The sequence below is a fragment of the Triticum dicoccoides genome, chromosome 2A, assembly GCF_002162155.2.
Source record: "Triticum dicoccoides isolate Atlit2015 ecotype Zavitan chromosome 2A, WEW_v2.0, whole genome shotgun sequence".
Lineage (NCBI taxonomy): Eukaryota > Viridiplantae > Streptophyta > Magnoliopsida > Poales > Poaceae > Triticum > Triticum dicoccoides.
In genome coordinates, this window is record NC_041382.1 from 516,192,894 (window position 1) to 516,264,982 (window position 72,089).

Below are 72,089 nucleotides of genomic sequence, written 5' to 3' on the forward strand. Positions count from 1 at the left end.
ACAGTAGCTTAGATTGATGGCTACTGGATTTGCAGGGTGTCCAAGCGGTTTTGGTGATGACTAATTTACACAAAGGGAAATCGATCTGGTCTCAGGTTGATGGCTCCTGTTGACTTAGCGACTTGCGGCAGCAAACATCTTGCAACCTCGATTTTCTTGAACCTTAAATCTCAAAAAAAACTATGAATCAGAACCGATGAACTCGAAGCTGATGTAGATCCTCTCCAACCGGCTCTTCCTCATCTAGAAAATTATGAACTCCTTGATCCCTGGGAGAAATCCCTCCTAGAACTCAATACCACCGTACGTGAGCCCCACTGTGGGCGCCAACTGTCGTGGAATTGTCACGACAGATGTCCTTAGTGTCAGGACTTAGTCGCGAGGCCAATGCATCTATGTTGTAGCTTGAGAGGGGTTGAGCGGGATGAGAGACACGGTGTTTTACCCAGGTTCGGCCCCTCACGATGGAGGTAAAAGCCTACATCCTGCTTCATTGATATTGATGATGATGATCACGGTTACAAGAGTGCTCTATCTCAAGAGCTATTGTCTAAACCTAACTTGTCCAACTTGTGGAACTTGTCAATCTTGTCCCTCTTAGGGTGCCCTGCCCCTCCTTATATATGTTGAAGGGGCGGGTTACATGTGGAGTCCTAGTAGGACTAGGACTAGTCTATCCTTTCTTACAAGTTGAATACAAGTCCGGGTCTTGCTTCCTCGTAAAGGAAATATTCGTCATCCCTTTCTTCTTTAGCCGACCCACCAGAGTATAAGACGGCCTGCTGGGCCTTGGGCCTTGTCGTCCGTATGATCCGCCTGCCGGGTCTCCAGTGAGTCACAATGTCCAGGTGGGTTACATGTAAACCGCCATGTCCGGGCGGATCACCAGTGAGTCGCCAAGCTCCAGCCAGGTCTCTGGTGAGTCGCCAAGTCTAGCCGGGTCATGATTTTGGCCGGGTCATACCGCAGGGTATATCCCCGACACTTTCTCTTTCATAGATTTCTTTGCCTCTTGCATATCTTCAGGACTGAGAAATAGAATACCCCTCTTCTTCGGAGTTGGTTTAGGAATAGGATCAGGAATTGGCTCCAGAGGTGTCCAATTATTTTCATTTGTCAACATATTATTCAATAGAATTTCAGCTTCATCCGGTGTTCTTTCCCTGAAAACAGAACCATCACATATATCCAGGTAATCTCTGGAGGCATCGGTTAGTCCATTATAAAAGGTATCAAGTATTTCATTTTTCTTAAGAGGATGATCAGGCAAAGCATTAAGTAATTGGAGAAGCCTCCCCCAAGCTTGTGGGAGACTCTCTTCTTCAATTTGCACAAAATTGTATATATCCCTTAAAGCAGCTTATTTCTTATGAGCAGGGAAATATTGAGCAGAGAAATAATAAATCATATCCTGGGGACTACGCACACAACCAGGATCAAGAGAATTAAATCATATCTTAGCATCACCCTTTAATGAGAACGGAAATATTTTAAGGATGTAAAAGTAACGAGTTCTCTCATCTTTAGTAAACAGGGTAGCTATATCATTTAATTTAGTAAGATGTGCCACAACAGTTTCAGATTCATAACCATGAAAAGGATCAGATTCAACCAAAGTAATTATATCAGGATCAACAGAGAATTCATAATCCTTATCAGTAACAAAGATAGGTGAAGTAGCAAAACCAGGGTCAGGTTTCATTCTAGCATTTAAAGATTGCTTACTCCATTTAGCTAATAATATTTTGAGTTCAGTTCTATTTTGGCACGCTAAAATAGCTAAGGAAGGTTCTTGATCAAAAATATGACCCTTAGGAATAACAAGTGATTCTTCATCATCACTTTCATCAGTATCATCAGATTCAATATTTTCAATTTCTCTAGCCCTAGCAAGTTGTTTATCAAGAAAATCACTAAGTGGCATGGTAGTATCAGGCATAGAGGTAGTTTCATCATAAGTATCATGCATAGCAGAAGTGGCATCATCAATAACATGCGACATATCAGAACGAATAGCAGAAGCAGGTGTAGGTGTTGCAAACTTACTCATAACAGAAGGTGAATCAAGTGCAGAGCTAGATGGCAGTTCCTTACCTCCCCTCGTAGTTGAGGGATAGATCTTGGTTTTTGGATCTCTCAAGTTCTTCATAATGATAAGCAGATATATATCCCAAGTGACTCAAAGAATAGAGCTATGCTCCCCGGCAACGGTGCCAAAAAATAGTCTTGATAACCCGCAAGTATAGGGGATCGCAACAGTTTTCGAGGTTAAAGTATTCAACCCAAATTTATTGATTCGACACAAGGGGAGCCAAAGAATACTCTCAAGTATTAGCAGCTGAGTTGTCAATTCAACCACACCTGGAAACTTAATATCTGCAGCAAAGTGTTTAGTAGCAAAGTAATATGATAGTAGTGATAACGGTAACAAAAGGTAACAGTAGTAAAAGCAATGTTTTTGGTATTTTGTAGTGATGATAGCAATAGGAACGGGAAAGTAAATAAGTGAAGAACAATATATGAAAAGCCCGTAGGCAATGGATCAGTGATGGAGAATTATACCGGATGCGGTTCATCATGTAACAGTCATAACCTAGGGTGACACAGAACTAGCTCCAGTTCATTGATATAATGTAGGCATGTATTCCGAATATAGTCATACGTGCTTATGGAAAAGAACTTGCATGACATCTTTTGTCCTACCCTCCCGTGGCAGCGGGGTCCTTACAGAAACTAAGGGATATTAAGTCCTCCTTTTAATAGAGTACCGGAACAAAGCATTAACACATAGTGAATACATGAACTCCTCAAACTACGGTCATCACCGGTAAGTATCCCGATTATTGTCACTTTGGGGTTAACGGATCATAACACATAATAAGTGACTATAGACTTGCAAGATAGGATCAAGAACACTCATATATTGATGAAAACATAATAGGTTCAGATCTGAAATCATGGCACTCGGGCCCTAGTGACAAGCAGTGGCGGATCTTGGGCCAAAATTCTGGAGGGGCTATGGGCTTAGGGGGGCTAAATTATGAGGCTTGGCCTTATTTTCCTGTACTTATGGCCCAAATACCTAGGGGTAGTGACAGATTTCTTCCTGGGCTGGGGGCGGTGGCCCAGGTTGCACTCCATGAAGCTCTGCCACTGGTGACAAGCATTAAGCATAGCAAAGTCATAGCAACATCAATCTAGAACATAGTGGACACTAGGGATCAAACCCTAACAAAACTAACTCGATTACATGATAGATCCCATCCAACCCATCACCGTCCAGCAAGCCTACGATGGAATTACTCACGCACGGCGGTGAGCATCATGAAATTGGTGATGGAGGATGGTTGATGATGACGATGGCGACAGATTCCCCTCTCCGAAGCCCCGAACGGACTCCAGATCAGCCCCGAGAGGTTTTAGGGCTTGGCAGCGGCTCCGTATCGTAAAACACGATGATTTCTTCTCTCTGATTTTTTTCTCATTGAAACTCAATATATGGAGGTGGAGTTGGAGTCGGAGAGGCAACAAGGGGCCCATGAGATAGGGGGCGCGCCCCCCGCCCTCGTGGCAAGGTGGTGGGCCCCCTGGCCTTCATCTTTGGCAGGTATTTTTCTTATTTTCTGAAAAGTGGCTCCGTGAAGTTTCAGGTCATTCCGAAAACATTTGCTCCTGCACATAAATAACACCATGGTAATTCTGCTGAAAACATCGTCAGTCCGGGTTAGTTCCATTCAAATCATGCAAGTTAGAGTCCAAAACAAGGGCAAAAGTGTTTGGAAAAGTAGATACGTTGGAGACGTATCACTGACTGAGGACCCGACCACACCCCAGCTGACAAAGATGATGGTCCCGGCGCCCTATCAGCCGCCGAAAAAGAAGGCCAAGAAGAAGAAGATCAAGGAGGCTAGTGGCGGCCTCCGCCAAAAGGTACTTCAGACGTAGTGTCCGTAGGGACCGTAATCCCCTCCTTCCACGAGGGGGATGAAGACGAAGAGCAGGAGGAGGCGGAAAGCGACTCCCCTCTTAAGGGGGGAGAGAAGAAGAGGGCAGCCTCCACAGACCCAGAGGAGGAGGCGCCCAAGAGGGGGGAGATGGCCCTCTCGGATGTTCGGATTCAGAGGCGGAACCCATCCCCAAGAGGCTTCCCAGGGTGAAGCCCCTGGCCAAATCATAAGTATTAAAGGATTTATTATACGTCTTCGATCCACTATGTTTTTCATAATATAACATATTATATTGTGTGTCTTTCAGCCCTGCTCGTGACCTCCCCAACCCTTCGCTATCTGAGGGGAGTTCTCTGCCACCAGAGATGGCAGGGAGCGAGATGCCCCATGAACCCTTCGCCAATCATCGCAGATGACACTGAGGTGTTGTCCCGAAGGACCTCTCCAGGCCGCGGAGAGGTGGGTGAGGCTGGACAGATGACGCCCGAGGGTAATACCTCGGCTGCCGAAGACATTGGGGGTGCAACCCCCATGGCAACTGACGACGGGGGCCCTGACCAGGCCAGCCCCCAGCCGGACATTATTCCGGAGACCAACGTGGTTCTGGAATCGGGCAAGCAACCTCCTTTGGAGGAGGGGGAGCATCAGCTCCAGCGGCAACCTCCACTAATCCGGAGGTGCCGAATACTCTGGTGGTAGCACTGCGACGTGCTTCCATCGTGGAGGAGCACCGCACCCTGATGCGTGCGGTGATAGAGAAGGTTTAGTCTGTCAAGAGCGGGCTGAACAAAGCCTTCACTAGCCTGCTAATAGGCTTTGAGGTATGTGACGTAATGCTCTAGACGCTTTTTCATATGAAGGAAATATACCTGTATATAGATAGTAGCCCCTGAAACTCTGTCCGGTGCTGAAAAAGCTGGACAGAGGATCATATAGTATTCAGAAGAGGTGAAACAGTTTTCTATTTTATAACAGGCTTCCCTATTGGCGGCGACCTCCCAAGCCGCCGAAGTTTCCGATCTTAATCGGAAACTAAAGTTGGCCGATGATGAAATCGACCGCATTAACAAGCGGTTCGATGCGATGCAAGGTATGCGTCTACTTTTAATGAGTTTGATCATATATCTGAAGTGATATGCAAATTCGAAGTTGAACTCATTTACTGTTGTGATTATGAGTACAGTTGGCATGGCCGAGGTCGAGTCCCTCAAGAGCGCCCTTGCCCAAGCCAAGGAGGCAAAGGCGAATAGAGTAGCCGCTGACAAAGCGGGTGCGGAATTGAAGACCGAACAGGTCGCCCGCCACCAGCATGAGGAGAGGGTGGCCGAAGTGGAGCAAGAACTGAAGGACGCCATCAGCAAGTGTGAGGCCTTGGATAAGAAGACTGCGTCCCAAGCGGACGAATTCGCTAAGGCCCTCCAGGAGGCAAAAGACGCACGGACCGAGTCCCAGGGTGCTCGTGAAGAGATCCGGCGGGCCGAACAAATAGTGGCTGGTAAGCACTTTCTTTTACAGAGTATATTTGCGGCTAAAGGATATGCCTTGCTCACTCGTCTGTGGAGTTCTCCAGATTCCTTTGCAGATCTGCCAAGGAGTGCCACCGACGCCGCGCAGTTCTTCCGAGCCAAGGAGGGGAACTCGACAGAGAAGCTGTTCTGGTCACAGTTCCTGGTGCTGGAGCACCCGACGCTGTTGAGAAACCAGATGAAGCAACTATCAGAGCTACATAGGATGTCCAGCTTGGCCATGAAGGATCTCATAGTCTGGCTCTGGCTAGCCGAACCCATTCCTAGTAGCTACTTCGGCTTGGTGAGGCGACTCGTCGATGCGCTGCCCCGAGTTGAAGCTGTGAAGCACTCGGCGTGCATAGAGGGTGCGTGGATGGCCTTTGCCCGTGTCAAGATGCACTGGGTAAAGTTGAAGGCCATCGATGTCGCAACCGTAGGCCCGCCCGAAGGCAAGGACCACCGCAAGCCGGAGAGATACTTTCAAGATGTCCTAGCGAGTGCCCGAATAGTAGAGGGCCAATGCTCAAAGGATGTTATGTTTGAGTGAATGTATCAGGGATGTTAAAACTTTGTTTTGTGAACCAAGGCTTGTAAAGTATTTTATGCCTTTATCTGGAGTTATTTTCCTCTTGTGCGACCGTTTTAACTCTGAAAGTTTGCCAGTTGTCGGCTTCAGCCCCACGTAGATGCTACAGGGGTGTTCGGTATAGCGCGTGATCACACTTGACCCAACGTCTTGGTCCATAAAGGAGGTATCTGCGCAACAAACCAGGCAATCAGACTATGTGGCTTTATTACTTTCACTTCGCCATAGGAGTTTGACGGTGGGGCTAAGTACTAGCCCTTGGTGCGTATGCGGCCGTCCGAACTAGGATGCCATTGTCGCATGACTGGGCGAAGACCAGCCCTTCATATAACACGGGGTAAATCGCTAATGATTTGCAGTAAGTCGCCGAATCGCCGATCAGCTCTCGCCATTCATGACCGTCAGTTTTCGACTTTCTCTACTGAGGTGTTTAACCAGACGAACTAGAAACACAATCATAGTAGTTCTCCCTTTATTATCTTAGCCGAACTAGCAGAACATAAGGTGGTAACCACAGGAGCCGGGTAACCCAACTATAGACCAAAGACATGATTTGGAGCTGATGCATAGAGTGCAATATTCGAAACGCCGAAGTATACCCTAGAGGTGTTTGGACTTTTGAAAATATACATGGACAAATGGAGCCCCTAGCATTTAGGCCGAGCCAAAGCATGTGCGGCAATCTGAAGTAAGAAGGGAATACATGTGGTAATTAAACCAATACCAAACAGGGGTTGGCTATCAACTGTTTCCTTTATGCTCTAATGAATATGTCAAGACGTGTTATTACAGATAATGCCATGAACATCAAGGCTATTTTACATGCCGAGAATTTGTACACAAGGGGAAGCTGTATACAGGGCCTGAAAATAAAAGGTAGTCCGGAAGATCCCATTGATGCCCCGCCGCACGTCTGCGCCATTTCTCCTTGGTATAATGTCCTTTGAGAGGAGCCATCGACAGTCGTTTATATAGAAGGGGTCTGGAGAAGAGCCCTTGCATGACCGTAAGGTAGCTAGGTTTTAATGAACCTGCAGTATGAGAGAGTAAAAAGAAAGAAGAGAAAAAACAAGGCTATGGTCCAAATAGGGTCAAGCCGCACTATAGACCCTTTCCGCAGCGTGCCTCCGTCGTTGCCCAGGGTATTTTAAGTGCGTAACTATGCACGCGTGGTATGTATGCCACGGTGTTATGGGGCGATCGGCGGAGGCGAAACTGCTAGTCCAGCTCTGGATCTACCGAGCTGTCATTCTGCAGAGTAGGCCGGACTCGCTTAGCAGTGTCCGGGGTCTTGATGACCGATGATTTTTTTGGTTTAATGAGGCCACTCTGCACCTCGGCTGCAAGAGCCGCGGTGTGCTCCTCAGTACAGAGGGAGCACTCCATGTTTCCATTGACTGTCATAATGCCGCGCATTTCGGGCATTTTGAGCTTTAAATAAGCATAGTGCGGGACTGCATTGAAACGGGCAAAGGTAGTTCGTCCGAGCAGCGCGTGATAAGCACTGCGAAAGGGGATAATGTCGAAGATCAAGTCTTTGCTTCAGAAGTTATCCGGTGAACCAAAGACTACTTCCAATGTTAATGAGCCCGTGCAGCGGGCCTCTACGCCGGGTATCACTCCTTTAAAGGTGGTGTTACTAGGATTGATTCTTGAAGGGTCAATACCCATTTTACAGACAGTATATTGATAATTCAAGTTAAGACTGCTGCCACCGTCCATAAGGACTCGAGTGAGATGATATCCATCAATGATTTGGTCAAGTACCAGGGCCGCCGAACCACCATGCCGGATACTGGTTGGGTGGTCCCTGCGATCGAAGGTGATCGAACAAGCCGACCATGGGTTGAATTTTGGGGTGACAGGCTCTACGGCGTAGAAGTCCCTTAGTGCGCGCTTACGCTCCCTCTTGGGGATATGTGTGACATATATCATGTTAACTGTTTTCTTCTGTCCCCCTCTGTTCGGTGGGTGGGGCTCATCATCGTCCTCGCTTTGAGGCCCTTTGCCCTTGTGTTCGGTATTTAACTTACCGGCCTGTTTAAAAACCTAACAATTTCTATTGGAATGGTTGGCAGGCTTGTCGGGGGTGTCATGAATCTGGCAAGGCCTGTCGAGTATCTTGTCCAAATTAGATGGATCGTCACTATTTCCTTTGAATGGCTTCTTCTGCCGACTGGGTTTTGAGCCACTGAATCCGGCATTGACTGTTGTATCCTCGGTTTCGTCATTGTTGTTCTGACGCTTGTTTTTGTTGCGTCATGGCCTTCTGTTGCCATCCCTGACCTCCAAAGTGCCAGGGTCACTAGTACTGTTGCTTCTACAAGCTAACCAGCTATTCTCGCCAGCGCAAAAGTGGGTCATGAGTGTAGTAAGAGCCGCCATAGTCTTCGTCTTTTCCTAACTAAGGTGTTGGGCGAGCCATTCGTCATGGACGTTGTGCTTAAAGGCCGCTAAGGCTTCGGCATCCAGACAGTCGACGATTTGATTTTTCTTGACTAAGAACCGAGTCCAAAGTTTGTGGGCTGACTCTTCGGGTTGCTGGACTATGTGACTAAGGTCATCTGCGTCCGGTGGCCGATCATAAGTACTTTGGACGTTGTCTCGAAAAGCATCCTCCAAGTCTTCGCAGTTGCCAATAGAGTTCTCTGGGAGACTATTCAACCAGTGCCGTGCTGGTCCCTTTAGCTTTAGGGGGAGGTATTTCATGGCGTGGAGATCGTCACCGCGAGCCATGTGAATATGGAGGAGAAAATCTTCAATCCATACAGCGGGATATGTTGTTCCATCGTATGCTTCAATGTTTACGGGTTTAAACCCTTCTGGAAACTGGTGCGGCATTACCTCATCAGTGAAGCACAAGGGGTGTGCGGTGCCTCTGTAACGGGTAATGTCACGACGGAGTTTGGTTTTCGGCCCGAGGTTGGTTATGCTTATCGCGCCAAGCTTGATTGCCGCCATCTCGCGCTGGAGCATGTCCCCTTGATCCGTAGATTGATCTTGTCTAATCGGTTCTATTTTCCAGGTCCTGACGTAAGTCGTAGGTGTAGCCAGGAGCCACTACCTCTTTGCCTGGACGTCTATGTGGTGCGGGCTGGTATCCGGCATAAGCAGTCGTTTTGTCTCGTCCACGTGGTGGTCCATCTAGTTCTTCAGCGTGATTATATCTTGACGGTATTGGCTCAAGGGCCTCATCGTCAAATTATGGTAGGAGCCTACATTTCGGATAACTTTTTGTTGGGCGCTCGAGACCGTATTCTTCGGCAGCCAGGACCTTGGTCCATCTGTCGTTGAACGTATCCTGTTCGGCTTGAAGCTGTTGCTGTTTCTTTTTCACGCTCCTCACAGTGGCGATTAGCTGTCGCTTGAAGCACTCTTGCTCGAGGGGCTCCTCTGGCACAAAGAAATCTTCGTTGCCGAGGCTGACATCCTCCTCAGAGACCGGTAGATAGTTACTGTTTTCCGAATCCTCATGCTCGACAGGTTCGTCTGGGTTGACTTATCCTTACTCCCACTCATCCTGCTTGATAGCAGGCTTTACAAGGCGGTCGGATTCTTCGGCGTTGTCTGGGGTGCTATTGTCTTTGGTGCCGGTATTACTGTCTTTTTTCTGACGCGATCGTGAGCGGCGCCGCTGACGCCGGCGCTTTGGTTGTGCTTCGACGGGCTTGTCCTCAATCGGGTCCTGTGTGCCGTCGTCGTCGTCCTTTTTGGGTGTATCCACCATATATACGACGTATGTAGAGGTGGCCGTCCAAGGCCCAGTGATAGGCTAGTTTTGGCCTGGGTTAGCACCGACATCGTCATCCATACCGTCGATGTCTTCGGAGGCGTAGTCTAGCATGTTGTTTAAGTCCTCGACAGTGGCTACTGATAACCCACAAGTATAGGGGATCAATTGTAGCCTCTTTCGACAAATATTCCCTCAAGTTCTATCAACCACTGATATGTCTCCAAGTATCTATAATTTTGATTGCTCCATGCTATATTATCTACTATTTTGGACATTATTGGGCTTTATTATCCACTTTTATATTATTTTTTGGGACTAACCTATTAACCGGAGGCCCAGCCCAGGATTGTTGTTTTTTTGCCTATTTTAGGGTTTCGAAGAAAAGGAATATCAAATAGAGTCCAAACAGAATGAAACCTTCGGGAACTTGATTTTCTCACCGAACATGATCCAGGAGACTTGGACCCTATGTCAAGAAACAAAGAGGAGGCCACAAGGCAGGGGGCGCGCCTACCCACCCAGGCGCGCCCTCCACCATCATGGGCCCCCTGTTGCTCCACCGACGTACTTCTTCCTCCTATATATACCTACGTACCCCCGAACGATCAGATACGGAGCCAAAAACCTAATTCCACCGCCGCAACTTTCTATATCCACGAGATCCCATCTTGGGGCCTGTTCCGGAGCTCCGCCGGAGGGGGTACCCATCACAGAGGGCTTCTACATCAACACCATAGCCTCTCCGATGAAGTGTGAGTAGTTTACCTCAGACCTTCGGGTCCATAGTTATTAGCTAGATGGCTTCTTCTCTCTTTTTGGATCTCAATACAATGTTCTCCCCCTCTCTTGTGGAGATCTATTCGATGTAATCTTCTTTTTGCGGTGTGTTTGTTGAGACCGATGAATTGTGGGTTTATGATCAAGATTATCTATGAACAATATTTGAATCTTCTCTGAATTCTTTTATGTATGATTGGTTATCTTTGCAAGTCTCTTCGAATTATTAGTTTGGTTTGGCCTACTAGATTGATCTTTCTTGCAATGGGAGAAGTGCTTAGCTTTGGGTTCAATCTTGCGGTGTCCTTTCCCAGTGATAGCAGGGGTAGCAAGGCACGTATTGTACTATTGCCATCGAGGATAACAAGATGGTTTTTTTATCATATTGCATGAATTAATCCCTCTACATCATGTCATCTTGCTTAAGGCGTTACTCTGTTTTCATGAACTTAATACTCTAGATGCATGCTGGATAGCGGTCGATGAGTGGAGTAATAGTAGTAGATGCAGGCAGGAGTCGGTCTACTTGTCTTGGACGTGATGCCTATATACATGATCATACCTAGATATTCTCATAACTATGCTCAATTCTATCAATTGCTCAACAGTAATTTGTTCACCCACCGTAAAATACTTATGCTCTTGAGAGAAGCCACTAGTGAAACCTATGGCCCCCGGGTCTATCTCCATCATATTAATCTTCCAATACTTAGTTATTTCCTTTGCTTTTTACTTTGCTTTTATTTTTCTTTGCATCTTTATCACAAAAATACCAAAAAAATTATCTTATCATATCTATCATATCTCACTCTCGTAAGTGACCGTGAAGGGATTGACATCCCCTTATCGCGTTGGTTGCGAGGAGTTATTTGTCTTGTGCATGTACTAGGGACTTCGCGCGCAGCCTCCTATTGGATTGATACCTTGGTTCTCAAAAACTGAGGGAAATACTTACACTACTTTGCTGCATCATCCTTTCCTCTTCAAGGAAATTCAACGCAGTGCTCAAGAGGTAGCAAGAAGAATTTCTGGCGCCATTGCCGGGGAGGTTCGCGCAAGTCAAGATTTGACTCCCGACAACGAGCCATTTCTGGCGCCGTTGCCGAGGAGTCTACGCAAAAGTCAACATACCAAGTACCCATCACATACCCTTATCTCCCGCATTACATTATTTGCCATTTGCCTCTCGTTTTCCTCTCCCCCCGACTTCACCCTTGCCGTTTTATTCGCCCTCTCTCTCCCTATCCTCCCTCTCTTTTCTGTTTGTCTCTTTTCCGTTTGCTTGTCTTTATGGCTAGTCCCTTATCTTCTCTGTTGTCTCTTGAGAATGAAGTTCTAAATTTTAAACAAAGGGAGGGAGAAAATCTAAAAGACGCTTGGTATAGAATTTGCAATGCTCAAAATAGATCTACCAGGAAATAATCTACTTCTGCTCTTCTTCGCAATTTTTATGTAGGTGTTACTCCTTGGTACAGATATATCCTTGATACCATTATCGGAGAGAACTTCTTGGGTAGCCATACTTTTGATTCTTGTAATGCTATGTTAGATTTGTTTGGCTCACCACCTCTTTTGGTTAATGGAACTATGTTAACTTTGGAGCATGTAATGCAAAGACTTGAAATTATTGAAAATAAGGTTGCTACTGTAGAGTTAATTGAAAATTTGGATAAAAAGATCCACAACCGAATCACTCAATATGGATCTAAAGTAGGAGTCACTTTGAAAAATATTAAAGAAAAGGAACCTATAGTGAATGAGAAAATAAATCAAGGAACCGGCTTTTCTTCCATAAAGAATACTCCAAGTCCTCCTACTAAAATTGCCAAGCTTATGTATGTTCCTAAAAATAAGGGTGAATCCTCTAGTAAGGAAACCGCGGATCTCAAATCTATAAGTATTCATCCTAATCTTTTTGCTATCATTAAGGAACCATTTGTTACGAATGAATTTTTCGATCTTGTGCCTAAAAGTTTGATAATCAATAAAAATAAAGAAATCCCAAAGGATGGTAGATGCCTCATCGAAGAATTGCCTACCAAAGATGGCAATACCTAGATCTATCCTTGCTTTTTATGCCTAGCTAGGGGCGTTAAACGATAGCACTTGTTGGGAGGCAACCCAATTTTATTTTTATTCCTTGCTTTTTGCTCCTGTTTAGTAATAAATAAATTATCTAGCCTCTGTTTTGGTTTTTTTGTGTTTAATTAGTGTTTGTGCCAAGTAAAACCGTTGGGAAGACTTGGGGAAAGTCTTGATATCTTGCTGTAAAAAACAGAAACTTTAGCGCTCATGAGAACTAATTCCATTTTTATTTGGAAAGTGCTATTTAGTTAATTCTTTTTGCAGATGATTAATAGATAAATTCCTCATGTTCAGCAATTTATTTTATAATTTTTGGGGTTCCAGATCTTGCGCTAGCTATAGATTACTACAGACTGTTCTGTTTTTGACAGATTCTGTTTTTCATGTGTTGTTTGCTTATTTTGATGAATCTATGGCTAGTAAAATAGTTTATAAACCATAGATAAGTTGGAATACAGTATTTTTAACACCAATATAAATAAAGAATGAGTTCATTACAGTACCTTGAAGTGGTCTTTTGTTTTCTTTCGCTAACGGAGCTCACAAGATTTTCTACTTTAAGTTTTGTGTTGTGAAGTTTTCAAGTTTTGGGTAAAGATTTGATGGATTATGGAACAAGGAGTTGAAAGAGCCTAATCTTGGGGATGACCATGGCACCCCCAAGATAATCTAAGGACACCTAAAAGCCAAATCTTGGGGATGCCCCGGAAGGCATCCCCTCTTTCGTCTACTTCTATCGGTAACTCTACTTTGAGCTATATTTTTTTTCACCACTGTGTTTTGCTTGGAGCGTCTTGTATGATTTGAGTCTTTGTTTTTTAGTTTATCACAATCATAATTGATGTACACACCTTTTGAGAGAACCATACATGATTTTGAATTTGCTACAATACTCTATGTGCTTCACTTATATTTTTTGAGTTATATAGTTTTGCTCTAGTACTTCACTTATATATTTTAGAGCACGGTAGTGGATTTGTTTTATAGAAACTATTGATATCTAATGCTTCACTTAGATTATTTTGAGAGTCTTAAATAGCATGGTAATTTGCTTAAATAATCCTAATATGCTTGGTATTCAAGAATAGTAAAAACTTTCTTATGAGTGTGTTGAATGCTATGAGAAGTTTGATGCTTGATAATTGTTTTGAGATATGGAGATGGTGATATTAGAGTCATGCTACTTGAGTAGTTGTGAATTTGAGAAATACTTGTGTTAAAGTTTGTGATTCCCGTAGCATGCACATATGGTGAACAGTTATGTGATGAAGTCGGAGCATGATTTATTTTTTGATTGTCTTCCTTATGAGTGGCGGTCGGGGACGAGCGATGGTCTTTTCCTACCAATCTATCCCCCTAGGAGCATGTGCGTAATACTTTTCTTTGATAACTTGTAGATTTTTGCAGTAAGTGTATGAGTTCTTTATGACTAATGTTGAGTCCATGGATCATACGCACTCTCACCCTTCCACCATTGCTAGCCTGTCTAATACCGCACACCTTTCGTCGGTATCATACACCCACCATATACCTTCCTCAAAATAGCCACCATACTTACCTATTATGGCATTTCCATAGCCATTCCGAGATATATTGCCATGAAACTTTCCACCATTCCATTTATTATGACAAACTCCATCATTGTCATATTGCTTAGCATGATCATGTAGTTGACATCGTATTTGTGGCAAAGCCACTGTTCATAATTCTTTCATACTTGTCACTCTTGATTCATTTCATATCCCGGTACACCGCCGGAGGCATTCATATAGTCATATTTTGTTCTAAGTATCGAGTTGTAAGAAAATAAAAGTGTGATGATCATCATTATTAGAGCATTGTCCCAGTGAGGAAAGGATGATGGACACTATGATTCCCCCACAAGTCGGGATGAGACTCCGGACGAAAAATAAAAAAAAAGAGAAAGAAAAGAGGCAAAAAAAGAGAAAAGGCCCAAATAAAAAAATGAGAGAAAAAGAGAGAAGAGACAATGTTACTATCCTTTTCCACACTTGTGCTTCAAAGTAGCACCATGATATTCATGATAGAGAGTCTCCTATGTTATCACTTTCATATACTAGTGGGAATTTTTCATTATAGAATTAGGCTTGTATATTCCAATGATGGGCTTCCTCAAAATGCCCTAGGGCTTCATGAGCAAGCAAGTTGGATGCACACCCACTTAGTTTCTTTTGTTGAGCTTTCATATACGTATAGCTCTAGTGCATCCGTTGCATGGCAATACCTACTCACTCACATTGATATCTATTGATGGGCATCTCCATAGCCCGTTGATACGCGTAGTTGATGTGAGACTATCTTCTCCCTTTTTGTCTTCTCCACAACCACCATTCTATTCCACATATAGTGCTATATCCATGGCTCACGCTCATGTATTGCGTGAAGATTGAAAAAGTTTGAGAATGTCAAAAGTATGAAACAATTGCTTGGCTTGTCATCGGGGTTGTGCATGATTTAAATATTTTGTGTGGTGAAGATAGAGCATAGCCAGACTATATGATTTTGTTGGGATAACCTTCTTTTGCCATGTTATTTTGAGAAGACATGATTGCTTTGTTAGTATGCTTGAAGTATTATTATTTTTATGTCAATATTAAACTTTTATATTGAATCTTTCGGATCTGAATATTCATACCACAATTAAGAAGAATTACATTAAAATTATGCCAAGTAGCACTCCGCATCAAAAGTTCTGTTTTTATCATTTACCTACTAGAGGACGAGCAGGAATTAAGCTTGGGGATGCTTGATACGTCTCCAACGTATCTATAATTTTTGATTGCTCCATGCTATATTATCTACTGTTTTGGACATTATTGGGCTTTATTATCCACTTTTATATTATTTTTTGGGACTAACCTATTAACCGGAGGCCCAGTCCAGAATTGCTGTTTTTTTGCCTATTTTAGGGTTTCGAAGAAAAGGAATATCAAATGGAGTCCAAATGGAATGAAACCTTTAGGAACATGATTTTCTCACAGAACATGATCCAGGTGACTTGGACCCTACGTCAAGAAACAAAGGAGGAGGCCATGAGGTAGGGGGCGCGCCTACCCCCCATGCGCGCCCTCCACCCTCGTGGGCCCCCTGTTGCTCCACCGACGTACTTCTTCCTCCTATATATACCTACGTACCCCCGAACGATCCGATACGGAGCCAAAAACCTAATTCCACCGCCGCAACTTTCTGTATCCATGAGATCCCATCTTGGGGCCTGTTCCGGAGCTCCGCTGGAGGGGGTACCCATCACAGAGGGCTTCTACATCAACGCCATAGCCTCTCCGATGAAGTGTGAGTAGTTTATCTCAGACCTTCGGGTCCATAGTTATTAGCTAGATGGCTTCTTCTCTCTTTTTGGATCTCAATACAATGTTCTCCCCCTCTCTTGTGGAGATCTATTCGATGTAATCTTCTTTTTGCGGTGTGTTTGTTGAGACCGATGAATTGTGGGTTTATGATCAAGATTATCTATGAACAATATTTGAATCTTCTCTGAATTCTTTTATGTATGATTGGTTATCTTTACAAGTCTCTTCGAATTATTAGTTTGGTTTGGCCTACTAGATTGATCTTTCTTGCAATGGGAGAAGTGCTTAGCTTTGGGTTCAATCTTGTGGTGTCCTTTCCCAGTGACAGCAGGGGCAGCAAGGCACGTATTGTATTGTTGCCATCGAGGATAACAAGATGGGGTTTTTATCATATTACATGAATTTATCCCTCTACATCATGTCATCTTGCTTAAGGCGTTACTCTGTATTCATGAACTTAATACTCTAGGTGCATGCTGGATAGCGGTCGATGAGTGGAGTAATAGTAGTAGATGCAGGCAAGAGTCGGTCTACTTGTCTTGGACGTGATGCCTATATACATGATCATACCTAGATATGCTCATAACTATGCTCAATTTTGTTAATTGCTCAACAGTAATTCGTTCACCCACCGTAAAATACTTATGCTCTTAAGAGAAGCCACTAGTGAAACCTATGGCCCCCGGGTCTATCTTCATCATATTAATCTTCCAATACTTAGTTATTTCCTTTGCCTTTTACTTTGCTTTTATTTTTCTTTGCATCTTTGTCACAAAATACCAAAAATATTATCTTATCATATCTATCAGATCTTACTCTCGTAAGTGACCGTGAAGGGATTGACAACCCCTTATCGTGTTGGTTGCGAGGAGTTATTTGTCTTGTGAAGGTACTAGGGACTTCGCATGCAGCCTCCTACTGGATTGATACCTTGGTTCTCAAAAACTTAGGGAAATACTTACGCTACTTTGCTGCATCATCCTTTCCTCTTCAAGGAAATCCAACGCAGTGCTCAAGTGGTAGCAACCACCGATACACCTCTTCGCACGCTTAAAGTTCGCTTTACCTAGAACAAGTATGAAACTAGAAGTACTTTGTAGGTGTTTTTGGATAGATTTGTGATACGTCCATTTTGCATGATGCTTTTATATCGATATTTATTGCATTATGGGTTGTTATTACACATTATGTCACAATACTTATGCCTATTCTCTCTTATTTTACAAGGTTTACATGAAGAGGGGGAATGCCGGCAGCTGGAATTCTGGGCTGGAAAAGGAGCAAATATTAGAGACCTATTCTGCACAGCTCCAGAAGTCCTGAAACTTCACGGGAGCACGTTTCAGAATATATAAAAAATATTGGACGAAAGAAGTACCTGAGGGGGGCCACCCACCGTCCTAGGACACGCCCCCTGCCTCGTGGGCCCCCTGGTGGCCCTTCGATGCTCATCTTGTGCTATATGAGGTCTTTCGTCCGAGGAAAAATGATAAGCTAGCTCACGGGATGAAACTCCACCGCCACGAGGCGGAACCTTGGCGGAACCAATCTAGGGCTCTGGCGGAGCTGTTCTGCCGGGGAAACTTCCCTCCGGGAGGGGGAAATCATCACCGTCGTCATCACCAATGATCCTCTCATCGGGAGGGGGTCAATCTCCATCAACATCTTCACCAGCACCATCTCATATCAAACCCTAGTTCATCTCTTGTATCCAATCTTTGTATCCAAACCTCAGATTGGTACCTGTGGGTTGCTAGTAGTGTTTATTACTCCTTGTAGTTGATGCTAGTTGGTTTATTTGGTGGAAGATCATATGTTCAGATCCATTATGCATATTAATACCCCTCTGATTATGAACATGAATATGCTTTGTGAGTAGTTACATTTGTTCCTGAGGACATGGGAGAAGTCTTGCTATAAGTAGTCATGTGAATTTGGTATTCGTTCGATATTTTGATGAGATGTATGTTGTCAGTGGTGTCATGTGAACGTCAACTACATGACACTTCACCATTGCTTGGGCCTAGAGGGGGGCATTGGGAACTAATAAGTAGATGATGGGTTGCTAGAGTAACAGAAGCTTAAACCCTAGTGTATGAGTTGCTTCGTAAGGGGCTGATTTGGATCCATATGTTTCATGCTATGGTTAGGTTTACCTTAATACTTCTATTGTAGTTGCAGATGCTTGCAATAGAGGTTAATCATAAGTGGGATTCTTGTCCAAGTAAGGGCAGTACCCAAGCACCGGTCCACCCACATATCAAATTATCAAAGTACCAAACACAAATCATATGAACGTGATGAAAACTAGCTTGACGATAATTCCCATGTGTCCTCGGGAGCGCTTTTATTTATATAAGAGTTTTTCCAGGATTGTCCTTTGCTACGAAAAGGATTGGGCCATCTTGATGCACTTTATTTACACTTGTTACTTGCTTCTCGTTACAAATTACCTTATCACAAAACTATCTATTACCGATAATTTCAGTGCTTGCAGAGAATACCTTCTGCTCCTCGTTGAATTCGACACTCTTACTTATCGAAAAGGCTACGATAGATCCCCTACACTTGTGGATCATCAAGACTCTTTTCTGGCGCCGCTGCCGGGGAGTGAAGCGCCTTTGGTAGGTGGAATTTGGTAAGGAAAAATTTATATAGTGTTTTGAAATTTACTGTCACTTTTTACTATGGAACATAATCCTTTGAGGGGCTTGTTCGGGGTATCTTCACCCCGACCAGTAGATCAAAGAGTTGCTCCTCAACCTACTGCTAGCTAATCCTTTCACAAGTGATGGAACATTGCATCCCGATTTACACTTAATCTATGTGGATGAAGTTTGTGGATTATTTAAGCCTGTAGGTATGCCTGATGATGTTATAAAGAAGAAGGTCTTCCCTTTATCTTTGAAGGGAGAGGCACTGACATGGTATAGGCTATGTGATGATATGAGATCATGGGACTACAAGCGATTGAAATTGTAATTCCATCAGAAGTTTTATCCTATGCATCTTGTTCATCGTGATCATAATTATATATATAATTTTTGGCCTCGCGAAGGAGAAAGCATCGCTCAAGTTTGGGGGAGGCTTAAGTCAATGTTATATTCATGCCCCAATCATGAGCTCTCAAGAGAAATGATTATTCAAAATTTTTATGCTCGGCTTTCTCTCAGTAATCGCTCCATGCTCGATACTTCTTGTACTGGATCTTTTATGATGAAGACTATTGAATTTAAATGGGATTTATTGGAAAGAATTAAACACAACTCTGAAGATTGGGACCTCGGCGAAGGTAAGGAGTCAGGTATAACACCTAAGTTCGATTGTGTTAAATCTTTTATGGATACCCATGCTTTCCGTGAATTTAGCACTAAATATGGACTTGACTCTGAGATAGTAGCTTCTTTCTGTGAATCCTTTGCAACTCATGTTGATCTCCCTAAGGAGAAGTGGTTTAAATATAATCCTCCCATTGAAGTAAAAGTAGTTGCACCTATTAAAGTTGAAGAAAATACTATCACTTATAATGATCCTGTTGTTCATGCTGCTTATATTGAGAAACCACCTTTCCCTGTTAGAATAACCTTTCCCTGTTAGAATAAAGGATCATGCTAAAGCTTCAACTGTGGTTAACAAAAGTAATATTAAGACACCTAAACCCCCTGAGCAAATTAAAGTTGAACCTAAAATTGCTATGGTTAAAGATCTCTTGGCCGATAATATTGATGGACATGTTATTTACTGCTGCAATGAAGCAGCTAGAATTGCTAGACCAGATGCTAAAAATAAACATAGACCTGTTGTAGGCATGCCTGTTATTTCTATTAAAATAGGAGATCATTGTTATCATGGCTTATGTTATATGGGTGCTAGTGCAAGTGCAATGCCTCATTCCTTATACAAAGAAATTATGCATGATATTGCACCTGCTGAAATAGAAGAGATAGATGTTACAATTAAGCTTGCCAATAGAGATACTATTTCATCGATTGGAATTGTTAGAGATGTTGAAGTCTTGTGTGAGAAAGTTAAATATCCTGCTGATTTTCTTGTTCTTGGTTCCCCACAAGATGACTTTTGTCCCATTATATTTGGTAGACCCATCTTGAATACTGTTAATGCTAAGATAGACTGCAATAAGGATATTGTTTCTATTGGTTTAGGGCATATGTCTCATGAGTTTAATTTTGCTAAATTTCGTAGACAACCCCATGATAAAGAATTGCCTAGTAAAGATGAAATTATTGGTCTTGCTTCTATTGTTGTGCCTCCTACTGATCCCTTAGAACAATATTTGCTAGACCATGAAAATGATATGTATATGAATGAAAGAAGGGAAATAGATGAAGTATTCTTTAAACAGGGACCTATTCTGAAACACAACTTGCCTGTTGAAATCCTAGGGGATCCTCCTCCACCCAAGGGTGATCCCGTGTTTGAGCTTAAACCATTGCCTGATACTCTTAAATATGCTTATCTTGATGAAAAGAAGATATATCCTGTTATTATTAGTGCGAACCTTTCAGAGCATGAAGAAGAGAGATTATTGAAAACTTTGAAGAAGCACCGTCCTGCTGCTGGATATACTCTTGATGATATTAAGGACATTAGTTCCACTCTATGTCAACACAAAATAAATTTGGAGAAAGACGCCAAACCAGTTATTGATCACCAACGATGGCTAAATCCTAAGATGAAAGAAGTGGTAAGAAAGGAAATATTAAAGCTCCTTGAGGCATGTATAATTTATCCCATTGCTGATAGTCAGTGGGTAAGTCCTGTCCATTGTGTCCCTAAGAAGGGAGGTATTACTTTCGTTCCTAATGATAAAGATGAATTGATTCCACAAAGAATTATTACAGGTTATAGGATGGTAATTGATTTCCGCAAATTAAATAAAGCTACTAAAAAGATCATTACCCTTTGCCTTTCATTGATCAAATGCTAGAAAGATTATCCAAACATACACATTTTTGCTTTCTAGATCGTTACTCTGGTTTCTCTCAAATACCTGCGTCAGCTGATGATCAAGAAAAGACTACTTTTACTTGCCCTTTTGGTACCTTTGCTTATAGACGTATGCCTTTCGGTTTATGTAATGCACATGCTACCTTCAAAGATGCATGATGGCTATATTCTCTGACTTTTGTGAAAAGATTTGTGAAGTTTTCAAGGATGATTTATCTGTTTATGGATCCTCTTTTGATGATTGCTTGAGCAACCTTGATCGAGTTTTGTAGAGATGTGAAGAAACTAACCTTGTCTTGAATTGGGAGAAGTGCCACTTTATGGTTAATGAAGGTATTGTCTTGGGGCATAAAATTTCTGAAAGAGGTATTGAAGTTGACAAAGCTAAAGTTGATGATATGGAAAAGATTTCATGCCCCAAGGACATCAAAGGTATAAGAAGTTTCCTTGGTCAGGCCGTTTTTTATAGGAGGTTCATTAAGGACTTCTCAAAAATTTCCCGGCCTTTGACTAACCTAATACAAAAAGATATTCCTTTTGTCTTTGATGATGATTGTGTAGAAGCATTTGAAATACTTAAGAAAGTTTTGATTTCTACACCTATTTTTCAGCCTCCTGATTGGAATTTACCATTTGAAATCATCTGTGATGCTAGTGATTATGCTGTAGGGGCTGTTCTAGGACAAAGAGTTGATAAAAAAATTAAATGTTATTCAATATGCTAGTAAAACTCTAGACAATGCCGAGAGCAATCATGGTACTACTGAAAAAGAATTTTTAGCAATTTTATTTGCTTCTGATAAGTTCAGACCTTATATTGTTGATTCTAAAGTAACTATTCACACTGATCATCCTGGTATTAAATATCTTATGGAAAAGAAAGATGCTAAACCTAGACTTACTAGATGGGTTCTCCTGCTACAAGAATTTGATTTGCATATTATTGATAGAAAGGGAGCTGAGAACCCTGTTGCAGACAACTTATCTAGGTTAGAGAATGTTCTTGATGACCCACTACCTATTGTTGATAGCTTTCCCGATGAACAATTAAATGTCATAAATGCTTCTCACACTGCTCCATGGGATGCTGATTATGCTAATTACATTGTTGCTAAATTTATACCACCTAGTTTCACATAGCAGCAAAAGAAAAAGTTCTTCTATGATTTAAGACATTACTTCTGGGATGACCCACATCTTTGTAAAGAAGGAGTAGATGGTGTTATTAGACGTTGTGTACCTAAGCATGAACAGGAACAGATCCTACGCAAGTGTCACTCCAAATCTTATAGAGGACACCATGCTGGAGATAGAACTGCACATAAGGTATTGCAATCCGGTTTTTATTGGCCTACTCTCTTCAAGGATGCCTGTAAGTTTGTTTTGTCCTGTGATGAATGTCAAAGAATTGGTAATATTAGTAGACGTCAGTAAATGCCTATGAATTATTCAATTGTTATTGAACCATTTGATGTTTGGGGATTTGATTATATGGGACCTTTTCCTTCCTCTAATGGGTATACACATATTTTAGTTGATGTTGATTATGTTACTAAGTGGGTAGAAGCTATTCCAACTGGTAGTGCTGATCATAACACCTCTATTAAGATGCTTAAAGAAGTTATTTTTCCGAGGTTTGGAGTCCCTAGATACTTAATGACTGCTGGTGGTTCACATTTTATTCATGGTGCCTTTCGTAAAATGCTTGCTAAGTATGATGTTAATCATAGAATTGCATCTCCATATCAGCCGCAGTCTAGTGGTCAAGTAGACTTGAGTAACATAGAGCTTAAATTAATTTTGCAAAAGATTGTTAATTGATCTAGAAAGAATTGGTCCAAGAAACTTGATGATGCATTATGGGCTTATAGAACTGCATACAAAAATCCTATGGGTATGTCTCCGTATAAAATGGTTTATGGTAAAGCATGTCACTTACCTCTTGAATTAGAACATAAGGCATATTGGGCTATTAAAGGTCTCAATTATGACTTCAACTTGCCGGTGAGAAGAGACTTTTTGACATTAGCTCACTTGATGAATGGAGAACCCAGGCCTATGAGAATTCCAAATTGTTTAAAGAAAAAGTTAAAAGATGGCATGATAAAAGGATACAAAAGCATGAGTTTAATGTAGGTGATTATGTATTGCTATACGACTCTCATTTAAGATTTTGCGGGCAAACTTCTCTCTAAATGGGAAGGTCCTTACGTCATCTTGGAGGTCTATTGTTCCGGTGCCATAAAAATCAACAACTTCGAAGGCACAAATCCGAGGGTGGTAAATGGTCAAAGAATCAAGCATTATATCTCAGGTAATCCTATAAATGTTGAAACTAATGTTATTGAAACCGTAACCCCGGAGGAATACATAAGGGACACTTTCCATAACGTTTCATACTCCGAAAAGGAATAGGTATGTGGTACGGTAAGTAAACCGACTCCAAAATAGTTCTAATGGCAATTTTTCTCCGTTTTGGAATATTAAGAAAATAGGAAATTAAGAAGCAGACCGGAAAGGACATGAGGCTTCCATGAGGGTGGAGGGTGCGCCCCCTGCCTTGTGGGCACCTCGTGTGCTCTCCGGACTCCGTTTTCTTGTACGATACTTCTTTTTGTTGGTAAAAATTCATTATATAATCTCCCGAAGGTTTTGACCACCGTATCATGCAAAAATCTCCTGTTCTTGTTTTGAGCTATTTTCTGCTAGGGTTGTCAGTCCAAGCATCATGTCTTCTCCCTCCTCCAACAATGAGGGCAACGACGCTTGGCTAATGAAGATAGAGCTGAAGAGAGAAGAACCCGGAGAGATCAACAAGGATGATGGGATCAAGAAGGCCATGGGGATCAAGTACCGGCGGTAGCAGAAGAAGACATCCTTCCACCTCACCACAATCTCTTTACCCCACCAGATATTGAGGCTTTCAAGATGATTGAGTTAGCTCATATTCAAAACAAGTATCTCACAAGTGAAAATATTTTGTTGAAGGAGCATATCATCGCACTCAAGGGCATTATCCGCAAATTGGAGGATCTCTTACGCTCGATGTGCGACTACCCATCATCACCGACACCTTTTTCACCAACAAAGAAGAACTGAGCATCGGGTATGGGCACTCCCCTCGGCAACTGCCAAGCTTGGGGGAGTGCCCCGGTATCGTATCACCATCACTTTGATCTTTACCGTTTTTCTTAGTTCGATCCTTTTGATAATATCTTGATCTAGTAGAATAAATTTTTAGTATGATCTAGTTGTGAGTTTTGCTTTATGATCTTCTTATGTAATCGAGTCCGTGAGCTATATATAATAAAGATTAGTGTTGAGTCAAGGGCCTGATTATTTTGCCATGATCTTGAGGAAATAAAAAGAGAAAGAATAAAAAGAAATAAAGAGATCATATGGATCTTATGGAGAGTAATGAGCTCACATATAAAGAGTATGATGAATAAAAGTTGTTGAGAGTTGACAAACATAGTTTTGGTCATCGTTGCAATTAATAGGAAGTAATAGAGAAAGAGAGGTTCACATATAAATATACTATCTGTAACATCCCAAAATTCTAAATTTTGGAATATTATATTAAATAAATTATTATGATTGTTTGTTTTATTGTTGTGTGATTGATTGTGTGAAAATGATTGGAAATTGAAAACTTTTTGAAAGTTGAATGAGAGGGAATAAAAGGGCTTTCCCAAAACTTTGCATCTTGCATTTTGATCTTGTAAGTGCATCTAGTGCCACCCCTAGTTGGTTTTGGAGTATTGACGACAAACCTAGTTGAGGGACTAATGTGTTTGTGAGAATTGCAGGATAACACAGGTAGAAGTCCATCATTGATTCGGTTTTACTACCAGAGATGACCCCTAAAAATGTATGAAGACATTGAAGTCAAAGGTGGTATATGAAGATATTCACATTGAAGACTATGACAAGAGAAGACACTATATGAAGCCTATGGAGCTCGAAGACTTAGATCTTTCGTAGTTCTTTTTCTTTTGTGTTGAGTCATAGGAACCACCGTACTGTTAAGTGGGGTCCAAGAGAACCAGTCAGAATGACTAAAGTGATGCCTAAACCAAAAACCTATGTCTTCGAGTGAATACTATGAGAGCGAATCTTGTCTAGAGTCGGACAAGTCAGCTTTGCTTGTAGCCCAAGTAAAGTTGCCGTGTGAGTTTGAAATCCGACCGTTGGAACACATGTCAGTTCCTTAGTGACCCAGGGTCATTTCAGACAAATCAGGTCGGGTTGCCAAGTGGCTATAAATAGCCCACCCCCTACAACCATAAACGGTTGGCTGCTCAGATTGAAAGTACGGCTTTTGTCGTTTGAGAGCAACCCACCTCGAAGCCTTTGAGAGAGAATTCCTTGCAAGGATAAAGCCCTAACCACCAGAGCCAGAGAGAATTGGGCATCACTTAAGTCTTCTTGTCTGTGTGATCTGAAGACTTATTACACTTGAGGACTTTGCATCCTCCAGCCGGTTAGGCGTCATGTTTTGAGCATCCAAGAGACATTGTGGATTGCCAGTGAACGAAGTCTGTGAAGGTTTGGGAGTCTACCTTGAAGACTTACCAAAGTGATTGGGCGAGGTCTATGTGACCTTAGCTCAAGGAGAATACGGTGAGGACTGGGTGTCCTGAGCTGCGTGTTTAGGACTGGGTGTCCGGGACTGTGTGTCCTAAGGTTTACATACCTAGCCGCTCCAACCAGACGTACAATTGTCACAGCAACTGGAACTGGTTCAACAAATCATTGTCTTCAACGAGTCACTGGTTTCATCTTCACTTCACTTTACTTACTGTTACTCCTTGTGAAGTCATTGTATGCTTGCTCTATCATTTGTCTTCACCATGTGACTGCGTGTTCTGTTTGGCTTCAAAATATCTTCCTACCTGATCCTTACTACCTAGCTGCTATTAGTCTTTGTGCTTTCACTTCATTGAATACTTGACTATGGTTTGCCTAGTGTAGTCTACCTTCTGCTGCATGGTAATAGGTTTAATTTTATCGTTTGTCTTCAAAACTCCCATGTTCTGAAGACTTTCATAAAAATCGCCTATTCACCCCCCTCTAGTCGATATAATGCACTTTCAATTGGTATCAGAGCAAGGTGCTCCCTTGTTCTATGTGATTCAGTTTAACCACCTAGAGTTTTAGCTATGTCGACTGCAGGGATAATTGAAGTCTCCGCTGCGTGCCCCGTCTTCGATGGAACTGAATATCCCTACTGGAAGAATAAGATGCGCATGCATCTTGAAGCCATTAACGTCGAACTATGGTATGTCGTCGAGAACGGCGTTCCCAAGGCTGGAGAAGGTTTCACTGCTGCTGATGTCAAGAAATTTGTTCAACTGGACTCTACTGCCAAGAACATCATCTGTCGTCATCTGACTAAAGGACAGTATGGCCGTGTGAGTGCTTTGAAGACATCCAAGATGGTCTGGGACTGGCTCTCCAAGGTGAATGAAGGCTGTAGGATCGAAAGTATGTCTAGAGGGGGGTGATTAGACTACTTGACCAAATAAAAACTTAACATTTTCCCAATTTTAGTTCTTGGCAGATTTTAGCTATTGTAGGACAAGTCAAGCAATCATCACACAATTCAAGCAAGCATGCAAAGAGTATATTGGCAGCGAAAAGTAAAGCATGCAACTTGCAAGAATGTAAAGGGAAGGGTTTGGAGAATTCAAACACAATTGGAGACACGGATGTTTTTCCCGTGGTTCGGATAGGTGGTGCTATCCTACATCCACGTTGATGGAGACTTCAACCCACGAAGGGTAACGGTTGCGCGAGTCCACGGAGGGCTCCACCCACGAAGGGTAATGGTTGCGCGAGTCCATGGAGGGCTCCACCCACGAAGGGTCCACGAAGAAGCAACCACCCACGAAGGGTCCATGAAGAAGCAACCTTGTCTATCCCACCATGGCCATCGCCCACGAAGGACTTGCCTCACTAGCGGTAGATCTTCACGAAGTAGGCGATCTCCTTGCCCTTACAAACTCCTTGGTTCAACTCCACAATCTTGTCAGAGGCTCCCAAGTAACACCTAGCCAATCTAGGAGACACCACTCTTCAAGAAGTAACAAATGGTGTGTTGATGATGAACTCCTTGCTCTTGTGCTTCAAATGATAGTCTCCCCAACACTCAACTCTCTCTCATAGGATTTGGATTTTGTGGAAAGAAGGTTTGAGTGGAAAGCAACTTGGGGAAGGCTAGAGATCAAGATTCATATGGTAGGAATGGAATATCTTGGTCTCAACACATGAGTAGGTGGTTCTCTCTCAGAACATATGAGTTGGAATTGTGTATGTGTTCTGATGGCTCTTTCCATGAATGAAGAGGAGGTGGAGGGGTATATATAGCCTCCACACAAAATCCAACCGTTACACACAGTTTTCCAATCTCGGTGGGACCGAATCAACAAACTCGGTCGGACCGAAAAGGTAAACCTAGTGACCATTAGAGATTTTCGGTGGGACTGACATGCAACTCGGTAGGACCGATATGGTTAGGGTTTGGGCATAATGTAATCTCGGTGAGACTGATTACACAAACTCGGTGAGACCGAGTTTGGTAATAAGCTAACCAGAGAGTTGGTCGGGTAAACTCGGTGGGACCGATTTGCTCTTTCGGTGAGACCGAAAAGTTACAAAAAGGAAACAAAGAGTTTACACTGCAATCTTGGTGGGACCGATTCGCTCTTTCGGTGAGACCGAAAAGTTACGAAAGGGAAACAGAGAGTTTGCAATCCCATCTCGGTGAGACCGAGATCCCTATCGGTAGAACTGAATTGCTAGGGTTTGGCAGTGGCTTATGACAAGTGAAACTCGGTGGCGCTGGATAGAAAGAATCGGTAGGACCGAGTTTGGCTTAGGGTTTAGGTCATATGTGGATATGGGAAACTAGTTGAGGGTTTTGGAGCATATCACTAAGCACATGAAGCAAGAGGCTCATTAAGCAACACCTCATCCCTCCTTGATAGTATTGGCTTTTCCTAAAGACTCAATGTGATCTTGGATCACTAAAATATAAAATGAAGAGTCTTGAGCTTTTGAGCTTGAGCCAATCCTTTGTCCTTAGCATTTTGAGGGTTCCACTTTCACATCCATGCCATGCCAATCATTGAGCTTTCCTGAAATAGTCATCTTGGAATAGCATTAGCTCAATGAGCTATATGTTGTTATGAATTACCAAAACCACCTAGGGATAGTTGCACTTTCAAAGGCATCTCAACCCAGAGAGATCAGAGAATCAGTGTCCTTCGCAACCTCTTCAATCGCTTCAAGCGAAATGACAATGAGAATTTCCAGCACACATTTGACCGACTCACTGACATCACAAATGAGCTTCAAGCCCTCGGCGCCACTGAGATTACCAAACACGAAGTCGTCAAGACGCTGCTGAGATCACTTGATAGTTTGTTTGACATCCTGGCCCTGATGATTCAAGAACGTCCTGATTTCAAAACACTTGATCCGTCTGACATACTTGAGAGGCTCAACACACATGAGTTTCAGCTTTCGGAGAAAAGAGATATCTACGGTCCAAACTATGGGCGAACTCGTGCCTTGAAGGCAAAAGCTGTCTCCTCATCTGAAGAAGAATCTGACAGCAGTTCTGATGATCCTGAAGACATTGGAAGGGAACTTGCTATGCTTGTCAAGAAGTTCCAAAAACTCACCAAGAAGAAAGGCTTCAGAAAGTCTTCCCGATCAAGTTCAAGGAATGATGAAGCTCCTGCTCATGACTACAAGAGGAAAACATGTCACAAGTGCAAGAAACTTGGCCACTTCATCTCTGAGTATCCACAGTGGGACAATGAGAACAAAAAGAAGAAGAAGAGCAAGGAATATGACTCTGACAACAACAACAAGAAGAAGAAATACTCAAAGTCTTCTTCCAAGTCTTCCTCAAAGTCTTCATCACACAAGAAGAGCTCATCTGGCAAGGCACGTGCGTTTGTTGGCAAGGAAATGGATTCAGAGGAGGAGTCTGCTTCTGAGGAGGCGGAGGTGGAGTCTGAGGAGGAATCTGACTCAGGCGTCGCAAGTCTGGCTACAGCATACGTTGCCAAGTCCATCTTCAACACTGAAGACAATGACTTCATCACCGACACCGATGCAAATGACAATGACTACTCCGCTTCTACCTACTGCTTCATGGCACGCGGTGCCAAGGTAAACACACGCACTACTTACTATCAAACATCTAGTGACAATGACTCTGATTGTGGTTCAAAACCTAGCTACAAAACACTTGCTAAAATTGCAACTGAACAACAGAAAGCTATGGAACATATTCAAAAACTGTTAGACAGAAGCGATGATCTGTTAGGTGCTGAAATGACTCGATCGGAATCCTTAATTGAAGACATAAAAAATCTTCACATTAAGTATCAGGAACTTGAAAGTCGTCATGAAACTCTCTCAACAACTCATGAAAAGCTTTCCTATGATTATCTTCAAAGGAAGCAGGATCTTGAGAAATTGAGAGCGGTTCATGAAGATCTTCAAACAGAAAACGAGTCACTTCGCGCCAAACAGACCAGTCCCGCTCAGGAAGGATTTGAACCACCATGTCTTAAATGCATTGAGCGTGATAATGCTACTTCTGTTGCTGAATGTTCTACTGCTACTGCTGTTGCAACATCTTCAACTGTTGATGTGGTAACTAACCCCTCTGCTGAGGATACCACCGCTATTGCTGATGAGAATGCTAGGTTGAAGACATTGCTTGAAACAGGGATGTACAAAAGTCTTCAAGGGCATCAGACACTATGTGATGTCCTCAAAAAGCAGATTCTGAACCAAAACCCTAGGAAAGAGGGTGTTGGGTTCGTAAGGAAAATGAATGCAGATGGCTCTTACTGGAAACCTGAGCAGTACCCCAAAACCATGTGGGTTGCTGCAAAGGAACCTTCAGCAGATCCATCCAATCTAACTGGCTTCACTTGTGCTAACCCCATTATCATTGATGAATCCTTTGATGCAAACTATATACTATTTAAGAATCAGAATGGTGAAGTGTTTGCCAGGTACATTGGTACTAACTGCAGGAATGGAGCGCCTATGAAGAAGATCTGGGTTCCGAAAAGGTGTCTGGAAAATCTTCCTGTGAATGTCTTCATGACACCTCACGTGAAGAAGACAAACCTCAGACCAAAGGCTTCATACAGATAGAGGACTCACCTGAGTCACACTAACGCAAATGTTTTGCAGAGAAACCATACTCAGGCATATGAATATGAGAGCGGTTCATCAAACCGCCATGTTCATAAGACCAAGAACTATTCTGCTTATTCTTATGAGTACTATTGTCCGCCTGCAAGACTGTTTGCTAGGGCTTCAAAGCCAAAATTCTCAGATGCTGCACTTAGACTTATTGCTTCTAAGCCACCCATGAAGATGTGGGTGGCTAAGAAATCTTAACTCTCTTTTGCAGGGAAAGGTCTCTAGCAGAAAACCAAAATCGTTTGACGCTATTGCTGGGGACCTTAAACATCTTGTAGGGCGCAAGATCAAATGCCCAAATGGTCTTACTATGTACTTCGTACCTGAATCGCTTGCTACTCTCCCTATTAGTCCTAACCTGGATCTAAGCTTTCATAACCCACTAGTTCGTCAAATGTTTTTGCTTCACAATGCTCTTGGTGAAGCCTATCCCCCTAACTGCACTGTAGGGTACGACACCAGCGTCTTCAGGATGGATTATTGACAGTGGGTGTACAAACCACATGACTGGCAAAAGAAGTCTTCTTATGGACTCAACCTTACGTCCATCCGACAAGAGCCACATCACATTTGCTGACACTGGTAGAAGTAAGGTATTGGGTCTAGGTAGAGTTGCAATCTCAAGGGATCAACACATGGATAAAGTCATGCTTGTTGAATCCCTTGGCTTCAACTTAATGTCTGTCTCAATGCTTTGCGATTTGAACATGATCATAATGTTTGGAAAATATCATTGCCTTGTACTAATGGAATCTGACAAGTCTCTAGTGTTTGAAGGATATCGAAAAGATGATTTGTACGTGGTAGACTTCTCAGCAGGACCACAGCTTGTAGTATGTCTTCTAGCAAAGGCTTCAGAATGCTGGCTCTGGCGTCGGAGGCTTGGACATGCTGGCATGAGGAACCTCCACACCCTTGCGAAGAAGAAGCATGTCATAGGCATCGAGGGCGTCAAGTTCAAGAAAGACCACTTATGCGGTGCCTGTGAAGCAGGGAAGATGACGAGGGCCAAACATCCCTCGAAGACAATCATGACCACAACTCGACCCTTCGAACTGCTTCACATGGATCTTTTCGGTCCCACTCATTACTCAACTCTTACTACTACTGCTTGCCTCTATGGCTTCGTTATTGTTGATGATTATTCTAGATATACTTGGGTGCACATAATCCTTTACAAGACTGAAGTGCAGGATGTCTTCAGACGCTTCGCCAATCGAGCTATGAACAATTATGGCGCTAAGATAAAGCACATCAGAAGTGACAATGGCACTGAATTCAATAACACTGGCCTTGATACATATCTTGATACATTGGGCATCACACATGAATTCTCAGCCCCGTACACGCAAGAACAGAACACTAATTGAGATGACCAGAACGATGCTAGATGAATACAAGACCCCAAGAAAATTCTGGCCCGAAGCCATTGATACTGCATGCCATACAATCAATCGTGTTTATCTTCACAAGCTACTGAACAAGACATCTTATGAGCTCCTTACTGGCAAGAAGCCAAATGTCAGTTACTTCAGAGTATTTGGCGCAAGGTGCTGGATCAAGGACCCACATCACACCTCAAAGTTTGCACCAAAAGCACATGAGGGTTTTATGCTTGGATATGGAAAGGATTCATACTCCTACAGAGTCTTCAATCTCTTTCATTACAAAGTGGTTGAAACAGTGGATGTGCGGTTCGATGAGACCAACGGTTCACAAAGAGAGCAACTGCCAAATGTGCTAGATGAAGTTCCATCTAGTGAATCAATCAAGCTAATGGGAACTGGAGAAATTATACCTTCTAAAGCTCATCCTGACGAAGAACTTATCATCTCAGTACCTGATCAACATGAAGAAAATGCTCAGCCTAAAGACATTCCTTCCAATAACGACAATGAACAGCAAGAGCAAAGTCTTCGCCCTGTACATCCTCGCGTTGCCAATGAAGTGCAGATTGAAAGAATAAATGATAGCATCAATGCACCTGGTCCACTCACTCGTTCAAGGGAAACTCAGCTAGCAAATTTCTGTGGGCACTTTGCATTCGTCTCAATAGCAGAACCCAAGAAAGTTGAAGAAGCCTTCATGGAACCTGAATGGATTCAAGCTATGCAAGAAGAGCTTCAACAGTTTGAGCTGAATAATTTATGGGAACTGGTTAAGCGTCCTGATTCACGGAAGCACAATATAATAGGCACCAAATGGATATACCGCAACAAGCAAGATGAGCATGGTCAAGTTGTCAGAAACAAAGCTCGTCTCGTTGCTCAAGGATATATCAAGTGGAAGGCATTGACTTCGATGAAACATTTGCTCCTGTGGCTAGACTTGAAGCCATACGCATACTGCTGGCCTATGCAAATCATCATAACATACTTCTATATCAAATGGATGTGAAGAGTGCCTTTCTCAATGGCAAGATTGAAGAAGAAGTGTATGTTGCACAACCGCCTGGCTTTGAAGATCCAAAACATCCTGACATGGTATACAAACTCAACAAGGCACTGTATGGCCTCAAAAAAGCCCCTCGGGCCTGGTATGACACACTCAAATACTTCCTGAAGAGCAAAGGCTTCATACCTGGTTCCCTAGATCCCACTCTTTTCACAAAGACATATGATGGTGAACTGTTTGTGTGCCAAATATATGTGGATGACATTATCTTCGGCTGCACCAATCAGAAGTACAGTGAAGAGTTTGGATATATGATGCAAGAGCAATATCAGATGTCCATGATGGGGGAGCTGAAGTTCTTCCTCGGTCTTCAAATACGACAACAACACAATGGCATCTTCATATCTCAAGAGAAGTATCTCAAAGATTGCCTGAAGAAGTTTGGTATGCAAGACTGCAAAGGCTTCACAACACCAATGCCAGCCAAACATCATCTGGGTCCTGACGACAATGGTAAAGAGTTCGATCAAAAGGTATACCGCTCCATGATTGGTTCTTTACTTTATCTATGTGCATCTAGGCCAGATATTATGCTTAGTGTTTGCATGTGTGCTCGATTTCAAGCGGCACCAAAGGAGTCGCATCACTTAGTTGTGAAGCGAATTCTTCGATATTTGGCTCACACCCCAACTCTAGGATTATGGTATCCAAAGGGCTCAGAGTTTGATCTGGTTGGATTCTCGGATGCTGATTATGCTGGTGACAAAGTCGATCGCAAGTCTACGTCAGGCACATGTCACTTTCTGGGACGATCACTTGTATGTTGGTCTTCAAAGAAGCAGAACTGTGTATCTCTCTCCACTGCTGAATCTGAATACATTGCTGCTGGATCTTGCTGCGCTCAGCTTCTGTGGATGAAGCAAACACTCAAGGACTATGGCATTCATCTGAAGCAAGTGCCACTTTACTGCGACAATGAAAGCGCCATCAAGATTGCCAACAACCCAGTTCAGCACTCGAAGACAAAGCACATTGAAATTCGTCATCACTTTCTCAGAGATCATGTTGTGAAGGAAGACATTGATATCATACACGTCAACACTGAAGAGCAATTGGCAGATATCTTCACCAAGCCCTTGGATGAGAAGAGGTTTTGCAAGTTACGGTGTGAGCTAAATATCCTGGAATCCTCAAATGTCCTGTGATCAGGCACACATCCTAACCCTTATGCATATTGATGACTTAGATGTGCAACACACAAAGTAAAGTATATCTCCAATCAATGAAGACATACATTCTAAGTGTGAATACATTAATGTGGAATTTGACTTCGGAGCGCCACGATAATTGTGCGCCATGTCTGGGTCTAATACTTCCTATACGGTGGGTAACGCCACCACCAAACGTTCTATTTTGAAGTGTTTCACTCATGGAGTTACCTTGCAATGTCTTCACATTTGGTTTGGCTTCGATCTCAACATATTTTCATGATTATCTTCACTATGTTGATTATATATATACATATATATATACACTAGTGTTCTGTCCTCTACAACATTCACTTATAGCTATGTCTTCGTGTTGAATCTTTTGAACTAAGTGAATGTGATCGGACCCTAACCTCTCTATGCTTTCTATCTCAAACTCTATCTCTCCAAGTCATATGCATTCTATTGAAACTGTCGAATGTCTTCTCTGCGTCCTTGTCAGTAGAAGATACAGAGACCACCATTAAGTCCGTTTTCAATGCTCATTCCTCCACATGAAATCCGGAGAAGTAGGAACGACCACCCGACAATCCAGGCGTGCGTGGGACGTGGAACAAACCCCAAAATTCCGCATAATGGCCATGTGTTCCTCAGATGCGAATCGCCAGGGGCACCTGTGTAATAGCACAGTACCGCCCCTGTGCCTATAAATACACACTCACAGCGGTCATTATATCTTCTTCCACCCTCGCACGAACCCTAGCGCCACCGCTAGCCCTCGACGACGCCGGTGACGAAGCGCTTCGCTGCCGCAACCTCTCCGATGCCGTCTTCACGCTGACCGCGGACATTGTCCTCTCCGCCGTCGCCGTAGGTGTCCTCCGTCGCCAAGTTAGGGCACGGAAGGGTGAACTGCTCGGCCTCATCTCCCACTCCGTCTAGCAGTTCTCAGTGTGGTAAATAAAACTCCCTTTTTACAGCACCGTTGATCCTATTGATCCGTCACTTTCTACCACAAGCAGTTTCTGATTCACACAAGCTAGATCTCTCTCATACTGCATCTCATAACATGCCTAGTATATTCACTTGTGCTTCACAAAGTAGTTAGATTCCTCACTTGTACTGATCTATGGATTCATACAAATCTGGAACCAACTTCTTATCTATGAGTGAATGTCTTCGCATGATGAGGTCAATGTCTTCTAAACAGATTTATCTTCAAAATCTTCTGAGAATGCATATGACCTCTTCCCCTTCCCTCGCACCTTAATGCTGTCACAGGTACATGTCCATGGGAGAATCCTTTGGTTCTCATAGTATGCATTCATTTGCAGAATTCTTACAGCATCACATAAATTCTCCCGAAGCCAGTTCCTGTTGGTCCAGCAAACGAAAACATTTGAAGCCTTTGAACATCTTGAAGCCTTTCAAGTTAAAGTTTATGGCTTCAGAGAAAGCAGCAAGGAAGGGTGGCAGAAAGCATCGTGGTGAGACCTCCAGAGATCTGCCAGATGAACTCTCAGAAATGTACAAGACAGATCCTGAAGAGGATTACAGTCAGCGCAAGACCCAAATCCAATGGATTCGAAGATATTGGGCAGAACAATGGTTCAAATACAGATTTGTGACCCAGGAGTATGCTGAGAAAAACGCCATCAAGAGACCATGGGGAGACATCCTATTCAAGAATCTTCTACCCAGGTCCAGAGATGAAGCCATTGCTCAAGGCTTCTATCCATGCATGGTCCGTGGACCACAGCCTGCTGATGCACACTCGTCGTCACTGCTATGGTGTCGTGACGACAATCTGTTCAAGCGCAACTTCCAGTTTGCTCAGAACTCAGCGAAGCAGAACAAGAAGACTTTTGGGTTAGACTTCAACCCTGGTCCCTCATCTCCAAGGGCAGATGGCACACGACATGCAGAACCCAATGTCATCGGTCCTTTCGCCAACCTTGAAGGCCTCATCACCTACATCTTGGTTCAAGGGACTGCAGTGAATGAGCCTGTAGCTGACACTGAGTCTGATGACGCGCCTGCAGTGCCGAAGCCAAAGCAGTTGAAGAAGCCAAAAGCTTCAAAGCCGGCCCCTTCACCAAAAATCTCAAGGGCGAAGCCATTGGCAACTGCACCTCCTGAAGACAGTGTGCAGTCTAAAGACTTATCACGCGTCTCCAAGCCCCAGAAGGCCAAGATGCCTCTGTCTCACACTGGCCAAGAGCTAACAGCTGCTGCCATTCTATGCAATGACGACATTGATCTGTCAAGTGATGAAGATCTTGTAGATGACACTCTTGAGCAACTCATCAAGAGCAAAGAAGAAGCAGAAATCTTCAATGATCTGCCTCTCTTTGATGTCACCATCATCCACAACTTCATTGACGAGTGGTTTGACACGCCAAACATCAGCTTTGAAGATCTGTAGCTACCCATTGGCCTCAGTGTCGCCTTCCAAGGCGCCATTGCTTCAGAACTTGCTATTGCCCAGCGCGTTGTTGAACTGAAGCCGAAGATTGACTATGAAAAGGCTCAGTTCAAGAAGCATATGGCCAAGCTCAGCGTGCAAGAAGTGAAGAACTTCAAGACAATGATGCACGAGCTCAAGGAAGCCTTTGTGAAGAAGCGTGCAGAAGCTCAGGGTTCGCGTGAGCGCATGAAGACTCTGGCTGACAGATGTGTGCAAGCCTATAATGAGGCTGAGAAGCGCAAGGCACTTGGGCGTCCTGGCATCGACCCCAGGATGGCCGCAAAGAAGAAGAAGAAGGCTGCTACGGCTGAACCTGATGCACCAAGGCAAGAAGCAGTTCCGATTGTCTTCCCAACTAGACTGACTGGCTCAAAGCCAAAAAGCCGGTCAACAGCTTCAGAGCTCAAGAAGACAAGAACTGCTGAGGCTGAAGCCAGGAAGATGAAACACTCTGAAGCCTCTCCTACTGCCCCCACCAAGAAAAAGAGAAAGACCAAGAAAGCTCGGGCTGCTCCCACAGAGCCCTTGATAGTTGAACCCATTTCTATGGTTCATCCTGACGCAGAACGTCAACTGACAGTTCATGAGCCTGCTTCCATAGAGGCTCCTGAAGCTGAAGACATTCCAGCAGCTGATCCCATCGCTGCTGAAGACATTGGTCATCATGACAATGTAGAAGATGATGCAGTCCTTCCTCAGTTTGAAAACAGCAAACTCATCAGCATTGGTCGTCCACTGACGCCAATTGCACAGGATGCTTCATGGGCGGATCGCCCACAAGAGGAAGAAGACTATGAGGCCCAACCCACTCCAACTACACAGGCGTCGTCTGCGATCCGCAGACTTCACAAAGGTCCAAGGCCTCAAGTCTCTGCTGAGGACATTCCCGCTGCATCAGCCGCAGAAGAAGGAGTCCCACAAGATCCCACTCCCCTATCCCGCCAAGAAGCAGTTCTCCAGGAGAATGTTCTTGTGACCGACCCTCCAGCTAGTCAAGTGGAGGATGAAAATCGTGAGGCTGCCACAACCACCAATGAAGCTAATGTGGAGCCCTCCCTAGCAAAAGATTCAAAAGACGGCGAAGCCACTGATCCCGCCACTTCTGTTCCTGAGTCTGCTGCCGGTCCCCAATTCAACTATCATGTTGAGCACAGGCCTCAGGTCCAGAAGCCAATCCCAAGACTGCCAAGGTTTCCAGGTCCTGCATCAGCACCTGGCTCCTTCAACATCAATGGCTTCAGGGCAGACAACACGTTCTTCAATAGCTCCAGGAACCCCTACTCAAGGGAAAGGATATCATCTGATCGGTTCTGGAGCTATCCTCAGCGAAGCTATTACTCTTGCATTCTTTACAACCAAGGTCGCATCTTCCCACACAAGCGCCTTGACGTTGAAGCTATAGCTGGTCTGCCCTGTCTAGAAGAAGCGTTGGATTGCTTCAAGCAAGTGGGTCTGCTGCAGTTTGTTACTGATGAAGAGAATTGGAATGAAGAGCTGCTGCTACAATTCTATGCCACACTTCACATCAAAGGGTACAGCAGAGATCCGAAGACTTGGGTCCTGGAGTGGATGACTGGCAACGTTCATCACGAAGCCAATACATTTGACATCATTGAGCTCACTGGCTTGCCCACTCCTGGCGATCTCTTCGAGCAAGGCTGTCAGCTGCATGCTGAAGCTATTGAGAGCATCTTTCAGCGGCCAGAACCTGATATGAGTCAAATGCTCAGCATGATGAAGCCATTGCCCCAAGATGCCGCTTATCCCACAGAGTTCTTCGTTCAAGACCTTGAGTACCTGCCCAGAACCATCTATCACATCATCAGGCGAACTCTCTGGCCTATCAAAGGGCACTCTCCAAATGCCAAGCTTCAGGGTGCAATGAAGACTTTGGTCTTCTATATACTTCATGGCAAATGCTTCAATGCACAGGACTTCTTCATACGCCAACTTGCTGCATCAGGCATTGATCTGTTTGGTTTGAAGTTCTACGCCCCTTGGGTCATGCGGCTGATCAAACTACACTCCGCCATCTCGTATCAGCCCTCAGCCCGCAACCATCGGATCTTCTTGCCTGACGTGGACATGTGTTCTAAAGCTGATCTTCAAGAGGATGGCTTCTCTAAGAGATTCAAGTTTGACTCCACACCTCCTCGAAGGGCTGTGCTGCTAGGAACTCCATCCCTTGAAGACTCTGAGTTTTCTTCCTCTGCTGCCATAGTGACTGCCAGAATTATTGAGGAAGAAGACAATGCTACTTCACCACCAGCTCCTTCAGCACCTCCAAGCTCTTCTCCACCGCCAAACAACACCAACAACCCTGCTACTTCACCTACTCCTCATGAGAACGAGTAGAGGCTCTATGTCTTCAAACCTTTTTGGTCATTACTGACAAAAGGGGGAGAAGCATATGAGATTAGATTGATAGTCTTTAAGCGGGTCCATATGGGCGGGTGCTTTATATTTTGCTTCGTGCTTACAACTCTCGTTTTTGCTACATTTGGTTCTTATGAGTTGTAACACCTAAACCAGATGGTCGTCTGCTACTTATTTGCCACCTTGTTTTGCGAAGATAAATTCCGCATGTGCGATGATAAATTCCGCACTTAGCTCATTCTGCAGACGTCCATTTTCCATTATTCATGTCATTATATTCATATACTTTCACATGCATAGTGGATTATCATCATAAGTTGAAGTGGATATCCACAAGTACAACCTGCCATGTGCATTTGCATTCCAAAAGCAAATTAACTTATATGCACATCTTCAGGGGGAGCCCTTGCAACTTATGAAGACAATTCCTTATCCTTTACAATTTCACAGATTATATTCCCCGTTGAAAACTTCAACTAGTTTGTCATCAATCACCAAAAAGGGGGAGCTTGTAAGTGCATCTAGTGCCACCCCTAGTTGGTTTTGGAGTATTGACGACAAACCTAGTTGAGGGACTAATGTGTTTGTGAGAATTGCAGGATAACACAGGTAGAAGTCCCTCATTGATTCAGTTTTACTACCAGAGATGACCCCTAAAAATGTATGAAGACATTGAAGTCAAAGGTGGTATATGAAGATATTCACATTGAAGACTATGACAAGAGAAGACACTATATGAAGCCTATGGAGCTCGAAGACTTAGATCTTTCGTAGTAATTTTTATTTTGTGTTGAGTCATAGGAACCATCGTACTGTTAAGTGGGGTCCAAGAGAACCAGTCAGAATGACTAAAGTGATGCCTAAACCAAAAACCTATATCTTCGAGTGAAGACTATGAGAGCGAATCTTGTCCAGAGTCGGACAAGTCAGCTTTGCTTGTAGCCCAAGTAAAGTTGCCGTGTGAGTTTGAAATCTGATCGTTGGAACACGTGTCAGTTCCTTAGTGACCCAGGGTCATTTCGGACAAATCAGGTCGGGTTGCCAAGTGGCTATAAATAGCCCACCCCCTACAACCATAAACGGTTGGCTGCTCAGATTGAAAGTACGGCTTTTGTCATTTGAGAGCAACCCACCTCGAAGCCTTTGAGAGAGAATTCCTTGCGAGGATAAAGCCCTAACCACCAGAGCCAGAGAGAATTGGGCATCACTTAAGTCTTCTTGTCTGTGTGATCTGAAGACTTATTACACTTGAGGACTGTGCATCCTCCAGCCGGTTAGGCGTCGCGTTCTGAGCACCCAAGAGACATTGTGGATTGCCAGTGAACAAAGTCTGTGAAGGTTTGGGAGTCTACCTTGAAGACTTACCAGAGTGATTGGGTGAGGCCTATGTGACCTTAGCTCAAGGAGAATACGATGAGGACTGGGTGTCCTGAGCTGCGTGTTCAGGACTGTGTGCCCGGGACTGTGTGTCCTAAGGTTTAAATACCTAGCCGCTCCAACCAGACGTACAGTTGTGACAGCAACTGGAACTGGTTCAACAAATCATTGTCTTCAATGAGTCACTGGTTTCATGTTCACTTCACTTTACTTACTGTTACTCCTTGTGAAGTCATTGTATGTTTGCTCTATCACTTGTCTTCATTGAGTGACTGCGTGTTCTGTTTGGCTTCACAATATCTTCCTACCTGATCCTTACTACCTAGCTGCTATTAGCCTTTGTGCTTTCACTTCATTGAATACTTGACTATGGTTTTCCTAGTGTAGTCTACCTTCCGCTGCATGGTAATAGGTTTAATTTTATCGTTTGTCTTCAAAACTCCCATGTTCTGAAGACTTTCATAAAAATCGCCTGTTCACCCCCCTCTAGTCGATATAACGCACTTTCAGATCTTCCTGAATTCAAATTCATTTCATCACAAAACCCTAGAGTGAAGATGATATGACGTCTTCCATTTAAAGAAATGAAAAGGGGTTTTGAAAATGATTTGAATTCCTATTTGAAATATTTCAAATTTAGAAACTTTAAGCAACTCAATGAGTTCATAAAATGACTTCATCATATTTTAAGAAAGAGAGTTGGAAGTTTCAAAGGAATAATTTGAAGTCACTTTGAAGTTGTTTGAAATTCCAAATTCAAATCCAATTGGGAGTTATTTGAGTTCCTATTCAAATTATTTTGCTATTTAAAAAATAAATAAATGGAAATAAGGGTAAAATGATTCCCTTCAATGGAAAATTAGGAGAAAATAAATTTGAAATCATTTTGCTATTTAAAAAATGATTTTTATTGATTTTAAATGCAACAGTAGCACTGTTTGACTTTTATGAATTTTTATGGAATTTAGTTGAACTTGGAAAATAGTTCATCTTATTCTTTGTATTTCTCTGAGCATTTTGGTATATAATATGCCTATGTTATTTTTTTGTTATTCTTGCTCTGTTATAGTTTTGTTTTTTAAAAAAACACACGCACGCACGCGCTGGCCAGCTGGCCAGCCACAGGCCAGCGAGGCCATGGGCCAGGCCAGCGCCAGGGGGCCAGCGCCGCACGCACGAGCTGACGCTCCTCCCGCGCTCGCTACCTGCTGCTGCCGCTGCAGGTGGGGCCCAGCCCCATCGTCCTCAACCTCCCGCTCACCCCGCACGGGATCAGGACAGCGCGCGCACGCTGAAACCACCGGCGCCATTGCCCCAGGATAAGGCTTATCCGCTGCACACCGAGCCCTCTGCTCGCGCCTATAAAACCCCCAAGACCTCCTCTCTCCATTCAGTCAACTCGCACACCCCCTCGCCCCTCGGATCGCTCGCCGTAGCCACTTGGATCTCGCCGGAGCCATGCTAGTTCACCGGAGGATTTTGTCGCCCGTGAGCCACCCCGGCCTCCACCGACTACTTCTTTTTGTTGCCCGAGTCGAAGCGCATCTCGTTGACATCCTCCTCTTGTCCCTAGGTCACCAGAGACGCCGCCCCGATAACCTGCGTCCTCGCTGGAGCACGGAGACGCCGCCCTTCGCTCCACCCGTCCCGGCCACACCGACGCGCGCCGTCACCACCACTGGACTGCCCACCTCGCGCCTGTCCCGTCCGTCCTCTTCCCCGCCGCCGAGGAGCACCGCAGTCGCCGCCCCGTCCACCGCCCGGCGCATGCGCCACCATTGCCCTGTATATCGTCATCGTCATCAAGGTGAGCGAACCGCTCGCTCACTGTTTGTTTTTTTCTCACGAAGATCGGTTTAGTTTAGTGTTTTTTAGATCGGTTAATCCGGTTTACTTAAACCGAACGGTTTTGGTTAAACTGATGTTTTTTTATTTAACCACCGCATAGGGTTTTGCTTATTTAGTGGCCGTTCGCCATTTAGCCTAAGCCGCGAATGCTGCTCAGCCACCCAAAAGCCGCCACGTGGCCAGGGACCTGGTCGCGAATAAAACTTTCACTATCAAGTCCCTGTAAATTTCAGTTTAGCCCCTAAACTTCGGATAGCCACAACTTTTTAACCGTTGATCCAAATTCAATGAAACCAGCGCCAAAATGTTCGTCTCGAATAGATTTATCCAGAAAGCTAACTTTGAAAACTTTTGGCCAAAATATTCAAATTTGAACTTTATTCAGATTTGAATTCAAACTTCAGTTGGCCATATGTCCTAAACCGTAGCTCTGATTGATGTGATTCTTTTTGCACCGTGTCACCGTTGCCAAACCCTATCACCTGGACCATTGTCACACTAATTTTCGCACACTTAGGATCTGTCCATAGTAGTTTTACTCGTATGCCTTGTATGCACTATGCTTCACGTCACAAATTCTGAACCACATGCCTATGTTGTGTTGCACTTAGAATATTTTGTGATAGTTAAGTGTGCTGTATGTTCATTTGGTTTTTCCAAGACTTTTTACTTTGCATGTTCTTCTTGGTTCTATGAAATGATTGCTTATGCGAATGCAATGTTGACTTTATAGATTTTCATCGGAGAGTGACGAATAGTTCTATTCAGTAAAGTTCTGAGAGCGATATAATCTTCATCAACTATTACCAGGCAAGTTCACATTTGACCATTCTTCCAATTACCTATGTTTATATTATGCACTTAGTCCTTTTGTGGTAGGATTGCATGGTAGGATTTATTGTTGCCAGATGGCTATGCCGTTACCTAGTAGTTCATTTGAGGTAGGTCTGATCTATACATCCTTGTCACCACCGTGTAAGTTTATTTTTGCCTCGCTAAATGTAGACGTGGTTTGGGAAGCGAACATGGCGAGACATGAGTGATAAAGTAGTAATCAGGACCAAGACTTGTAAATGAACTACTTGGGCGGTATTTGGTTTGAATGGCGGCGAAGTACAGTGGGAGCATGCATGGTTAATCCATGGTGGTGCACCACTAGTGGTCGGCCGCCCAGGCTCAAAGAGATCAATCGTATTCTCATGTCTAGAAGCTTACGTGTGGAGCCACAAGCCAATATGGGCTCTGTCTTAGTTGAGTAGTTAGTGTGACCCCTTCCGGGATGGGCTAGCAGATGTAGAATGATGTAGGTGTACCGGCCTATCCGTGGGTTAAGGGGGAACATTTTCGAAATACTATGCCTCGGTCATCCTATTCTCAAATGCGAGGCAGTGCAAGAACTTCAAGGGAGGCGATCGAGTCTTGTGGGGAAAAGTGTGAAAACCTCTGCAGAGTGTTAAAACCTAATCGATTAGCTGTGTCCCCGGTTACGGACAACTTGAGCATCTAGTAGTGGAAATGCTGGGAGATCTCATCACTCTTAATTAAACAGTTGGGTTTTAAATGAAACTTTGGGAATGGATTGAGTTGGGTTTACCAACTCATCCTATGCTATACAGTAGTGGTAGAATAATATCTTTTATTCTAGGGAAAATTTAGAGCTTTCCACCAGCCAAATTGCATGTACAATAGGTTCATTATCCTTATGATGTGACTTGCCAGTACATTCAATGTACTGACCTACAGGGCTGCAACGTCTTATGTTGCAGGAATTTTCTACGACGAGTAAGAGTTACGTTGAAGGGTTACGGTCTACACTCAACTTGTCGTTGGCGTTGATGGACTCCACACCCTTATGTTTGTTTCCGTTGAGACTTATGAGGTATATATCAGTTTTACGTTATTTATACATGTGATTGCACTTTGATATATACATTGATGTACTGTGTGTGCCAGCATACCGATCCAGGGATGGCACGGATACACAGAGGCTTGACCGTTTGAGGTCGGTCGCTACAGAGATGGTATTAGAGCACATGTTGACTATAGGACGTGGCCCTAGAAACTGGAAAGCCCTTAGGAAAGGATTTCTCTTAAACTTTATTTTGAAAAAGGTCCTTTATCTCTCTTCTTTTCTGAGCTTTATCAAATATTCCCTTTTTAGTTAGACAAATCCCGTTCCCTTTGGACCACACGGAGGATGAACTGAAGCCACTCCGAAAACGACAAGATATCAGACTTCACCATACACTAGGAGAGTTGAAGCTACAGTAGTCGAAGCCTCCGAAGAATTGAAGAATTTGAAGACACGGAAGATTTCCAAGATTTATATGAACTTTAGAGGACCAAACCCCTGTTGTATACTTACGTTAGATGCGATGTTTGTGAGCTGTCATTGTTTGATGTTTTTCCTGACAGCCACAAATAAAACTTATTTTCAAAACTATATTGTGTGTATCCCTCTTATCTCATCCCGAAACCCTTGGACCCAATAGATGATGAATGAAGATGGACTTGCATTCTCTGAACCGATCACTCAGTTGGAGGCAGAGCTATGGATTCAAAGCATGGAGAATCATTTCAGGAGCAATTTCGTTGCAAGGAAGTATGAGGTTCAATACGCTCTTCAGTACTTTACAAAAAGTGCTGCAACCTGGTGGAAAATGCATCAGGCCATACAAGGATGTAACGAAGCAAAAACTTGGGAGGAATTCAAGATGACTCTACTGAGCTCTCGTCTCATTCAGAAGCCCTATGGCAATAAAATGAAGAAACCTTATGCATGCAAGATTTGTGGTGAGATAGGACATACCCATGAAGAACACAAGGATGGATGCCCTCATTGTGAAGGAAATCACCAAGCTGAAGAATGTCCAACCATGAAGGTTACTTGTTTCTTGTGTGAAGGAACTATGCACTACCCTGCCAGTGTCATATTTATCCCAAGGTACAAGAAATTACCAAGCAACAGAAGGAAGCAGTGAAAGAAGCCCTCAGGGAAAGTTTAAGAAAACCGGTGATGAAAGAAGATGTTGACGACCCTGATGGAGAAAGCCTAAACCAATTTTACTCCAATGCTTGCTATCCATGTGGAGAAGAAGGACATTTTTCACAATATTGCATGAAGGAAAACCAAGAGTATCTGGGAGACTTACCAATAGAAGAAGTGGAGTTTGATCGACATGAGATAGAAGAATTGATCGGAACGAAGAAGTCGAGGAAGAGAAAGAGCATGTATCCCCAGAACAACCCAATTTCTGCAGAAAAGGACCTGAGTCAAATCACTTGTTATAGGTGCAAGGATTTAGGTCATTACGCTAGCAAATGCCCAGCAAGGAAGCTAAGAACCCAAGGAGCCAAGATAATGAAGGAAATATGCCCTAGAGGCAATACTAAAGTTATTATTTATTTCCTTATACCATGATAAATGTTTATTATTCATGCTAGAATTGTATTAACCGGAAACATAATACATGTGTGAATACATAGACAAACAGAGTGTCACTAGTATGCCTCTACTTGACTAGCTCGTTAATCAAAGATGGTTATGTTTCCTAACCATGGACAAAGAGTTGTTATTTGATTAACGGGATCACATCATTAGGTGAATGATCTGATTGACATGACCCATTCCATTAGCTTAGCACCCGATCGTTTAGTATGTTGCTATTGCTTTCTTCATGACTTATACATGTTCCTATGACTATGAGATTATGCAACTCCCGTTTGCCGGAGGAACACTTTGTGTGCTACCAAACGTCACAACGTAACTGGGTGATTATAAAGGTGCTCTATAGGTGTCTCCAAAGGTACATGTTGGGTTGGCATATTTCGAGATTAGGATTTGTCACTCCGATTGTCGGAGAGGTATCTCTGGGCCCTCTCGGTAATGCACATCACATAAGCCTTGCAAGCATTGCAACTAATGCGTTAGTTGTGAGATGATGTATTACGGAACGAGTAAAGAGACTTGCCGGTAACGAGATTGAACTAGGTATTGAGATACCGACGATCGAATCTCGGGCAAGTAACATACCGATGACGAAGGGAACAACGTATGTTGTTATGCGGTCTGACTGATAAAGATCTTCGTAGAATATGTAGGAACCAATATGAGCATCCAGGTTCCGCTATTGGTTATTGACCGGAGACGTGTCTCGGTCATGTCTACATTGTTCTCGAACCGTAGGGTCCGCACGCTTAATGTTACGATGACAGTTTCATTATGAGTTTATGAATTTTGATGTACCGAAGGTTGTTCGGAGTCCCGGATGTGACCATGGACATGACGAGGAGTCTCTAAATGGTCGAGACATAAAGATCGATATATTGGAAGCCTATATTTGGATATCGGAATCGTTCCAGGTGAAATCGGGATTTTACCGGAGTACCGGGGGGTTACCGGAACCCCCCTGGGGGTTATTGGGCCTACATGGGCCCTAAGGGAGAAGAGGAAAGGAGGCAAGAGGTGGCCGCGCACCCCTCCCCTCCCTAGTCCGAATAGGACAAGGAGAGGGGGGCGACGCCCCCCCTTTCCTTTCCCTCTTCCTCCTCTTTCCCACTTCTCCTTCTCCAACTAGGAAAGAAGGGAATCCTACTCCCGGTGGGAGTAGGACTCCCCCTTGGCGCGCCCTCCTTGGCCGGCCGCCCCCTCCCCTTGGCTCCTTCATATACGGGGGTAGGGGGTGCCCTAGAACACAGAAGTTGATCTTCGTGATCGTTCCTTAGCCGTGTGCGGTGCCCCCCTCCACCATATTCCACCTCGGTCATATTGTAGTGGTGCTTAGGCGAAGCCCTGCGACGGTTGAACATCAAGATCGTCACCACGCCGTCGTGCTGACGGAACTCCTCCCCGAAGCTTTTCTGGATCGAAGCCTGGGGAGCATCATCGAGCTGAACGTGTGCCAAGAACTCGGAGGTGCCGGAGTAACGGTGCTTGGATCGGTTGGACCGGGAAGACGTACGACTACTTCCTCTACGTTGCGTCAACGCTTCCGCTTCGGTCTATGAGGGTACGTAGGAAACACTCTCCCCTCTCGTTGCTATGCATCACCATGATCTTGCGTGTGCGTAGGAATTTTTTTGAAATTACTACGTTCCCCAACAGTGGCATCCGAGCCTAGGTTTTATGGTTTGATGTTATATGCACGAGTAGAACACAAGTGAGTTGTGGGCGATATAAGTCATATTGCTTACCAGCATGTCATTCTTTGGTTCGGCGGTATTGTTGGATGAAGCAGCCCGGACCGACATTACGCGTACGCTTACGCGAGACTAGTTCTACCGCCGTGCTTTGCACACAGGTGGCTGGCGGGTGTCAGTTTCTCCAACTTTAGTTGAACCGAGTGTGGCTACGCCCGGTCCTTGCGAAGGTTAAAACAGCACCAACTTGACAAACTATCGTTGTGGTTTTGATGCGTATGTAAGATTGGTTCTTGCTTAAGCCCGTAGCAGCCACGTAAACCTTGTAACAAACAAAGTAGAGGACGTCTAACTTGTTTTTGCAGGGCATGTTGTGATGTGATATGGTCAAGGCATGATGCTAAATTTTATTGTATGAGATGATCATGTTTTGTAACCAAGTTATCGGCAACTGGCAGGAGCCATATGTTTGTCGCTTTATTGTATGCAATGCAATCGCCCTGTAATGCTTTACTTTATCACTAAGCGGTAGCGATAGTCGTAGAAGCATAAGATTGGCGAGACGACAATGATGCTACGATGGAGATCAAGGTGTCGTGCCGGTGACGATGGTGATCATGATAGTGCTTCGGAGATGGAGATCACAAGCACAAGATGATGATGGCCATATCATATCACTTATATTGATTGCATGTGATGTTTATCTTTTATGCATCTTATCTTGCTTTGATTGACGGTAGCATTATAAGATGATCTCTCACTAAATTTCAAGATAAAAAGTGTTCTCCCTGAGTATGCACCGTTGCCAAAGTTCATCGTGCCCAGACACCACGTGATGATCGGGTGTGATAAGCTCTACGTCCATCTACAATGGGTGCAAGCCAGTTTTGCACACGCAGAATACTCAGGTTAAACTTGACGAGCCTAGCATATGCAGATATGGCCTCGGAACACTGAGACCGAAAGGTCGAGTGTGAATCATATAGTAGATATGATCAACATAGCGATGTTCACCATTGAAAACTACTCCATTTCACGTGATGATCGGTTATGGTTTAGTTGATTTGGATCACGTGATCACCTAGATGATTAGAGGGATGTCTGTCTAAGTGGGAGTTCTTAAGTAATATGATTAATTGAACTTTAAATTTATCATGAACTTAGTCCTGGTAGTATTTTGCAAATTATGTTGTAGATCAATAGCTCGCGTTGTTGCTTCCTTGTGTTTATTTTGATATGGTCCTAGAGAAAATTGTGTTGAAAAATGTTAGTAGCAATGATGCGGATTGGATCCGTGATCTGAGGTTTATCCTCATTGCTGCACAGAAGAATTATGTCCTTGATGCACCGCTAGGTGACAGACCTATTGCAGGAGCAGATGCAGACGTTATGAACGTTTGGCTAGCTCAATATGATGACTACTTGATAGTTTAGTGCACCATGCTTAACGGCTTAGAATCGGGACTTCAAAGACGTTTTGAACGTCATGGAACATATGAGATGTTCCAGGAGTTGAAGTTAATATTTCAAGCAAATACCTAAGTTGAGAGATATGAAGTTTCCAACAAGTTCTATAGCTAAAAGATGGAGGAGAATCGCTCAACTAGTGAGCATGTGCTCAGATTGTCTGGGTACTACAATTGCTTGAATCAAGTGGGAGTTAATCTTCCAGATAAAATAGTGATTAACAGAATTCTCTATTCACCATCACCAAGTTAGTAGAACTTCGTGATGAACTATGATATGCAAGGGATAACGGAAACGATTCCCAAGCTCTTCGTAATGCTGAAATTGACGAAGGTAGAAATCGAGAAAAACATCAAGTGTTGATGGTAGACAAGACCACTAGTTTCAAGAAAAGGGCAGAGGGAAGAAGGGGAACTTCAAGAAGAACAGCAAGCAAGTTGCTGCTCAAGTGAAGAAGCCCAAGTCTGGTCCTAAGCCTGAGACTAAGTGCTTCTACTGCAAAGGGACTGGTCACTGGAAGCGGAACTACCCCAAGTGATTGGCGGATAAGAAGGATGGCAAGTGAACATAAGTATATTTGATATACATGTTATTGATGTGTACTTTACTAGTGTTTATAGCAACCCCTCAGTATTTGATACTAGTTCAGTTGCTAAGATTAGTAACTCGAAACGGGAGTTGCAAAATAAACAGAGACTAGTTAAGGGTGAAGTGACGATGTGTGTTGGAAGTGGTTCCAAGATTGATATGATCATCATCGCACACTCCCTATAAATTCGGGATTAGTGTTGAACCTAAATAAGTGTTATTGGTGTTTGCGTTGAGCATGAATATGATTTGATCATGTTTATTGTAATATGGTTATTCATTTAAGTAAGAGAATAAATTGTTGTTCTGTTTACTTGAATAAAACCTTATATGGTTACACACCCAATGAAAATAGTTCGTTGGATCTCGATCGTAGTGATACACATAATCATAATATTGAAACCAAAAGATGCAAAGTTAATAATGATAGTGCAACTTATTTGTGGCACTGCCGTTTAGGTCATATTGGTGTAAAGCGCATGAAGAAACTCCATGCTGATGGGCTTTTGGAATCACTTGATTATGAATCAGTTGATGCTTGCGAACCATGCCTCATGGGCAAGATGACTAAGACTCTGTTCTTCGGAACAATGGAGCAAGCAACAGATTTGTTGGAAATCATACATACTGATGTATGTGGTCCGATGAATATTGAGGCTCGCGACAAGTATCGTTATTTTCTGATCTTCACAGATGATTTGAGCAGATATGAGTATATCTACTTGATGAAACATAAGTCTGAAACATTTGAAAAGTTCAAAGAATTTCAGAGTGAAGTGAAATATCATCGTAACAAGAAAATAAAGTTTCTACGATCTGATCATAGAGAAGAGTATTTGAGTTACGAGTTTGGCCTTCGGTTAAAAACAATGTGAAATAGTTTCACTACTCACGCCACCTGGAACACCACAATGTAATGGTGTGTCTGAACGTCATAACCATACTTGATTAGATATGGTGCAATCTATGATGTCTCTTACCGATCTACCACTATCGTTTTGGGGTTATGCATTAGAGACAGCTGCATTCACGTTAAATAGGGCACCATCTAAATCCGTTGAAACGACACCGTATGAACTATGGTTTGGCAAGAAACCTAAGCTGTCGTTTCTTAAAGTTTGAGGTTGCAATGCTTATGTGAAAAAGTTTCAACCTGATAAGCTCAAACCCAAATCGGAGAAGTGCGTATTCATAGGATACCCAAAAGAAAATGTTGGGTACACCTTCTATCACAGATCCGAAGGCAAGACATTCGTTGCTAAGAATGGATCCTTTCTAGAGAAGGAGTTTCTCTCGAAAGAAGTGAGTGGGAGGAAAGTAGAACTTGATGAGGTAGCTGTACCTGCTCCCTTATTGGAAAGTAGTTCATCACAGAAATCTGTTCATGTGACTACTAGACCGATTAGTGAGGAAGCTAATGATGATGATCATGTAACTTCAGATCAAGTTACTACCGAACCTCGTAGGTAAAAACAGAGTGAGATCCGCACCAGAGTGGTACGGTAATCCAGTTCTAGAGGTCATGTTACTTGACCATGACGAGCCTACGAACTATGAGGAAGCGATGATGAGCCCAGATTCTGCGAAATGGCTTGAGGCCATGAAATCTGAGATGAGATCCATGTATGAGAACAAAGTATGGACTTTGATTGACTTGCCCAATGATCGGCGAGCCATTGAGATTAAATGGATCTTCAAGAGGAAGATGGACGTTGATAGTAGTGTTACTATCTACAAAGCTAGAATTGTCGCAAAAAGGTTTTCGACAAGTTCAAGGTGTCGACTACGATGAGAGTTTCTCACTCGTATCTATGCTTAAGTTTGTCCGAATCATGTTAGCAATTGCCGCATTTTATGAAATCCGGCAAATGGATAAACAAAACTGCATTCCTTAATGGATTTATTAAAGAAGAGTTGTATATGATACAACCAGAAGGTTTTGTCAATCCTAAAGGTGCTAACAAAATGTGCAAGCTCCAGCGATCCATCTATGGACTGGTGCAAGCATCTCGGAGTTGGAATATACGCTTTGATGAGATGATCAAAGCATATAGCTTTATACAGACTTGCAGTGAAGCCTGTATTTACAAGAAAGTGAGTGGGAGCACTACGACATTTCTGATAAGTATATGTGAATGACATATTGTTGATCGGAAATAATGTAGAATTATTCTGCAAAGCATAAAGGAGTGTTTTGAAAGAAGTTTTTCAAAGAAAGACCTCGGTGAAGCTGCTTACATATTAAGCATCAAGATCTATAGAGATAGATCAAGACGCTTGATAAGTTTTTTTTCAATGAGTACAAACCTTGACAATATTTTGAAGTAGTTCAAAAATTGGAACGGTCAAAGAAAGAGTTCTTGGCTGTGTTACAAGGTGTGAAATTGAGTAAGACTCAAAGCCTAACCACGGCAGAAGATAGAAAGAGATTGAAAGTCATTCCCTATGCCTCAGCCGTAGGTTCTATAAAGTATGCCATGCTGTGTACCAAATCTATTGTATACCCTACACTGTGTTAAGCAAGGGAGTACAATAGTGATCTAAGAGTAGATCACTGGACAGCGGTCAAAATTATCCTTAGTGGAATAAAGAAATATTTCTCAATTATGAAGGTGACAAAAAGGTTCGTCGTAAAAAGTTACGTCGATGCAAGTTTTGACACAGATCTGGATGACTCTAAGTCTCGATCTAGATACATATTGAAAGTGGGAGCAATTAGCTAGAGTAACTCCGTGCAGAGCATTGTAGACATAGAATTCGCAAAATACTTATGGATCTGTATGTGACAGACCCGTTGACTAAAATTATCTCACAAGCAAAACATGATCACACCTTAGTAGTCTTTGGGTGTTAATCACATAAACCATGTGAACTAGATTACTGACTCTAGTAAACCCTTTGGGTATAGGTCACATGACAATGTGAACTATGGGTGTTAATCACATGGTGATGTGAACTATTAGTGTTGAAACACATGGCGATGTGAACTAGATTATTGACTCTAGTGCAAGTGGGAGACTGAAGGAAATATGCCCTAGAGGCAATAATAAAGTTATTATTTATTTCCTTATATCATGATAAATGTTTATTATTCATGCTAGAATTGTATTAACTGGAAACATAATACATGTGTGAATACATAGACAAATAGAGTGTCACTAGTATGCCTCTACTTGACTAGCTCGTTAATCAAAGATGGTTATGTTTCCTAACCATGGACAAAGAGTTGTTATTTGATTAACGGGATCACATCATTAGGTGAATGATCTGATTGACATGACCCATTCCATTAGCTTAGCACCTGATCGTTTAGTATGTTGCTATTGCTTTCTTCATGACTTATACATGTTCCTATGACTATGAGATTATGCAACTCCCGTTTGCCGGAGGAACACTTTGTGTGCTACCAAACGTAACAACGTAACTGGGTGATTATAAAGGTGCTCTACAGGTGTCTCCAAAGGTACATGTTGGGTTGGCGTATTTCGAGATTAGGATTTGTCACTCCGATTGTCGGAGAGGTATCTCTGGGCCCTCTCGGTAATGCACATCACATAAGCCTTGCAAGCATTGCAACTAATGAGTTAGTTGTGAGATGATGTATTACGGAATAAGTAAAGAGACTTGCCGGTAACGAGATTGAACTAGGTATTGAGATACCGACGATCGAATCTCGGGCAAGTAACATACCGATGACAAAGGGAACAACGTATGTTGTTATGCGGTCTGACCGATAAAGATCTTCGTAGAATATGTAGGAACCAATATGAGCATCCAGGTTCCGCTATTGGTTATTGACCGGAGACGTGTCTCGGTCATGTCTACATTGTTCTCGAACCGTAGGGTCCGCACGCTTAACGTTACGATGATAGTTTCATTATGAGTTTATGAATTTTGATGTACCGAAGGTTGTTCGGAGTCCCGGATGTGATCATGGACATGACGAGGAGTCTCGAAATGGTCGAGACATAAAGATTGATATATTGGAAGCCTATATTTGGATATCGGAATCATTCCGGGTGAAATCGGGATTTTACTGGAGTACCGGGGGGTTATCGGAACCCCCCGGGGGTTATTGGGCCTACATGGGCCCTAAGGGAGAAGAGGAAAGGAGGCAAGAGGTGGCCACGCGCCCCTCCCCTCCCTAGTCCGAATAGGACAAGGAGATGGGGGTGGCGCCCCCCCTTTCCTTTCCCTGTTCCTCCTCTTTCCCACTTCTCCTTCTCCAACTAGGAAAGAAGGGAATCCTACACCCGGTGGGAGTAGGACTCCCCCTTGGCGCGCCCTCCTTGGCTGGCCGCCCCCTCCCCTTGGCTCCTTTATATACGGGGGCATGGGGCACCCTAGAACACAGAAGTTGATCTTCGTGATCGTTCCTTAGCCGTGTGCGGTGCCCCCCTCCACCATATTCCACCTCGGTCATATTGTAGCAGTGCTTAGGCGAAGCCCTGCGACGGTTGAACATCAAGATCGTCACCACGCCGTCATGCTGACGGAACTCCTCCCGGAAGCTTTGCTGGATCGAAGCCCGGGGAGCGTCATCGAGCTGAACGTGTGCCAAGAACTCAGAGGTGCTGGAGTAATGGTGCTTGGATCGGTTGGACCGGGAAGATGTACGACTACTTCCTCTATGTTGCGTCAACGCTTCCGCTTCGGTCTACGAGGGTACGTAGACAACACTCTCCCCTCTCGTTTCTATGCATCACCATGATCTTGCGTGTGCGTAGGAATTTTTTTGAAATTACTACGTTCCCCAACAGATAACCACCAGGAAGCCCCTGGATTTGTCTGAAGTCATTTGTTTATGCTGCGAAGGAGTAGGACATTTTGCTAGAGAATGTTCAGACCCGAGGAGAGCTTGAGCAGAGTAGTTGAGATCTTGATATTGGAATAAAGCATGTAATAAAGTTGGAACACACTTGTATTTTTGTTGGGGATGTTGAGTTGAGTTATGAAATGGAAATTTTAATAGTTCGTAAAGCAATAAAAGTTGAGGTGTTTGGAATCTCATATGAAATGTTATGAGTTGTTTTTTGAATGTGAGTGCCTCTCTCATTATCTCACCCAGACTAAAACCTTGAACCCATGGACAAGCTGACCCCAACCTTTTTCCAGAAAACTATCACATTTCATCCAAGGAAATACATACAGTATCCTGAGTACCCCTTCTATCTTATACCTGCAGATGACAACCCTTTACGAGTCTTTTCTCAAGGGCCCGGAAACGATCATGACCCTGACCAGTGATCAAGATTGCCCAAAAATCCTGAAGGACATGATGAAGCATATTCATCTTGAAGGAGATGCAGTTTACAAGGGTTATCCTTTCATGAGAGAAGGGAGTTGAAGTTTGGAATGTGGAGGTACACCTCCACCGTGTGAAGGGAGTTTGCCCAAAGACTATGGGGTAATACTTTTTTATTTCTCGAGTACCACGACCAACATTATTCGACTCTGTTCGTGAAGCTACTATGGAAGCCATATGTCAGATTGGAGAAATACTAGAAGCAAGACTCCGTCACACTCAGGAATACCTGAGAGAGGTCCATGCAGCGATGATGGAGATGAAGCTCATGGCCACCATGATGAAGCAAAAGGTCGATGATTTCAAGGATCACATCGCACAATTCCGGTGGGACTAAAACATCTTCAAGAAGGGCAAATGAATAAAGATGGAAGTAATGCTTGACCATACCAAACTATGTGGATGGAAGCTTTTGTAATAGAGTACTTTTGAAATTTGAGTTTTGAGTAGTGGTTAAGGATGTAATAAGGGATTTGATATGAAGAGAATATGAATTATGGATGAACCAGTGCATTTTTTTGGCAATACTTGTCTGTGTGAACAATTGACCGATGGAAAGGAAAATGTTGTTCCATATAAAGTTGGAGTTTGGACAAATGAGTTGGAGTTTTGTTTTAGTTATGATGGTTACCCCAAGAGTATGAAGTAATGAAGTACTATTGGATTTAAAGGAGATGTAATGTTGGAATATGGAGCAATAGTAACTCCAAGGATGAGTTAAAGATATACAAGTGTTGAAGTGGGCCATAACCCACAGGACCCAGGATTTGATAAGGAAACAAGCACAATCTTGTTGAAGAAAATAATTCTGAAAGAAGCTATGATTTCGTCATCATACGTTTCATAGGAGGTTACGTAAAACCTGAGAGTTGTGAAGAAGCGATAGAGATTTTGTTTGGCTTGCAGAACAAATGGATTTATCCGAACCCAGATCATGGAGAAGAGAAGTTCTGCAATGCTTGTGAGGATGCCCAAGTGTTAGAATACGTGATTCACTATCTGCGTATCTGGTAATGATTCAAGTACGGGATGGATTGGCCCCCATACCGAAGACTTCTATCATGAGCCATCATATGTTGATAGAAAATCAGAGAGACTTGAAATCCTTTGAAGAGTGTCGACGCAATAAGCCATACAACCATAGAATGGTAGGACGATGGAACCCTTTACAAGCAATCATTGCCAATCGTAGATTCTACGGTGAGATTCAACCCAGACCCATTTCCTGCAGGAGGAACTAGAATTTGTTGACCACCATGAGATTTCGATAGTTGATTAGCATTGGCGCCAGACCTGTCAAGTCTCATAAGGATCCTATTTTGATGAAAGGACTCCTGATTTTGAGGAAAAGGCCATGCCCTTACCAGAAGAACACAAGTGAGGGAGTTATCTCGGAGAATATGAGAAGACTGACACCGTTAACACCAAGGATGGAGTACATGAGTTTTGTTGGAACTGTGACCATGCTTCTAAGGGTGGTAGCACCCCATACCATGTGTTGATTAATGGATTTTCAAGGAGACCCCCCAAACCTAACCTTCTTTCTAGCCTCTCCGAATCTCGAGGACGAGATTCATTTTAAGGGAGGTAGTTTGTAACATCCCAAAATTCTAAATTTTGGAATGTTATATTAAATAAATTATCATGATTGTTTGTTTAATTGTTGAGTGATTGATTGTGTGAAAATGATTGGAAATTGAAAACTTTTTGAAAGTTGAATGAGAGGGAATAAAAGGGCTTTCCCAAAACTTTGCATCTTGCATTTTGATCTTCCTGAATTCAAATTCATTTCATCACAAAACCCTAGAGTGAAGATGATATGACTTCTTCCATTTAAAGAAATGAAAAGGGGTTTTGAAAATGATTTGAATTCCTTTTTGAAATATTTCAAATTTAGAAACATTAAGCAACTCAATGAGTTCATAAAATGACTTCGTCATATTTGAAGAAAGAGAGTTGGAAGTTTCAAAGGAATAATTTGAAGTCACTTTGAAGTTGTTTGAAATTCCAAATTCAAATCCAATTGGGAGTTATTTGAGTTCCTATTCAAATTATTTTTCTACTAAAAATAAATAAATGGAAATAAGGGTAAAATGATTCCCTTCAATGGAAAATTAGGATAAAATAAATTTGAAATCATTTTGCTATTTTAAAAATGATTTTTATTGATTTTAAATGCAACAGTAGCACTGTTTGACTTTTATGAATTTTTATGGAATTTAGTTGAACTTGGAGAATAGTTCATCTTATCCTTTGTATTTCTCTGAGCATTTTGGTATATAATATGCCTATGTTATTTTTTTGTTATTCTTGCTCTGTTATAGTTTTGTTCTGTAAAAAAACACACGCACGCACGCGCTGGCCAGCCGGCCCAGCCACAGGCCAGCGAGGCCATGGGCCAGGCCAGCGCCAGGGGGCCAGCGCCGCACGCACGAGCCGCCGCTCCACCCACGCTCGCTACTCGCTGCTGTAGGTGGGGCCCAACCCCATCGTCCTCAACCTCCCGTTCGCCCCGCAAGGGATCAGGACAGCGCGCGCATGCCAAAACCACCGGCGCCATTGCCCCGGGATAAGGCTTATCCGCTGCACCCCAAGCCCTCTTCTCGCGCCTATAAAACCCCCAAGACCTCCTCTCTCCATTCAGTAAACTCGCACACCCCCTTGCCCCTCGCATTGCTCGCCGTAGCCACTTGGATCTCGCCAGAGCCGTGCCAGTTCACCGAAGGATTTCATCGCCCCTGAGCCACCCCGGCCTCCACCGACTACTTCTTTTTGTTGCCCGAGTCGAAGCGCATCTCGTTGACATCCTCCTCTTGTCCCTAGGTCACCAGAGACGCCACCCCGACGACCTGCGTCCTCGCCAGAGCATGGAGATGCCGCCCTTCGCTCCACCCGTCCCGGCCACCCCGACGCGTGCCGTCACCACCATCGAACCACCCACCTCGCGCCCGTCCCATCCATCCTCTTCCCCGCCGCCGAGGAGCACCGCAGCCGCCGCCCCGTCCACCGCCCGACGCATGCGCCACCGTCGCCCTGTATGTCGTCGTCGTCGTCAAGGTGAGCGAACCGCTCGCTCGCTGTTTGTTTTTTCTCTCGAAGATCGGTTTAGTTTAGTGTTTTTTAGATCGGTTAATCCGGTTTACTTAAACCGAACGGTTTTGGTTAAACCGATGTTTTTTTATTTAACCACCGCATTGGGTTTTGCTTATTTAGTGGCCGTTCGCCGTTTAGCCTAAGCCGTGAATGCTGCTCAGCCACCCGGAAGCCCCCACGTGTCCAGGGACCTGGTCGCGAATAAAACTTTCACAGTCAAGTCCTTGTAAATTTCAGTTTAGCCCCTAAACTTCGGATAGCCACAACTTTTTAACCGTTGATCCAAATTCGATGAAACTAGCGCCAAAATGTCCGTCTCGAATAGCTTTATACAGAAAGCCAACTTTGAAAACTTTTGTCCAAATTCAAATTTGAACTTTATTCAGATTTGAATTCAAACTTCAATTGGCCATATCTCCTAAACCGTAGCTCCGATTGATGTGATTCTTTTTGCACCGTGTCACCGTTGCCAAACCCTATCACCTGGACCATTGTCACACTAATTTTCACACACTTAGGATCTGTCCATAGTAGTTTTACTCGTATGCCTTGTATGCACTATGCTTCACGTCACAAATTCTGAACCACATGCCTATGTTGTGTTGCACTTAGAATATTTTGTGATAGTTAAGTGTGTTGTATGTTCATTTGGTTTTTCTAAGAGTTTTTACTTTGCATGTTCTTCTTGGTTCTATGAAATGATTGCTTATGCGAATGCAATGTTGACTTTATAGATTTTCATCGGAGAGTGACGAATAGTTCTATTAAGTAAAGTTCTGAGAGTGATATAATCTTCATCAACTATTACCAGGCAAGTTCACATTTGACCATTCTTCCAATTACCTATGTTTATATTATGCACTTAGTCCTTTTGTGGTAGGATTGCATGGTAGGATTTATTGTTGCCAGATGGCTATGCCGTTACCTAGTAGTTCATTTGAGGTAGGTCTGATCTATACATCCTTGTCACCACCGTGTAAGTTTATTTTTGCCTCGCTAAATGTAGACGTGGTTTGGGAAGCGAACATGGCTGACAAAGTAGTAATCAGGACCAAGACTTGTAAATGAACTACTTGGGCGGTATTTGGTTTGAATGGCGGCGAAGTACAGTGGGAGCATGCATGGTTAATCCATGGTGGTGCACCACTAGTGGTCGGCCGCCCAGGCTCAAAGAGATCAATCGTATTCTCATGTCTAGAAGCTTACGTGTGCAGCCACAAGCCAATATGGGCTCTGGCTTAGTTGAGTAGTTAGTGTGAACCCTTTCGGGATGGGCTAGCAGATGTAGAATGATGTAGGTGTACCGGCCTATCCGTGAGTTAAGGGGAACATTTTCGAAAGACTATGTCTCGGTCATCCTGTTCTCAAACGCCAGGCAGTGCGAGAACTTCAAGGGAGGCGATCGAGTCTTGTGGGGAAAAGTGCGCAAACCTCTACAGAGTGTTAAAACCTAATCGATTAGCCGTGTCCCCGGTTACGGACAACTTGAGCATCTAGTAGTGGAAATGCTAGGAGATCTCATCACTCTTAATTAAACAGTTGGGTTTTAAATGAAACTTTGGGAATGGATTGAGTTGGGTTTACCAACTCATCCTATGCTATAAAGTAGTGGTAGAATAATATCTTTTATTCTAGGGAAAAACTAGCTTTATGCAAAAAACTAAACTTAGAGCTTTCCACCAGCCAAATTGCATGTACAATAGGTTCATTATCCTTATGATGTGACTTGCCGGTACATTCAATGTACTGACCTATAGGGCTGCAATGTCTTATGTTGCAGGAATTTTCTACGACGAGTAAGAGTTATGTTGTAGGGTTACGGTCTACACTCAACTTGCCTTTGGCGTTGATGGACTCCACACCCTTATGTTTGTTTCCGTTGAGACTTATGTGGTATATATTAGTTTTACGTTATTTATACATGTGATTGCACTTTAATATATAAATTGATGTACTGTGTGTGCCAGCATACGGATCCAGGGATGGCACAGATACACAGAGGCTTGACCGTTTGAGGTCGGGTCACTACACTATCTTGGACATCTTTTATGATTGTGAGCACTCATTAAAGTATGACATGCTAAAGAGTTGATGTTGGACAAGGAAGACAACGTAATGGGTTATGTTTTCTTACATCTGAGATAAATTATATTGTCATGGATCTTCCAACATGTTGATCTTGCCTTTCCCTCTCATGCTAGCCAATTTATTTACACCAAGTAGAGATACTACTTGTGCTTCCAAATATCCTTAAACCCAGTTTTGCCATGAGAGCCCACCATATCTACCTATGGATTGAGTAAGATCCTTCAAGTAAGTTGTCATCGGTGCTGTTGGGGAACGTAGTGATTTCAAAAAATTTCCTACGCACACGCAAGATCATGGTGATGCATAGCAATGAGAGGGGAGAGTGTGATCTACGTACCCTTGTAGATCGACAGTGGAAGCGTTAGCACAACGCGGTTGATGTAGTCGTACATCTTCACGGCCTGACCGATCAAGCACCGAAACTACGGCACCTCCGAGTTTTAGCACACGTTCAGTTCGATGACGATCCCTGGACTCCGATCCAGCAAAGTGTTCGGGAAGAGTTCTGTCAGCACGACGGCGTGGTGACGATCTTGATGTTCTACCGTCGCAGGGCTTCGCCTAAGCACCGCTACAATATTATCGAGGATTATGGTGGAAGGGGGCACCACACACGGCTAAGAATAAGATCACGTGGATCAACTTGTGTGTCTAGGGGTGCCCCTTGCCTCCGTATATAAACGATCCAAGGGGGGTGCGGCCGGCCCTAGTAGGAGGCGCGCAAGAGGAGTCCTACTCCTACCGGGAGTAGGACTCCCCTCCCTTTCCTTGTCCAAGTAGGAGAGGGGGAAGGAGAGAAGGAAAGGGGGGGCGCCGCCCCTCCCTCCTTGTCCAATTCGGACTAGGGGGAGAGGGGGCGCGCGGCCTGCCCTGGCAGCCCCTCCTCTTCTCCACTTTAGGCCCATGAGGCCCATTAACCCCCCGGGGGGTTCCGGTAACCCCCCCGGTGCTCCGGTTTTATCCGAAACTTCCCCGGAACACTTCCGGTGTCCGAATATAGCCATCCAATATATCAATCTTTATGTCTCGACCATTTCGAGACTCCTCGTTATGTCCGTGATCATATCCGGGACTCTGAACTAACTTCGGTACATCAAAACTCATAAACTCATAATATAACTGTCATCGAAACCTTAAGCGTGCGGACCCTACGGGTTTGAGAGCAATGTAGACATGACCGAGACACGTCTCCGGTCAATAACCAATAGCGAAACCTGGATGCTCATATTGGCTCCCACATATTCTACGAAGATCTTTATCGGTCAGACCGCATAACAACATACATTGTTCCCTTTGTCATCGGTATGTTACTTGCCCGAGATTCGATCGTCGGTATCTCAATACCTAGTTCAATCTCGTTACCGGCAAGTCTCTTTACTCGTTCTGTAATACATCATCTTGCAACTAACTCATTAGTTGTAATGCTTGCAAGGCTTATGTGATGTGCATTACCGAGAGGACCCAGAGATACCTCTCCGACATTCGGAGTGACAAATCCTAATCTCGAAATACGCCAACCCAACATGTACCTTTGGAGACACCTGTAGGGCACCTTTATAATAACCCATTTACGTTGTGACGTTTGGTAGCACACAAAGTGTTCCTCCGGTAAACGGGAGTTGCATAATCTCATAGTCATAGGAACATGTATAAGTCATGAAGAAAGCAATAGCAACAAACTAAACGATCGGGTGCTAAGCTAATGCAATGGGTCATGTCAATCAGATCATTCACCTAATGATGTGATCCCGTTAATCAAATAACAACTCTTTGTCCATGGTTAGGAAACATAACCATCTTTGATTAATGAGCTAGTCAAGTAGAGGCATACTAGTGACACTCTGTTTGTCTATGTATTCACACATGTATTATGTTTCCGTTTAATACAATTCTAGCATGAATAATAAACATTTATCATGATATAAGGAAATAAATAATAAATTTATTATTGACTCTAGGGCATATTTCCTTCAGTCTCCCACTTGCACTAGAGTCAATAATCTAGATTACACAGTAATGATTCTAACACCCATGGAGCCTTGGTGTTGATCATGTTTTGCTCGTGGAAGAGGCTTAGTCAACGGGTCTGCTACATTCAGACCCGTATGTATCTTGCAAATCTCTATGTCTCCCACCTGGACTAGATCCCGGATGGAATTGAAGCGTCTCTTGATGTGCTTGGTTCTCTTGTGAAATCTGGATTCCTTTGCCAAGGCAATTGCACCAGTATTGCCACAAAAGATTTTCATTGGACCCGATGCACTAGGTATGACACCTAGATCGGATATGAACTCCTTCATTTGCTGCTTCCGAAGCAGCTATGTATTCCGCTTCACACGTAGATCCCGCCACGACGCTTTGTTTAGAGCTGCACCAACTGACAGCTCCACCGTTTAATGTAAACACATATCCGGTTTGCGATTTAGAATCGTCTGGATCAGTGTCAAAGCTTGCATCAACATAACCATTTACGATGAGCTCTTTGTCACCTCAATAAATGAGAAACATATCCTTAGTCCTTTTCAGGTATTTCAGGATGTTCTTGACCGCTGTCCAGTGATCCACTCCTGGATCACTTTGGTACCTCCCTGCTAGACTTATAGCAAGGCACACATCAGGTCTGGTACACAGCATTGCATACATGATAGAGCCTATGGCTGAAGCATAGGAAACATCTTTCATTTTCTCTCTATCTTCTGCAGTGGTCGGGCATTGAGTCTTACTCAACTTCACACCTTGTAACACAGGCAAGAACCCTTTCTTTGCTTGATCCATTTTGAACTTCTTCAAAACTTTTACAAGGTATGTGCTTTGTGAAATTCCAATTAAGCGTCTTGATCTATCTCTATAGATCTTAATGCCTAATATGTAAGCAGCTTCACCGAGGTCTTTCATTGAAAAACTCTTATTCAAGTATCCCTTTATGCTATCCAGAAATTCTATATCATTTCTAATCAGTAATATGTGATCCACATATAATATCAGAAATGCTACAGAGCTCCCACTCACTTTCTTGTAAATACAGGCTTCTCCAAAAGTCTGTATAAACCAAATGCTTTGATCACACTATCAAAGCATTTATTCCAACCCCGAGAGGCTTGCACCAGTCCATAAATGGACCGCTGGAGCTTGCACACTTTGTTAGCTCCCTTTGGATCGACAAAACCTTCTGGTTGCATCATATACAATTCTTCTTCCAGAAATCCATTCAGGAATGCAGTTTTGACATCCATCTGCCAAATTTCATAATCATAAAATGCGGCAATCGCTAACATGATTCGGACAGACTTAAGAATTGCTACGGGTGAGAAGGTCTCATCGTAGTGAATCCCTTGACCTTGCCGAAAACCTTTTGCGACAAGTCGAGCTTTGTAGACAGTAACATTACTGTCAGCGTCAGTCTTCTTCTTGAAGATCCATTTATTCTCAATTGCTTGCCGATCATTGGGCAAGTCAACCAAAGTCCATACTTTGTTCTCATACATGGATCCCATCTCAGATTTCATGGCTTCAAGCCATTTTGCGGAATTTCGGCTCACCATCGCTTCTTCATAGTTCGTAGGTTCATCATGATCTAGTAGCATGACTTCCAGAACAGGATTACCGTACCACTCTGGCGCGGATCTCACTCTGGTTGATCTACGAGGTTCAGTAGTATCTTGTTCTGAAGTTTCATGATCATCATCATTAGCTTCCTCACTAACTGGTGTAGGTGTCACAGAAACAGGTTTCTGTGATGTACTACTTTCCAATAAGGGAGTAGGTACAGTTACCTCGTCAAGTTCTACTTTCCTCCCACTCACTTCTTTCGAGAGAAACTCCTTCTCCAGAAAGTTTCCGAATTTAGCAACAAAAGTCTTGCCTTCGGATCTGTGATAGAAGGTGTATCCAATAGTTTCCTTTGGATATCCTATGAAGACACATTTTTCCGATTTGAGTTCGAGCTTATCAGGTTGAAGCTTTTTCACATAAGCATCGCAGCCCCAAACTTTCAGAAACGACAACTTTGGTTTCTTGCCAAACCACAGTTCATAAGGCGTCGTCTCAACGGATTTTGATGGTGCCCTATTTAACGTGAATGCGGTCGTCTGTAGAGCGTATCCCCAAAACGATAGCGGTAAATGAGTAAGAGACATCATAGATCGCACCATATCTAGTAAAGTACGATTACAATGTTCGGACACACCATTACACTGTGGTGTTCCGGGTGGCGTGAGTTGCGAAACTATTCGACAATTTTTCAAATGTACACCAAACTCATAACTCAAATATTCTCCTCCACGATCAGATCGTAGGAATTTTATTTTCTTGTTACGATGATTTTCAACTTCACTCTGAAATTCTTTGAACTTTTCAAACGTTTCAGACTTATGTTTCATTAAGTAGATATATCCATATCTGCTTAAGTCATCTGTGAAGGTGAGAAAATAACGATATCCGCCACGAGCCTCAACATTCATCAGACCACATACATCTGTATGTATGATTTCCAATAAATCTGTTGCTCTCTCCATAGTACCGGAGAACGGTGTTTTGTCATCTTACCCATAAGGCACGGTTCGCAAGTACCAAGTGATTCATAATCAAGTGTTTCCAAAAGCCCATAAGTATGGAGTTTCTTCATGCGCTTTATACCGATATGACCTAAACGGCAGTGCCACAAATAAGTTGCACTATCATTATCAACTCTGCATCTTTTGGCTTCAACACTATGAATATGTGTGTCACTACTATCGAGATTTAATAAGAATAGACCACTCTTTAAGGGTGCATAACCATAAAAGATGTTACTCATGTAAACATTTTACCATTATTCTCTGATTTAAATGAATAACCGTCTCGCATCAAACAAGATCCAGATATAATGTTCATGCTTAACGCTGGCACCAAATAACAATTATTTAGGTCTAATATTAATCCCAAAGGTAGATGTAGAGGTAGCATGCCGACTGCGATCACATCGACTTTGGAACCATTTCCCACGCGCATAATCACCTCGTCCTTAGCCAATCTTCACTTAATCCGTAGTCCCTGTTTCGAGTTGCAAATATTAGCAACAGAACCAGTATCAAATACCCAGGTGCTACTGCGAGCATTAGTAAGGTACACATCAATAACATGTATATCACATATACCTTTGTTCACCTTGCCATCCTTCTTATCCGCCAAATACTTGGGGCAGTTCCGCTTCCAGTGACCAGTCTGCTTGCAGTAGAAGCACTTAGTTTCAGGCTTAGGTCTAGGTTTGGGTTTCTTCTCTTGAGTAGCAACTTGCTTGCTGTTCTTTTTGAAGTTCCCCGTCTTCTTCCCTTTGCCTTTTTTCTTGAAACTAGTGGTCTTGTTGACCATCAACACTTGATGCTCCTTCTTGATTTCTACCTCCGCAGCCTTCAGCATTGCGAAGAGCTCGGGAATAGTCTTATTCATCCCTTGCATATTATAGTTCATCACGAAGCTCTTGTAGCTTGGTGGCAGTGATTGGAGAATTCTGTCAATGACGCAATCATCTGGAAGATTAACTCCCAATTGAATCAAGTGATTATTATACCTAGACATTTTGAGTATATGCTCACTGACAGAACTGTTCTCCTCCATCTTGCAGCTATAGAACTTATTGGAGACTTCATACCTCTCAATCCGGGCATTTGCTTGAAATATTAACTTCAACTCCTGGAACATCTCATACGCTCCATGACGTTCAAAACGTCGTTGAAGTCCCGATTCTAAGCCAGAAAGCATGGCACACTGAACTATCAAGTAGTCATCAGCTTTGCTCTGCCAGACGTTCATAACATCTGGTGTTGCTCCAGCAGTAGGCCTAGCACCCAGCGGTGCTTCCAGGACGTAATTCTTCTGTGCAGCAATGAGGATAATCCTCAAGTTACGTACCCAGTCCGTGTAATTGCTACCATCATCTTTCAATTTTGCTTTCTCAAGGAACGCATTAAAATTCAACGGAACAACAGCACGGGCCATCTATCTACAATCAAGCATAAACAAGCAAGATACTATCAGGTACTAAGTTTCATGATAAATTTAAGTTCAATTAATTTACTTAAAGAACTCCCACTTAGATAGACATCCCTCTAATCCTCTAAGTGATTACGTGATCCAAATCAACTAAACCATGTCCGATCATCACGTGAGATGGAGTAGTTTCATTGGTGAACATCACTATGTTGATCATATCTACTATATGATTCACGCTCGACCTTTCGGTCTCCGTGTTCCGAGGCCATATCTGTATATGCTTGGCTCGTCAAGTATAACCTGAGTATTCCACGTGTGCAACTGTTTTGCACCCGTTGTATTTGAACGTAGAGCCTATCACACCCGATCATCACTTGGTGTCTCAGCACGAAGAACTTTTGCAATGGTGCATAATCAGGGAGAACACTTCTTGATAATTAGTGAGAGATCATCTTATAAAGCTACCATCAATCAAAGCAAGATAAGATGCATAAAAGATAAACATCACATGCAATCAATATAAGTGATATGATATGGCCATCATCATCTTGTGCTTGTGATCTCCATCTTCGAAGCACCGTCGTCATCACCATCGTCACCGGCGCAACACCTTGATCTCCATCGTAGCATCGTTGTCGTATCGCCAATCTTATGCTTCCACGACTATCGCTACCGCTTAGTGATAAAGTAAAGCATTACAGCGTGATTGCATTGCATACAATAAAGCGACAACCATATGGCTCCTGCCTGTTGCCGATAACTCGGTTACAAAACATGATCATCTCATACAATAAAATTTAGCATCATGTCTTGACCATATCACATCACAACATGTCCTGCAAAAACAAGTTAGACGTCCTCTACTTTGTTGTTGCAAGTTTTACGTGGCTGCTACGGGCTTAAGCAAGAACCAATCTTACCTACGCATCAAAACCACAATGATAGTTTGTCAAGTTGGTGTTGTTTTAACCTTCTCAAGGACCGGGCGTAGCCACACTCGGTTCAACTAAAGTTGGAGAAACTGTCACCCGCTTGCCACCTCTGTGCAAAGCACATAGGGAGAACCGGTCTCGCGTAAGCGTACGCGTAATGTTAGTCCGGGCCGCTTCGTCCAACAATACCGCCGAACCAAAGTATGACATGCTGGTAAGCAGTATGACTTATATCGCCCACAACTCACTTGTGTTCTACTCGTGCATATAACATCAACATATAAAAACTAGGCTCTGATGCCACTGTTGGGGAACATAGTGATTTCAAAAAATTTCCTACGCACACGCAAGATCATGGTGATGCATAGCAATGAGAGGGGAGAGTGTGATCTACGTACCCTTGTAGATCAACAGCGGAAGCGTTAGCACAACGCGGTTGATGTAGTCGTACGTCTTCACGGCCCGACCGATCAAGCACCGAAACTACGGCACCTCCGAGTTTTAGCACACGTTCAGCTCGATGACGATCCCCGGACTCCGATCCAGCAAAGTGTCGGGTAAGAGTTCCGTCAGCACGACGGCGTGGTGACGATCTTGATGTTCTACCGTCGCAGGGCTTCGCCTAAGCACCGCTACAATATTATTGAGGATTATGGTGGAAGGGGGCACCGCACACGGCTAAGAATAAGATCACGTGGATCAACTTGTGTGTCTAGGGGTGCCCCTTGCCTCCGTATATAAAGGATCCAAGGGGGGTGCGGCCGGCCCTAGTAGGAGGCGCGCAGGAGGAGTCCTACTCCTACCGGGAGTAGGACTCCCCTCCCTTTCCTTGTCCAAGTAGGAGAGGGGGAAGGAGAGAAGGAAAAGGGGGGGGGGGCGCCGCCCCTCCCTCCTTGTCCAATTCGGACTAGGGGGAGAGGGGGCGCGCGGCCTGCCCTGGCAGCCCCTCCTCTTCTCCACTTTAGGCCCATGAGGCCCATTAACCCCCGGGGGGTTCCGGTAACCCCCCGGTGCTCCGGTTTTATCCGAAACTTCCCCGGAACACTTCCGGTGTCCGAATATAGCCGTCCAATATATCAATCTTTATGTCTCGACCATTTCAAGACTCCTCGTTATGTCCGTGATCATATCCGGGACTCCGAACTAACTTCGGTACATCAAAACTCATAATATAACTGTCATCGAAACCTTAAGCGTGCGGACCCTACGGGTTCGAGAACAATGTAGACATGACCGAGACACGTTTTCGGTCAATAACCAATAGCGGAACCTGGATGCTCATATTGGCTCCCACATATTCTACAAAGATCTTTATCGGTCAGACTGCATAACAACATACGTTGTTCCCTTTGTCATCGGTATGTTACTTGCCCGAGATTTGATCGTCGGTATCTCAATACCTAGTTCAATCTCGTTACCGGCAAGTCTCTTTACTCGTTTCGTAATACATCATCTTGCAACTAACTCATTAGTTGTAATGCTTGCAAGGCTTATGTGATGTGCATTACCGAGAGGGCCCAGAGATACCTCTCCGACATTCGGAGTGACAAATCCTAATCTCGAAATACGCCAACCCAACATGTACCTTTGGAGACACCTGTAGAGCACCTTTATAATCACCCATTTACATTGTGACGTTTGGTAGCACACAAAGTGTTCCTCCGGCAAAAGGGAGTTGCATAATCTCATAGTCATAGGAACATGTATAAGTCATGAAGAAAGCAATAGCAACAAACTAAACGATCGGGTGCTAAGCTAATGGAATGGGTCATGTCAATCAGATCATTCACCTAATGATGTGATCCCGTTAATCAAATAACAACTCTTTGTCCATGGTTAGGAAACATAACCATCTTTGATTAACGAGCTAGTCAAGTAGAGGCATACTAGTGACACTCTGTTTGTCTATGTATTCACACATGTATTATGTTTCCGTTTAATACAATTCTAGCATGAATAATAAACATTTATCATGATATAAGGAAATAAATAATAACTTTATTATTGCCTCTAGGGCATATTTCCTTCAGGTGCATGCAATAAAAATTGCTCTCTAAATATGTATTACTTATTAGTGCGGAGAAAATAAGCTTCATAAGATCTTGTGATGTGGAAGAAATAAAAGCGACGGACTGCATAATAAAGGTCCATATCACAAGTGGCATATCTTTTATTCTTGTCTTATACTTCATGCAAAGAGTCATGGTGATATTCACCTTCCCTTTTTAAATTTTATCCTTTGGCAAGCACAATGTGTTGGAGAGATCCAGATAAATATAGCTAATTGGATGTGAGTTTTCATGAACTATTATTGTTGACATTACCCTTGAGGTAAAACGTTGGGAGGCAAAACTATAAGCCCCTATCTTTCTCTGTGTCCAATTAAAACTTCATAACCATAAATATCGTGTGAGTGTTAGCAATTATGAAAGACTAAAAGATGGTTGAGTATGTGGACTTGCTGAAAAGCTCTTATATTGACACTTTCCTATGTTATGATAAATTGCAACTGCCTCAATGACTGAGATTAGAGTTTGTTGGTTCTCAATGAAGTTTATGATTCATACTTGGAATTGTGATTGAATTGTTACTTTAGCATAAGAGATCATATGGCAATATATATATGGCTATTCTAAGAATGATCATGATTCCCTCATGTCCGTATTTTATTTAATCGACACCTCTATCTCTAAACATGTGGACATATTTTTCGATTTCGGCTTTCGCTTGAGGACAAGCGAGGTCTAAGCTTGTGGGAGTTGATACGTCCATTTTTCATCATGCTTTTATATCGATATTTATTGCATTATGGGATGTTATTACACATTATGTCACAATACTTATGCCTATTCTCTCTTATTTTACAAGGTTTAGATAGAGGGGGAATGCCGGCAACTGGAATTCTGGGCTGGAAAAGGAGCAAATATTAGAGACCTATTCTGCATAGCTCCAAAAGTCCTGAAACTTCACGGGAGCACATTTCAGAATATATAAAAAATATTGGGGAAAGAAGTACCTGAGTGGGGCCACCCACCGTCCACGAGGGTGGGGGCGCGCCCTACCCCCTGGGCGCCCCCTGCCTCGTGGGACCCTGGTGGCCCTCCGACGCCCATCTTCTACTATATGAGGTATTTCGTTCGAGAAAAAAATGATAAGCTAGCTCACGGGACGAAACTCCGCCGCCACAAGGCGGAACCTTGGCGGAACCAATCTAGGGCTCCGGCGGAGCTGTTCTGCCGGGGAAACTTCCCTCTAGGAGGAGGAAATCATCACTGTCGTCATCACCAATGATCCTCTCATCGGGAGGGGGTCAATCTCCATCAACATATTCACTAGCACCATCTCATCTCAAACCCTAGTTCATCTCTTGTATCCAATCCTCAGATTGGTACCTGTGGGTTGCTAGTAGTGTTGATTACTCCTTGTAGTTGATGCTAGTTGGTTTATTTGGTCGAAGATCATATGTTCAGATCCATTACGCATATTAATACCCCTTTGATTGTGAACATGAATATGCTTTGTGAGTAGTTACGTTTGTTCCTGAGTACATGGGAGAAGTCTTGCTATAAGTAATCATGTGAATTTGGTATTCATTCGATATTTTGATGAGATGTATGTTGTCATCCCTCTAGTGTTGTCATGTGAACATCGACTACATGACACTTCACCATTGTTTGGCCCTAGAGGGAGGCATTGGGAAGTAATAAGTAGATGATGGGTTACTAGAGTGACAGAAGCTTAAACCCTAGTTTATGAGTTGCTTCGTAAGGAGATGATTTGGATCCATATGTTTCATGTTATGGTTAGGTTTACCTTAGTACTTCTGTTGTAGTTGCGGATGCTAGCAATAGAGGTTAATCATAAGTGGGATGTTTGTCCAAGTAAGGGCAGTACCCAAGCACCGGTCCACCCACATATCAAATTATCAAAGCACCGAACGCGAATCATATGAACGTGATGAAAACTAGCTTGATGATCATTCCCATGTGTCTTCGGGAGCACTTTTCTTTATATAAGAGTTTGTCCAGGCTTGTCCTTTGCTACAAAAGGATTGGGCCATCTTGCTGCACTTTATTTACACTTGTTACTTGCTTGTCGCTACAAATTACCTTATCACAAAACTATCTGTTACCGATAATTTTAGTGCTTGCAGAGAATACCTTACTGAAAACTGCTTATCATTTCCTTCTGCGCCTCATTGGGTTCAACACTCTTACTTATCAGAAAGGCTATGATAGATCCCCTACACTTGTGGGTCATCAGTTTGCAAGAATATAAAGTGCACGTAAATAAAAAGTAGGGGCTATTTAGGTAAAGAAGCAAAAAGGTTAGTATAGAGAGTGTGGAAAAGTGGTGGTAGGAGTTGCGAAATTGTCCCTAAGCAATTGGCTACTTTACTAGACCAATAGCAAGTTTTATGTGGGAGAGGCCACTGCTAGCATGTCATCCCTGACTTGGAATTCTATGAACTTATGATTGGAACTATTAGCAAGTGTCCACAACTACTAATGTTCATTAAGGTAAAACCCAACCATAGCATTAAGATATATTGGTCCCCCTTCAATCCCGTATGCATCAATTTCTATGCTAGGTTGAAGCTTCTGTCACTCTTGCCCTCCAATACATAGTCCTATCAACATACAACTAACCCTATGGTGTGATCCACGCACGCGCTCATATGATGGGCACCAAAGGACAGCAACATAACCACAAGCAATTTAAACAAATCATAGCAATTCACCAATTACCGATAGGACAACGAAAATCTACTCAGACATCATAGGATGGCAACACATCATTGGATAATAATATGAAGCATAAAGCACCATGTTCAAGTAGAGGTACAGCGGGTTGCGGGAGGGTGGACCACTGTAGATAGATGGGGGAAGGTTATGAATATGTTGGTGAACATGACGGAGGTGTTGGTGTAGATCGCCTTCACACGATGATGGCCCCGGCGGTGTTCCGGCGCCACCGGGAGAGAGGGGGGAGAGCCCCCTTGTTCTTCTTCTTCCTTTTCCTTCTCCCTAGATGGGAGAAGGGTTCCCCCTCTGGTCCATGGCCTCCATGGCAGCGGAGGGGCGAGAGCCCCTCCGAGATTGGATCTGTCTCTCTGTCTCTCTCTGCTTCTGCGTTCTTGGATTCTGCCCTTTCACCGTTTCTTATATATCAGGAGATCCGTAACTCTGATTGGATTGAAACCTTCGCCCAGATTTTTCTCCAAACATTAGCTTACTTGTGGCCAAAGAAGAGCAGCAACCGCCTTACGGGGTGCCCACGAGGGTCAGGGGCGCGCCCAGGGGCAGGCGCGCCCCTGCCTCGTGGCCCCCTCGGGCACCGTCTCGCGTTGATTCTTCTTCCCATATTTCACAAATATTCCAGAAATATTCTCCGTCCGTTTTTATCCAGTTTGTACTCTGTTTGATATGGATTTTCTACGAAACAAAAAACATGCAACAAACGGGAACTGGCACTGGGCACTGGATCAATATATTAGTCCCAAAATAGTATAAAAAGTTGCCGAAAGTATATGAAAGTTGTAGAATATTGGCATGGAACAATCAAAAATTATAGATACGACAGAGACGTATCAGCTACTAAGTGGGTGGTGGGTGGGATGCAAAATTCCCCGCGCTCAGCCCCTAGTTCGGGTTGGGCATAGTTCGG